A 72,089-nucleotide genomic window follows, 5' to 3' on the forward strand; every position below is an offset into this window, starting at 1 on the left:
CCAACAATACATGAAGATTTTCCCCTTTTTCTCCATATGCTTATGAAAGGACACATAGGGTTTTTTTCATGCCTTTAGACGTAAACTGAAACATCAGCTCTTCTGGGTCTTCAGCTTGCAGATCTTGAGACTTGTCTGCTTCCATAATTGCATGAGCCAATTCCTTATAATAAATCAATCTCTCTCTCTCTCCTATTGGTTCTGTTTCTCTGAAAATCCTAATACAAAGGCATAGCTCTTCTCTGCTGCTGCCATTCACAGATCTCTCTCCTCATTCTCCTCTTCTCTTGCCAAGGCTTGCACTCCTACTTCTGTCAAACTTCTGGCCAAGATAACTGAGTATGTACAAGTGTCTCCTTGTATTAGTGTCCTAGGGCTACTGTAATAAAGTAACAAACTGAGTGTCTTAGAACAACAGAAGTTTACTTCCTCACAGTTATGGAAGCTAGAGGTCTGAAATCAGATGTCAGCAGGGCCAGGCTCTCTCTGAAGGATCTAGGGAAAGATAGTTAATTGCCTCTTGCAGATTTTGGTGGATGCTGGCAACCTTTGGTGTCCTTGGCTTGCAGCTACATTAGGAATTTCTGCCTTTGTCTTTACATGGCTGTCTTCCCTCTCTATGTGTCTCTAATTTCTCTTTTTATAAGATGTCCAAAGACATCAGTCTTTGGAGTAGGGACCACCTGAATCCAGTATGACCTCACCTTAACTAAATACATCTGCAAAGAATCTTGTAGACTATTTCTATTCCCTATGAGAATTATCTCTTATACATGTACACACACACACACATACACACACAGAAAACACACCCTGCCCTTGAGATAATATTCACAGAGCCAGCTGTGACACATGCTTGAACATAGAGTAGGAAGAATATAAAATAAAGATAAATGATAGATGATCATTTCTCAAAATATGTTTCTGATTCATTGGTAAGAAGTGTCTACTATTAGAAAGCATTGCACAGTTTAACACTTATTTTGACATGCTCAGAAATGACTCCTGCCACAGCTAGATCCCTTAGGATGCAAAGGAGTCATACAACGCTCCCTTTGATGCTAGAGGCATATGTCAAGGTTCCAGGGCAACGTGGGAGTAGTATGAAAAGCTGCCTCATCAGCTGCATGGTCAGCCTTCCCGTGGCCATGTCTGGTTGCTTCTAGCCTCTCCTGTAGTCCCCCATTCAATCTGCTGTGGCTATGGTAGCAGAGTTGGTTTTACTAACCAGGAATGTTAGGTGAAAAGATCAGCATTCCTCAAGAGGTGCCAAGTACTTGGCTGCCAGCTAACACTTTTGGGGAGGCTCCACTCAGCCTGTCCAATTCACTTCCATTTTCTATTCACAACTCAAGGTTTGTGTTCTCCAGTCAAAGCTAAAGTTCAGTATGATTTTTGGAGTCATCTGGATGTTTTATGGGGTTGAGAGTCATACGCTCAAGATAAACTCACCTCTGGGAGTTCCCTGGTGGTCTAGTGGTTAGGACTCGGTGTTTTCACTAACATAGCCCAGGTTCAGTCTCTGGTGGGGGAACTGAAATCCCATAAGCTGTGGCTGGCAAAAAAAAGAAAAAACATTATGAAAGATAAGCTCACCTCTCTGGTGCAGGTTCATCAGTGAAGATGACTGAGAACCTCTCCCATCTCCAAACTCTCCTTCTCCCAGCATCCTTTTGGGGTTGAGCCCTTATAAAAGACAAATATACATGTCAGTCCCAAACTCCTTAACTATCCCTCCCCCCACTGCTATATTTAAAATAGAGAACCAACAAGGACCTACTGTATAGCACAGGGAACTCTGCTCAATATTATGTAACAACCTAAATGGGAAAAGAATTTGAAAAAGAATAGATACATGTATATGTATAACTGAATCGCTTTGCTGTACACCTGAAACTAGCACAACATTGTTAATCACCTACACTCCAATATAAAATAAAAAGTAAAAATAAAATAAAAAGTAAAAAAAAAGACAAATGTAAATCTAAGTACAAACAGAATAACTCAGTCCTCAGCAGCCAGAAAATATAAATAATTAATGTCACTCTAACAGTTACACTCCAAGTTCCAGTGTCATTCTTACCTGCTTGCTCATATAGGATCACTCTTCAAAGACCCGCTCTCCCCCAGGTATTTCAGGGAATCCACATAAGATTATATCAGACACTGCAGCAAACAGCTCATCTGCCTCACCTCATATCCTGTAGACAGCATTTTACTCCAGTCATTAATGTCAGAGCCACCTTTACAGGTGTAACCTGAGAGCATGTAACCTCAGCTGCACCAGGTATCTCTTGTTTTCTGTCAGGGACTTCTGCCATTCTGAGTATTGTCTAAGGGAAAGGTACTCCCACGTGTATAAAACCTGGACCAGTGGGGGATGAGAGTCAGGCATCAATGGTTCCATCTTCCGTGATCCCTCAAATGGGTAATTCTGAGGAGAATTCTACATGGCATTTCAGAGACTTCCAGTAGGATGGATCGTCAATTACCCAAGTGGTGATCAATTCAGTAATATATTTTTGTACTGGTGTTTCCACCCTCCCTATTCAATCTTTCCAGCCCCCAACTCCTGTTCCCTGGCACTACCATACACAAGCCCTTGACTTGAGCTCTACTTTCTGGGGGAAACACATATGCTAAAGACATTGCTTCTTTGCGACAAATACAGAGTAATTATCAACCATATTCTTTCTCTTTAGCTCAACTTCAGCTAGTCAAAATACGCATGCTACTCACGAACCTTCCTGAAGGAATCTCCCTGTTGCCTCTGCTAATAGTATCCCACATAAGGTTGTTCATGTGTTAAGCTGCTTCCTCGAAATGTTCTAAACCAGGAGAACTGAGGAGAACCATCTCCTCCCTAACTCTGAGCTGCACTTTGTCACTGCATCCTATAACAAGTCAACTTGGTCAAGAATGTTAAAAAGCCTCTGGTGAAGATAGCTCCTCCATCTTTTGGTGTCATTTCTTTCTAAACACAGAAAGCAGCCCAGACCAAGAGGACATACACAGAAAAGCTACATGTCAAATATTTCCTCTAGTCTCTCGATCATTATCCTACCTGTCACCACCCGCCTCTTACAAAAACAAACATACCAAATTCTTCACTTCTCTTTTAGTCAAAGCAAAAATTTGCATGTTACCAATACGTACAAACAACTGTATGTTGAACTAAGAGGGTGGTGGGGAAGAGGGTCGTTTGTGATTCTGCCCTGAATCAGCCAAATTCTGACTCTCATGTGCTATATTAGTGAATTTTTTAATTTTTATTTATTTTTTTTAATTTTTGTACAATTTTGAAAGGTTACTTTCCATTTACAGTTATTACAAAATATTAGCTATATTCCCCATGTTGTACAATACATCCTTGAGCCTGTCTTACACACAATACTTTAGACCTTCCACTCCCTCAACCCTATATTGCCCCTCCCCATTGATAACCACTAGTTTATTCTCTATCTGTGAGTCTGCTTCTTTTTTGTTATATTCACTAGTTTGTTGTATTTTTCAGATTCCATATATAAGTGATATCATACATGGTTTATCTTTCTTTGTCTGACTTACTCCACTTAGCATAAGTTCATCCAAGTTCATCCAACATCCTCCAAGTTCATCCATGTTGCTGCAAATGGCAAAATTTTCACTCTTTTTTACAGCTGAGTAGTATTCCATTTTATATATATATATATACCACATCTTCTTTATCCATTCATCTGTTAATGGACACTAAGGTTGCTTCCATATCTAGGCAATTGTAAATAATTCTGCTATGAACATTGGGGTGCATGTATCTTTTCAAAGTAGTGGTTTTGTTTTGTTTGTTTGTTTTTCTGGATATATACCCAGGAGTGGAATTGCTGGGTCATATGTTAGTTCTCTTTTTAGTTTTTTGAGAAACCTCCATACTGTTTTCCATAGTGGCTGCACCAACTTACATTCCCACCAACAATGTATGAGGGTTTTCTTATCCACATTCTCGGCAACATTTGTTAATTGTGTTCTTTTTGATGATAGCCATTCTGATGGGCGTGAGGTGCTATCTCACTGTGGTTTTGCTTTGCATTTCCCTGATGATTTGAGATGTTGAGCATGTTTTCATGTGCCTGTTGACCATCTGCATTTCCTCTTTGGAAAAATGTCTGTTCAGTTCTTGCACCCATTTGTTAATTGAGTTGTTCATTTTTTTTTTTAATTTTATTTATTTATTTATTTATTTTATCTATCTATTTATTTATTTATTTATTTATGGCTGTGTTGGGTCTTCGTTTCTGTGTGAGGGCTTTCTCTAGTTGCGGCAAGTGGGGGCCACTCTTCATCGCGACGCGCGGGCCTCTCACTATCGCGGCCTCTCTTGTTGCGGAGCACAGGCTCCAGACACGCAGGCTCAGCAGTTGTGGCTCATGGGCCTAGTTGCTCCGCGGCATGTGGGATCTTCCCAGACCAGGGCTCGAACCCATGTCCCCTGCATTGGCAGGCAGATTCTCAACCACTGCGCCACCAGGGAAGCACAAGTTGTTCGTTGTTTTGATGTTGAGTTGTGTGAGCGATTTATATATGTTGAATGTTAATCCCTTATCAGTCACATCATTTGCAAATATTTTCTCCCATTCAGTAGGTTGTCTTTTTGTTTTATCAATGGTTTCCTTTGCTGTGCAAATGCTTTTAAGTTTAACTAGGCCCCATTTGTTTATTTTTGCTTTTATTTCCTTTACTTTAGGAGATGGACCCAAAAATATACTGCTGTGATTTATGTCAAAGAGTATTGTGCCTATGTTTTCCTCAAGGAGGTTTATGGTATCTGGTCTTACATTTAGGACTTTAATCCATTTTGAGTTTATTTTTGTATATGGTGTTAGAGAATATTCTAATTTCATTTTTTTACATGTAGCTGTCCAGTTTTTCCAGCACCACTTATTGAAGAGACTGTCTTTTCTCCATCGTATATTCTTGCCTCCTTTGTCAGAGATTAATTGACCATAAGTGTGTGAGTTTATTTCTGGGCTTTCTATTCTGGTCCATTGATCTATGTATCTGTTTTGTGTGTGAATTTTTACTTTCTATTTTTATCGAAATTTTGCTTGTATACATGTAAAAGCCAATTCTTCAAGTTAGTTACCAAAAGTAACAGTTTCTTCCCTCCCCCACCATTTGCCTTTTTTAAAGGTAATCTTTAAAATTTCTACTCATTTAACCCTTTCACACCTTATGTCCATATGTCTAACCAATGTATCAATACAGTATGCTAACACATATATATGGAATCTAAGGGGAAAAAAACAAGGGTCATGAAGAACCTAGGGGCAAGACGGGAATAAAGACACAGACCTACTAGAGAATGGACTTGAGGATATGGGGAGGGGGAAGGGTAAGCTGTGACAAAGTGAGAGAGTGTCATGGACATATATACACTACCAAATGTAAAATAGATAGCTAGTGGGAAGCAACCGCATAGCACAGGGAGATCAGCTCGGTGCTTTGTGACCACCTAGAGGGGTGGGATAGGGAGGGTGGGAGGGAGGGAGATGCAAGAGGGAAGAGATATGGGAACATATGTATATGTATAACTGATTCACTTTGTTATAAAGCAGAAACTAACACACCATTGTAAAGCAATTATACTCCAATAAAGATGTTTAAAAAAAAACAAAAAACAATAATTGTTAATTTTTAAAAGATATTATTATGTCTTTCTTTCTGATTTAGGAATATGAAGAGTTTTCACTTCAACTCTAGCACTAAAACACTTATACTTTTTCCTTCCCCTATCCTCCCAATAAAGTTATATCACAATTTATTTGTGTCAGTACTCAGTGTTTACTTTACTATGACTGTGAAAATGCTATTCAGAGCTAAGAAACTACGATAGGATTTTTTTCCCTGCAATACTTTTTCCTTTGCCTGGAGTTAATAATTTTTTTGCTTTTTAATTTGTGTAGTTTTGAGTATATTTATCACTATTTCAGCCCCAAACTTTCTGCCAACTATTTAAATATGCTGTTAACCAATTTGCACATGAAGCATTCCAACAGTTTCATCTTCTTGGAGAATTCTCTCCTGGAGCCTTCTGACATGCTCCAGCTGGACTAGTTGCCAATCAACTACTTGACAGCCGTTTTATGGAAATCTCCTTTCACCATCATCAGACAACATTACCTTTCATCTGTGTCAGCTCTTCTGTTTCCTGTACTCCATGCTTTTCACTGCTTGATTTGCTCTCATATTGCTGGAGGTCATCTTCTAAGAGATTCCTGAAAAGTCATTCATGGGAGATAAATTATTTAAGATTGTGCATGTCTGAAAATATTTTTATTCTATCCCAATACTTGATTAATGTTTAGCTGGGTATAGAATTTTAGGTTGGAAATCATTTTCCTTTAGAATTTTGAAGGTGTTTCTCATTTTCTTCTATTTTCCTATGTTAGTCTTAACAAATTTAAAACCATATTGATTACTAATCTTTTATGTGAGCCCTAATTTGTTTTCTTAGCTGGAAGATTTTAGGGCCTGTTCTTTGTCTGGAAGATTTTAGGGCCAGTGTTTTTAAATTTCACTATTACTTTGCTATGAGTCTGTTTTTATTCACTATTCTAGGTAGTCAGTGAACCCCTTTAATCTGGAAAGCCATGTTCTAATCCTGAAAATTTTGCTCAAATAGTATCGTTACTCTTTCCTCTGTGTTTTCTATTTTCTCTTCTGGAACTGTAACTTACTAAACCTCCTGTTCTGTCCTCTATTTTTTTTTTTTTTTTTTTTTACTTTATCTACCAAGGTTTTTTTTTTTTTTTTTATTGTATCATCTTTTCAGGCTTTCAGTTGAGCTTTTCATTTCTGCTATAATTTTTTATTGCTTGCTAAAAACTAGTGTTATTCTCAGAATATTTCTTTTTTATATAGCATTCTGTTCTCTTTTTGTGGTTGCAATATTTTCTATCTCTGAGGTTACTAAGGAAAATAATATTTAATTTTTTTTCTCATTTCAGTGTCTTTTTACTCCAAGTTGCCTTTTTCTATTTTGTTGGTGTTGACCTTTCTTGTTAGGGGCTTTCCTCTGAATTTTTGTAATTTTTTGATTGTCTTCTTACATGAGAATGAAAGAGTACAAACTCAGTGGGATTGGAGAAACTTAGGTAGGGTTTTTGGACTGTGACCTGCTTGTGCCATTGTATGCAGGAATTCTTAATGTCGCATCATTCCTCTTGTATCCTTGTTTAGATCCTCCAGAGAAAACACTTTCCACATCCTACCTGGAGGATAAAAAGCCTGGTGCAAGAATTCTGGAACCCTAGTAGGGAAGATAGCTGGGAGTCTCAGCATCTTGTAAGTATATGTTCACTTAATTTCCTATTTTCATCATGAAACAACTGTTGAGAATGTGGAGAAGCAAGCCTTCATACATTCTTATGGGATGTAATTGCCAAAACTTGGAAACACCTAAGATATCCTTCAATAGGTGAATTGATAAACAAATTGTGGTACATCCATTCAATGGAATATTATTTAGCAATAAAAACAAATGAGCTATCAAGCCATGAAAAATACATAATGAACCTAAAATACAGATTACTCAGTGGAAGAAGCCAGTCTGAAAAGTCTATGTATTTTATGATTCCAATTATATGATATTATGGAAATGGAAAGCAAAATGATCAGTGGTTGTCAGGAGTTTGGGGACAAGAGAGGAGGGATGAGTGGGTGAAGCACAAGGGATTTTTAGGTGGTGAACCTATTCTGTATGCTACTATAATGCCAGATACCTGAAACCATGCATTTGTCAAAACCCACAGAACTTTACAGCAAAAAGTAAACTTTAATCTACGTACCTTTTAAAAAATCAATTAAGTGGTCAGAGATCTCAAGAAGGAAAGCAGACTGTGACAAGCAAATCTAACTTTATTACAAATGTAAGAAACAACCTCACTGAAAGGAACGGGGGGAAGCTGCTGGCCTAAGTAGCTTTGGAATGAGTAGAGTCTGTAGGACTAAAGCAAAAGGAAATGTATATAAGCACTGCACTCTAGTTAATAAATTTGTTTCCTATGGGGATAGAGCTTAACAAATCTGATATATAAGTATACATGCTATACATGTATACTGGAATTGAAAAATTAAGTAATTGTATGGCAGATGGTGTGACCCAGGATTTTTACTGTTACAGTAGGAATCTACAGTTAAGCAAGGGAAGGAGGCTAGGATGGTCCATGTGGTAATGAATTAGAGTTTGAGACATTATTATGTACTCATGTTTAATGTAATATAGATACAGATAACATATGAAAATATTTATGGATATAAGTTTATTACTTGGGTTAATATCTATACATATAGTCCTTGCTCTGTCGGTTGAGAGACCCTACAAGCAAGAGTACCCAGTAAAAACAATTAAACCTAGCACCTATATCTTGGTTTCTAATATCATTCTCCAATAAATGGAACAAGGGATCCTTGGAGAAATCGTTGATTTTGGACCTAGAGTAGGAAATACATACAAGATGAGCCTGGAACACATTAGAGTGGCAGAATGTAAGGAAGAACTAAAAACACAAAACAAAACAAAAAACCTACATTGATGGAATTTTGCCAAAGGGACAAAAGACAACTCATTCCAACTTAAAGAGCTCCTAATGGCCAAAGCTGGAACAATTTGAGCAGCAAAAATAAATAAACTAGCATTGTACCATACCCCAAAGTATAAAATAAATATCTCTTAGTCCATACCACATATAAATAAATGATTGAATAAATAAGTGAGGAAGAAGAGACAAACCTCCCATGCAGAAGAATTTTAAAGTAATTTATAATTAAGTATTCCATCCTCAGAAAGGGAGACCGTACCACTGCACTCCTTAAGTGTGGGCTGCACATGGTGACTTCCTTCCAAAGAGTAGAGTATAGAAATGAGGAGAATGGTACTTTACAGAGGAGAAATCTGTCATACAATAACTCAACCAGGTGATTAGGGTCAATATCTAGAGTGTTAAATCACATTGAAAGCACATACCCTTGTTATGATGTGATGAAAAAGTCACTTTACTTCTGTTATTGTCTTCCCCTAAACCCATTACTCCAGTCTAGTAATGAGACAAACATCAGAAAAATTCCAGTAGAGGGGCATCCTACAAAACACTTGACCAGTACTGGTCAAAACTGTCAAGTTCATCAAAAATAAGGGAAGTCTGAGAAACTGTCTCAGCCAAAAGGAGCCTAAGGAGACATGACAAGTAAATGTGATGTGGTTGTCTGGAAGAAATCCTAGAATAGAAAAAGAAATTAGGTGGAAAGTAAGGAAATCTGAATAAACTATGGACTTTAGTTAACAGTAATGTTTCAGTTTTGGTTCATTAGCTGTAACAAATATACCACACTAATATGTTAATAACAGGGAAAACTACCTGAAGAAATATATAGGAACTCTCTCCAAACTTTCTGCAAATCTATAACAGTTCTTAAAAAAATAGTATATTTTAATAAAATTTAAACATGGAGAAAAATATCTTATCTCAATAACTCCCCATCAGATATTTAGTAGTTTGTCTTTTACATCTCCAAAATAAATTGTTCATACACCTTAATTGTCAAACACCTGACATTACAGTCATTTGCTTCCTTATTCATTTAATCCATTACAGTGATAGATTATATAGCAATTTTGGTACCTTAATACACTCTCAAAGCCAATCACAAAAATCTTTAAAAAGTTATCTAAATAGGGACTTCTCTGGCGGTCCAGTGGTTAAGACACGGCACTTCCAATGCAGGGGATGTGGGTTTGATCCCTGGTTGGGGAACTAAGATCCCACATACCATGCGGTGTGGCCAAAGAAAGAAAGAAAGAAGCAAGGAACTTCAATGGAGAAAAGAATTTTTTAAAAAAGTTATCTCAATAAACCAACACCAAGGCATCTATGCTTCTTCCTATTAAAAATGAAAACTCTATACTGTAGTGAGGGGAGAAGCTAAATATTTTATGTAAATATAGGCTCCACATTATAGCAATATAAGTACCTACATTTTTTTTAAAGTTCTTAAGAGTTATACCAAAAATAATTAAAAGGTTATTAATTAGAATCTTAAGATTCATTGTTTTCTTTAAGGGGTCTTTTCTAAATAAGAAGATAAAATAGAAAAACAAGATTAGATTGTATCTTGCTGGGAGCAAGTAATCATAAGTAATCCTCTCCCAATTAAAATTATAGCAATAGTAGTTCTATTAAGTTCAAAAATATTTACTGAGAGCAAATTATGTATAAAAGTGTATAAATATCTACCAGGCAACTAATTGATGTGTTTCATTTTTTTCCTTCCATCATATATCAAGTGGGTACTTATTGTTTAAATATCATGTGAGAGCCTGGAGCTCAGAAGAAGGCCAGGCTAGAAGAGGATTTAGTGGTCTTCTCCCTACAAGTGATGATTATAGCAGTGGGAGGAGATAACCTCTTCCACTAAATGCCCCTAGAAAAGAGAAGGGAAGGAATGATAAAGAACAAGAAGGTGACAACAATAATGTTTCGTAGCAAATTATCACAAAACTCAATGGCATATAGTATTTCTTCTCATGCTCATGGGTCTTCAGTTTGACTGAAGGTCAACACATGTAGGCTTTGCTCTAAGGCTCAGGCTGAAGGGACAGAAGCTACCCAGGAGAACATCTTTTCAAGGCAATTACAGAAGTACAGGCATACTTCGTTTTATTGCCCTTTGCAAATACTTCGTTTTTTACTAATTGAAGGTTTGTATCAACCCAACATCGAGCAAGTCTATCACTGCCATTTTTTCAACAGCGTTTGCTCACTTTGTGTCTCTTTGCACATTTTGGTAATTCTTGCAGCATTTAAAACTTTTTCATTGTTTTTATATTTGTTATGGTGATCTATGATCAGTGATCTTTGATATTACTATTGCAAAAAGTTGACTCACTAAAAACTCAGATGATGGTTAGCATTTTTAAATTAAGGTACCACACTGGTGTTTTAGACATAATACTTTTGCACACTTAATAGACTACAGTATAGTGTAAAACTCACTTTTATATGCACTGGGAAACCAAAAAATTAGTGTGACCCCCTTCATCGAGATATTCACTTTATTGTGGTCGTCTGGAACTGAACACTCAGTATGTCCGAGGTCTGCCTATACTAGAAGGCAAGCTAATTCTGCAAACACATTTAAACTTCTCTTTGGGTCAAGTACACTAAACATAACATTGACCAAAGAATGGCTAAGCTCAAAGTCAGGGGGTATAGAAGTATACTCCACTTCTACTGAGAGTGACTACAAAGTCACAATATACTGGACATAGATATGGGGAAAGGTGAAGAACTGGAAAAAAGAAAAAGAAGGTGAAGGACCAAGAACAGGATATTGAGAAATGTCTACATTTAGGGAGCAGTAGACTAAAATAATTCAGTGAAGAAAACTAAAAGTTTACTAGTGTTAAGTCAGGGCAAATTCACACCAAGAGCTATGTTCTAGATTATTGTGTCACAAAGTTTGGACATCTATCAAGGGATCTACAAGTGGTATGTTAGTGAAAAAATGAAGAAAACAATTTTATTCACACATTTTTTACAAATTTGAAACATAAGGTAAATCATGATTTTTCCATAAAATCCTATTGTGCTTTTAAATGTCATTATTTTCTTAACAGGTGGCATTCATCTTGGCTACAGAAATTTTTTCCTGTCCGTTTTCTGTATTTTTTTAATAAGCTTTATTAAAATATAATTTACATTTAAAAAATTCACTAATTTTTTGACAGTTGTGTTTAGTTATGTAGCCACTAGCATTATCAAGATATTGAACATTTGCATCACCCCAAATAGTTCCCTTGTACTCCTTTACAGTCAATTCCCTTTCTGCTCTCCCAGGATCTGACAACAACTGATTGACTCTCTATCACTATGGCTTTACATTTTCTAGAACTTTATATAAATGGAGTCATGTAGGTTTTTTGGGCTTTGATCAATAATAATAGCATAATTATTTTGTGATTCATCCATAGTCACATGCATCAGTAATTTGTTCCTTTTCATTGCTGAGTAGCATTCCATTATATGGATGTACTGTAATGTGTTTATTCATTTACCAGTTTATGTTTTCATTTTGAGGCTATTACTAATACAGCTTCTATGTGACCTAGCTCTGAAGTCCATGCTCTTAACCTTTATGGTGATGTCTCCTCAATGGAGTTTCTGTGAACATTCAGGTGCACATCTTCATGTGGACAGATATTTTTATTTCTCTTTGGTAAATATCTGCGAGTGTTTTTGCTGGGCTGCATGGGTATATGCTTACTTTGTTAGAAAATGCCCACCGTTTTCCACATTGGCTCTATTATTTTGCGTTCCTATCAGCCATGAGAGTTCCAGTTGTTCCATACATTTACTAAGACATGGTTTTGTCTGTCATTTAAATTTTAGTCATAATAGCAGGTATGTAGAACTCTCTCGTTATGATTTTTATTTGCTTTTCCCTAATAATTAATGAAGTTCAACATCATTTTTTGTGTTTATTTTCTATTTGAAGTATCTTCTTTGATGAAGTTTCTGTTCAAATATATTGCCCATTTTTAAATTGGTTGTTTCTCTTCTTTCTGTTGAGGAATAAATGTTCTTTATAGAGTTTGGTTACAAGTTTTTAATCAGATATATGTTTTGCATATATTTTCCCCGGTCTGTGACTTGCCTTTTAATTTTCTTAACAGTATCTCTCAGATAATAAAAGGTTTTCATTTTTGATAAAATCTAATTTGTCTATTTTTTAATTTTTATTTTTTATAAATTTTATGTCAATTTTGTAAATTTTAAAGGATTCTTTGTTTAATTAAAGGTCTCAAAGATTTTCTTATATGTTTTATGTAGAAATTTTATAGTTTTATCTCTTACATATAAATATATTATCTTTTTCAAGTTAATGTTTGTATATGTTGTGAGGTAAGGTTTGAGATTCATTTTTTTAAAAATATGGGCATCCAATTGCAGTGCCATTGAAAATACTGCCCTTTTTCCTTGGTATCTTTATCAGAAAAGTTGACCTTAAATCGGTGAGTACCTTTCTGGACTCTATTCTGTTACAGTGTTCTGTACATCGATCCTTATGCCAATACTGTGCTTCCTTGATTACTGTAGCTTTGTAATAAGTCGTGGAATCAAGTACTTTAAGTTTTCCAACTTGGTTCTTTGCCTCCTTTGTTTTGTCTACTCCAGATCCTTTGCATTTATATAAATGTTAGGATAAGTTTGTCAATTACTACAAAAAAATCCTACTGAGATTTTGATTGGAATTGCATTGAATGCATAGATCATCTTAGGGAGAATTAAAATCTTAACAATATTAGTCTCCCGCTTTTCTATATATAAATTTATTTATTTATTTATTTATTTATTTATTTATTTATTTATTTATTGATTGATTGATTGATTGATTGATTGATTGATTGATTTATGGCTGTGTTGGGTCTTCATTGCTGCCTGCCAGCTTTCTCTAGTTGCGGTGAGTGGGGGATATTCTTGGTTGCAGTGTGCGGGCTTCTTATTGTGGTAGCTTTTCTTGTTGTAGAGCACAGGCTCTAGGCACGTGGGCTTCACTAGTTGTGGCATGTGGGCTCAGTAGTTGTGGCTCACGGGCTCTAGAGCACAGGCTCAGTAGTTGTGGTGCATGGGCTTAGTTGCTCCGCAGCATGCGGGACCTTCCCGGACCAGGGCTCGAACCCATGTCCCCTGCATTGGCAGGAGGATTCTTAACCAGTGCGCCACCAGGGAAGTCCCTAGTCTCCCACTTGATAAACATAGTATATCTCTCCACTTATTTAGGTCTCCCTTAAATTCTCTAAGCAGTGTTTTGTAGTTTTCAATGTACAAGTTTTGCACATATTTTATTATATTGATTCCTATTTTATTTTTAAAATATTATTGTAAATGTATTTTACTAGTTTTCATTTCCAATTTTTCATTTTTAATATATAGAAATACAGTTGAATTTTCTATATTGACCTTATATTCTGTGTGAAATATATCTGTTGCAAAATTTACTTATTAGTTCTAGTAGCTTATTACAGAATGCTTAAAGTTTTCTAGGCAGACATTCATGCTGTCTTTGAGTTAACAGTTTTTTAAAAACTTTTATTTATTTATTTATTTATTTATGGCTGTGTTGGGTCTTTGTTTCTGTGCGAGGGCTTTCTCTAGTTGCGGCAAGTGGGGGCCGCTCTTCATCGCGGTGCGCAGGCCTCTCACTGTAACGGCCTCTCTTGATGCGGAGCACAGGCTCCAGACGCGCAGGCTCAGTAATTGTGGCTCACGGGCCTAGTTGCTCTGCGGCATGTGGGATCTTCCCAGACCAGGGCTCGAACCCGTGTCCCCTGCATTGGCAGGCAGATTCTCAACGACTGCGCCACTAGGGAAGCCCCGAGTTAACAGTTTTACTTCTTCTTTCCCAAACTGTATGTCTTTTGTTTCTTTTTCTTGCCTTATTGAACTAGCTGAAACCTCTATTCTAATGAATAGAAGTGATGAGAGCATATAGCCTTGGGTTGTTTCCATCTTTGGGGATGACATTTTAGTCCTTCTTCATTAAGTATAATTTTAGCATATAAGTTTTTTTAGCTTCCTTTTATCAGTTGATATAATTACCTTGTATTCCTAGTTTTTATCATGCTGGGTGTTGAATTTTGGTAAGTGTATTTCCTGGATCTATTAAGATGATCATATGTTTCTTCTGTTTCACTTTATTAATATGATGGATTACATTGATTGTCATTTAACTGTTATATCAAAATCGCATTTCTGGTGTAAAGTCTACTTGCTTATGATGTATTATCTGTTTATATGTTGCTCAATTTGATTTGCTAAAATTTTATTAAGGATTTATTAAAATTCTGTTAAGGATTTTATATCTATGCTCATGAGGGATATTGGTCTTTAGTTTTATTTTCTTGTCATGTCTTTGTCTAATTTTGGTATCAGAGTAATTATGGCATCACAAAATATTAGGAAGTTTTTGCTCCTTGTCTCTGTTTTGGAAAAATTTGTGTAGAATTGGTATTTCTTTATGAAACATTTGGTATAATTCATCACTGAAAGTATCTGTACCTAGAGTTTTTGTGGGATAATTTTTACCTACAAATTCAATTTCTTTACGATTTAAAGGGCTAATTGGGTTCTTATGTCTTCTCAAGTATACTGTGGTAGTTTGGGTCTTTTGAAGATCTTTTCATCTATGTTGTTGAACTTAATGCCTAAAATTGTCCATAATTTTCTCTTGTCATCTTTTTTATATCAGTTGGTTTTGTAGTTATGTTTCCTCTTCTGTTCATGATATGGATTATTTGTATGTTTTTTATCAATCTGATTACAGATTTTTTATTTTATTAATATTTTCAACAACACTTGGCAGGCGGATATGTATTATTTGTCTTTTTATTTGTATATGTAAAATTACACATTTGTGTTACTATTACATTGCATTACATATTTTTTTACAAAATGGCATAGTGACTTAAAAATAGTTCAGATAGTCTTAAAAGTATTGCTGGAAATTTTAATGGAAATATTATCATTGAGGAAAAATTATAAAGTTAAGTAGTTAAAAGAGTGTCTGTGCAAATATGGAGGATGAATTTGAATACGCTACAGTGAATCCGTATGTATCATGATTTTGTTAAGGCAGTTAAAAATGAAGAGCAAATAGTAAATATAATGATTTTTATTTGCAAACTGGTTTTCAGTAGACTAGAGATCCATTTTCTCATAGTCTTTTAATTCATTGATACAATGTTTTCCAATAGTGGCATAAAATCATCAGAATTTCAGCAGAGCACAGTGATCATAAAATAATTTTGGTTTTCTAGTACACATGCAAATTTATACCTTTCCAGTTAGAAAGGATGAATTTTGCTACTAAAGAGAGATGAGATAAAACATATTCTAAATTGTACCAAGTTAAAAATAATTCAAGTTACTGCAGAGAAAATACAGAACAAGTTGTAAAGTTAATGATGATAGTGTGTACAGAAGGGAAACAAAGTATATTAATTATCTATTGCTATATCATAAATTAACAGAAAACCCAGAAGCTTAAAACAACTTAAATTTATTATCTCATAATTCCTGTAGGTCAGAAGTTTAGGAGTGGCTTACCTGGGTAGTTCTAGCTCAGGGTCTCTAAAGAAGTTGTAGTCACGGTGTCAACCATGTTAACCAGGACTGTAGTCCTCAGAAGGCTTGACTGGCTTGACTGGGGCTGGGGAATCCAAGACAGCTCACTCACATGACTTTTGGCAGGGAGCCTCACTTCTTTTATGATTGTTGGATGAACTCAGGTCCTTGACACGTGGCCTCTCCATGCAGCTATTTGAGTGTTCTCACAAAACGGCAGCTAGATTTCCCTAGAGCAAGTGATCCAAGAGAGAGCAAAGAGGAAACCTCACTGCTCTTTATGACGTAGTCTCAGAAGCCTGACAAAATTTCTGCCATATTCTCTTTATTAGACGTGAGCTACTAAGTCCAGTTCACATCAAGGGGAGAGGAATTAAAATTGACCTTCTGAAGGGAGGAATATCAAAAAATTGGTGGGCATATTTTAAAACCATGATACAAAACAAGCTATTGATAAAATTCATCTAGAATATAACTTTTTGGGATTTCAGTATCATACTGTTTTAACAGCAACTAATATCATGTGTGCTGTTAATTGACATTTTGCTTTAAAATTTGACCAAGCCACATTTGGCATACAAATAATAATATGTGAGAAATAAGTGGTGGATGACTTGTTTTCTCATCAGTGAAAATTTGTGCCACAGAAGATTTTTGTTTGTTTAGTGAATGATCACTTTATGCACTGTGGTATAGATTGTCTTGGAATAAGTACTGAACGGTACACCAGTTATGTGTATAGAAAGGAAGGGCATCACTACACAAAGAAAAAAGTTTGCACCTATTCATGGAGCACTTTATTCACAGAATACAGGTGATGGTCAACTACATTATTTGTAATATTCTTTCAGTTTTGAGGGAAATAGTGACATTTTCAATACAAATAAATTGCAGCTATTGATTGTAGGTCTTTTCAGCTTTTATGGCAAAGAAAATGGCAGCCATGTAAAATGTTGCTTTTCCAATACACAAGAACACTTGATGTTAGAGGAAGTGGTGCTTGCATAAATTTTTATTAAATGATGAATGAGATTGAAACATTTTAATTAAGTTGACATTTCTGTCCACAGTCGTTTCTCTAAGTGCCTTTCTCAAATAACAATCCAGAATGAAAGCACAGTGGTTAAGACTTAAGGTTCTGGAGTCGGATTTTCTGGGTTCAAAACCCAGCTGGACCACTCACAAGCTACGTGATTTTAGACAAGTCACTCGATCTCTCTATGACATAATTTAAGTATCAGTAAATACGGTTTGTAATAGTACCTACTTCAAATAATTATACAAGGAATAATCCATATAAAATGCTTATGCTGCTTGACACAGTTATCATGCAATAAATATTAGATGTTTTAATAATTGCTGTTATATCCTGAACATATTTCTTCAGGAATGAAATAGCATGAATTTCAATCTACATATAAAATTTCTGAGGAAGTCATAATTGTGGTGAAAATAGCTCAGTCACCATGATTTTGACCCTTTACCAACACTTAATGATTTCCTTTAATCATCTGTGAAAAAATCTATAACCTATTATTGAATATATTTTAAACCCATATATACAAGCTTCCATGGAATATGAAGAATTACTTAGCTGAGCCAAATGCAGCCATACAGTGGATTAGGAATCCTTCATTCCTCTCTCCCAATATAAATCACTCAGCTTTCCAGTTTTGCAGTAGGGTGTACTCATAACTTAAAGTAGAGAACACTGCTGTAATTAGTCTTTAGTGAGGAATCTATGCCTAATTTCTGGTCTATGTTCAAGTCTGATGTTCATAACTCAGTATGAAAACCATAAACTATGAACTAGAGTTTTCAACTTTAGCAGTAACAGAGAACAAGGGAAAAGATGGCTGGATAAGGAAACTGACCTGTAAATTCAGCTGTTTGTCCTTTAGCTGGCTGTAGATATTTTGATGAAATATTTCAACAGTATTTTTCCTCTCTCAAGCATGAAATAACAACTATTTTTAATATTAAAAATATTAAGCTTTTAGATTAAATAGTGATAAATCTGTTTTTTAAATTCTTCTAAAATTGGTGCTTGCTTTGTTCATGAAACACCCTAATGGGCATTGGTCACAAAAGCCAAGACTGTGAGTAATCTTGCTGCAGCCAGAGAGATACTAGAGACAGTGTACCCACAAGAGTCATAAGACAAGACAGATAATACAAGTGATAGAAATTTGGAGGAAGGAGAGAATACTTCAAGGGGAAGAAGTCAGTCACTAAGAGATTTACAGAGGAGGTAGGATCTGGATAGGACCTTAAAGGAGGGATGAAACTTTTAGATATATAAGTGAGAAGCAACTTTTCAGGTAAGAAAAACAATGCAAATGGTAGCATGACAGTAAGAAGCCTTCAGACGTGTTAAAGAGACAGTCACTAGAATAGTTTGACTAGAACAAAGGAGTAAGGGATAAAAGAGATCTTAATTTCACAGTATGAGGTCCATCAAATGCTTGGCACCGACTCAGTCCAACTCAAATGTTTAAGACATCCACTTACAAACTATATTTAGAAAGGATATGAAGAAGTAAGAGAGTGGGAGAGAGAAAGTAATCATAAAAGGCATTAAGAGGGAGCAGGCTTATTTCTTTGCCTCATTTCTGTATTTCTATTCAATGTTCTCTCTCACCAAGACACACATTTCTGCCCTTCCGAAAAAGAATCCACACAGGATGTCATTCTCTGTCAAAAAGAGGAACCTTTCTTTGTATGATAAAAGTAGTGTGAGGGAATCATTAGTTAAATTGTCATGGTGTTGTTTTTTGTTATAAAATGACAGATTTAGCAGCCTTCACTCTTTGTATTTATGACTGTGATGGGGGAGACAACCGAAGTAGACATATATCTCCGTGACTCTGAGTACAGTTCAAAAGTCATATCAGCAGTTTGAGTTAACAGAATGCAGTGCTATTCAAGAAATGTAAATAAGGGTTTTATTCAGTCGTCTTCTCTATTAAAAGTTTTATCTGTTACTTAATTTTGTGGGTACGGGGAATACCTATTCCAATATGAAAAACAATTCCTCAAGCAGGTGCTCTGTCTTCTTCCTTTGTCTTTCATTGCCCAACTACCTGGCTTTATTTCTCTGTAAAGGAAAAGATGTGACCTTACTGTTTTATTGCTCCAGGAAAATTCATTTTTTCATTTTTGATGAGTGAACAACCATTAAAAGCAATGATTAACAGCCTTCCACACTCCCCATCCACCAGAACATGGAATTTGGGCAATGCTATAAATGCTTATACTCTGCCTCCTTCCCCTGTTTTTAGAAGAAAAAAATATTCTTGAGAAAAATGTAGACTCAGATGAAAATCACTATTCCCCAAGCGGTGTGCCATTTTGGGTAGAGGGATGTGACATGTCATGGGACACACATGACACATGTGTGTAATAGTGTGGAGGAAAGAGGAGCTGGATGGTTAAGATGTTGCGCCAAGGCAGCATGGATGAGAGAGAGACAGTTCTTTCAGATTAGCTGCTTAAAGATACCTTAAAAATATCAGGGTGCTAGACGATAGGAGAGAGCAGGGATTTTAATAAGAATTGCTGTGACTTCCATGTCATGATGGCTTACACTGCTGACTCATTTGCCTCCCCTTTCTCGTGGTACTCCATGTAAATTATAATGATGGCTTTCCTTTTCAGACAAACCCATAGAATAGAATGAATAAGGGACCATGATCAGACCACATATTTCAACAAATTTCTCAACTCCAAAAAGCAAATGGAGGACTTCCCTGGTGGCACAGTGGTTAAGAATCCACCTGCCAATGCAGGGGACACGGGTTCAAGCCCCGGTCCGAGAAGATCCCACGTGCCGCAGAGCAATTAAGCCTGTGCACCACAACTACTGAGCCTGCGCTCTAGAGCCTGCAAGCTACAACTACTGAGCCCACGTGCCACAACTACTGACGCCCGTGCACCTAGAGCCCGTGCTCCGCAACAAGAGAAGCCACCGCAATGAGAAATCCATGCACCACAGCGAAGAGAAGCCCCTGCTCGCCGCAGTTAGAGAAAGCCTGCGTGCAGCAACAAAGACCCAACGCAGCCAAAAATAAATAAATAAATAAATTTATTTTAAAAAAAAAGCAAATGGAAAAATGGCCATGACTGAAAAAAGTAGAGAAAGTTCAACTTTAGACTCAAGTTAGAGTCTTGAGGGACACAACATAGGAGGAAATTTTTCTTCTCAGAAGAACTTCCATGAAACTGCAGACCTGGCAATAGCAAATATGGCAAAGTAGGATTTAAGTGGGACTGAAAACTATGTGCTTATGTCAGGATCTGAATACAAGACATGCCCTCCCCCTCCCCATAGGCAGAGCCAGCAGCCAACTAAGTATTTGACCTTACAAAAAATCAACAAAACCCTAGAAGTCTCCCTTCTAAAGAAATTGAACAGATTGTAAACCATCTCGAGAAGAATTAGGAGTGGTAGTGTAGATGCTAGAATTCCAAATAGAGACTTCTTTTAGGCTTCTGGTGGACCCCAGCCCCACCCCTCCCAAGATTAATGGCTGGCTCCCTGCTCTTCACACTCTAGCAGTGCTGTCAGTCTACAAGCCCCACTCCTATGTGAATACAGCTTGCTGTCAGCATTCTTTCATTCATAATATAAACTGACAACGAAGAACTCCCAGGCATTTCATCAAAACTTGCAGCATGAATGAAAAGACCAAATTAAACAAAAATAAAAATTGACTGAGAGGAAACAGAGGTAAGGTAGGAAAGAAAAGAGAACTTTACCTCTATTTTACTAAGAGAGATTTGAGAAAATATTACATCCGTAAACCAAGAACAGGGGGCATTGAAAAAAGAAAAAGGAACACCGGAAAATAAGAAATAATTCTCAAAAATTAAAGAACATATATATATAATTAGCAATTCCACTCCTGGGTATATATCCAAAAAAAGCTAAAACAATAATTCAAAAAGACACATGCACCCCAGTGTTCATAGCAGCATTATTTACAATTGCCAAGATATGGAAGCAACCTAAGCATCCACCAACAGATGAATGGAGAAAATGTAGTATACATATACAACGGAATACTACTCAGCCACAAAAAAGTATGAAATTTTGCCATTTGCAGCAACATGGATGGACTTGGAGGTTTATTATGCTAAGTCAAATAAGTCAGACAGAGAATGACAAATACTATGTGGTATCAACTTATACATGGAATCTAAAAAATAAAACAAACTAGTGAATATAACAAAAAAGAAACAGACTCACAGATATATAGAGAAGAAACCTGTGGTTACCAATGGGGGGGGGGGGAAGGAGGGGAGGGACAACATAGGGGGAGGGGGTTAAGAGGTACAAACTACTACATATAAAATAAATAAGCTACAAGGATATATTGTACAATACAGGGACTATAGCCAATATTTTATAATAACTATAAATGGAATATAACCTTTAAAAGTTTTGAATCACTATATTGTACACCTGCATATAATATTGTACATATATATAATATATATAATATTGTAATTATATAATTATCAAAAAACAGATTCGAAGGAGAGAGTGGAAAATAAAGGAAAAATACTCTTCCAGAACACATTATAAAGAGAGAAAGAGAAGAATTAAAGAGGAGATACAGAATCTGATTAAAAGAATTTTCAGAAAGAAAGAGAGCCAAGAAAGTGAAGTATACCTACAAAGAAACAGTAGGATAAAAATGTTCAGACCTAAAGAGAGACACATGAACCTTCCAACTGAAATACCTACCCTACATTTATATTTCCTCTTCTCTCCTCTTCTCTTTTTCCCTGTTCCCCCACTCTCTCTTTCTCCCTCCACTAAATAGGTGATGTAAGTTAAATCCTCACTTATCATAAGAGGAAGTTCATAAAATATCTAAAGTGGAAAAATAATAGAATTGAAACCAGTGAAATTTTTCTCTTGGGAAAGAGATGTTGACTAGATAGAGAATGGATGGTAGGCAAGTGTTTTGGGTTTTGTTTTTGTGTTTTCTGTTATAAGCTATCTATGTTATTTCATTTTTTAAAATCAAGCAGATGTTTTACTCTGATTTTTAAAGATGTAACAAATATTTAAATAAAATTTAAATACATCTGCTAAGACAAACAGTTGATTAAAATTGTAAAGTGGGAAAAGAAAAACTCAATAACCCCCAACCCCTTGTTCTCCAACCTATTCCCCAAACTTTTGGTGGTCCCTTTTTTTATTCCTTCCTTCTCCATTCAGGCCCCCAGGGTCTCCCCGTCTGCAGTCTGATCTCAAGACAAGGTTCAGAGTTTAGTTAACAAACTTTAGTCTTTGCAAAGTGATCTAGGCCTTAAATTCAAGTTCTTAGGTGTGGAAAGAGCGAGTTCTCTTTGCTGACATCTTTAACATCACCTGGGTCCTGTATGTTAAGGGCAGCCCCGATGACATATTTAGTTCAGAACAGAGAAACAAGCAGGGAGATGGCAGTTAACGTTACTGAATCACCTGTTTGGTGACAGAGTTTCTTGTTCTGCTGATCCATTGTTATGCTTAGGAGGTCCATGAATTTCCTCAAATTGAACCCTAATTAATTCATTTGTTTTATACATCTATGTGGGTTCTCCTCTTCCCCAGGAGAAAGTCTAGAGTTTTATGAAAATCTCAAAGGATTCCTTGACTAGAAAATGTACAAGCACTATTGACAGGCATGCCCTCATTTAATCCTTTCCATAACCTTCAAGGTAATAGAGGAAGACAAATAACGTTTGAGCATGTATTATGTTTATATATTTATCATTTAATTTTTCTAATACTCCCATGAGTTCAATGTTATTATTCCAATTTTAACAAGGTCAAAAGAGCAGGGGATCAAGTTAGTACTCAAACTTACGTCTATTTGGGAGACTCATGCTTTGTCTAGTGTGTACATCCTTATCTGTTTATTTAGTTATTAGATAATTAATTTTTTCCACTTGGGGAGAAAATGGAGTTAAGTTTTGTGGGGAAGTACTATGTTTTGCCATAATGATCTGCATAGCAAGAAAGGTGACCATTATACTGTTCCGAGTGCTCCCTGGGTTTAAAGTGCTCTGATGTGGGCACTCAGAAATCTCCAGCATGTTGACATATGCACACTACTATATATAAAATAGATAACTAATAAGAACCTGCTATATAGCACAGGAACTCTACTCAATACTCTATAATGGCCTTTCTGGGAAAAGAATCTAAAAAAAAAAAGTGGAGATATATATATATGTATATGTATAATTGATTCACTTTGCTGTACACCTGAAACTAACACAACATTGTAAATCAACTATATTCCAATAAAAATTTAAAAGAAACAAACAAACAAAAAAGAAATCTCCAGGACTTCCCTGGTGGCACAGTGGTTAAGAATCCGCCTGCCAATGCAGGGGACATGGGTTCGAGACCGGGTCCATGAAAATCCCACATGCAGGGGACATGGGTTCGGGACCGGGTCCAGGAAAATCCACATGATGTGGATCAACTAAGCCCATGTGCCACAACTACTGACGCCCGTGTGTCTAGAGCCTGTGCTCCACAACAAAGGGAAGCCACCACAATGAGAAGCCCACACACCACAACAAAGAGTAGCACCCGCTCTCTGCAACTAGAGGAAGCCCGCGGGAAGCAGCAAAGACCCAACGCAGCCAAAAATAAATAAATAAATTTATTTAAATAAAAAAGTGTCCATCATCGGATGAATGGATAAAGAAGATGTGGCACATATATACAATGGAATATTACTCAGCCATAAAAAGAAACGAAATGGAGTTATATGTAGTGAGGTGGATGGAGTTAGAGTCTGTCATACAGAGTGAAGTAAGTCAGAAAGAGAAAAACAAATACAGTATGCTAACATATATATGGAATCTAAGAAGAAAAAAAAAAGGTCATGAAGAACATAGTGGCAAGACGGGAATAAAGACACAGACCTACTAGAGAATGGACTTGAGGATATGGGGAGGGGGAAGGGTAAGCTGTGACAAAGTGAGAGAGTGGCATGGACATATATACACTACCAAATGTAAAATAGATAGCTAGTGGGAAGCAACCGCATAGCACAGGGAGATCAGCTCGGTGCTTTGTGACCACCTAGAGGGGTGGGATAGGGAGGGTGGGAGGGAGGGAGATGCAAGAGGGAAGAGATATGCGAACATATGTATATGTATAACTGATTCACTTTGTTATAAAGCAGAAACTAACACACCATTGTAAAGCAATTATACTCCAATAAAGATGTTAAAAAAGAAAAAGAAGAAGAAGAAGAAGAAAAGAAAAGAAATCTCCAGCATGAACAGGCACCTGAGAGACAGGCAGACCAGTGGTTCATGGGCTACTAGCACTGCTTGCTTTCTGTGTATAATAACATAAATGTTCACACTCTGTAAAACTGGAGAAAGAAACAAGAAAGGGAAAAAGCTGTGACACACTGAAGACACTTTTCATTTTTTAAAAAAAACCTAGACTCAAGACTGCTATCTTTAGCATTGAACACAATTAAAATTGAGTTGCCAAAAACAGAAATGAAGTTGCCAAATGGGCCTGAAATCTCAATGGTGCTCCCTTCACAAACACAGCAGCAGCTGCCCCAAATCCATTGCTGGGCATCTGCTTTGTATTCAAGATAGATAGTCCCTCAACTGCACTATCTTAGCTAGTTTTTCTTACCACTCTTGTTCTTTAAGAAATATTGAAAGTAGTTAAAAAGTAAGAAAATCACTCTTAAAATCCCTATAATATTTGGTTAAAAAAATACACAAGAAAAACCTTTTCATTTGATTAAGTTCCTAATTTACAGCTATTAACCCCATGGGTTCTTCCTTCTCTTGGCAAACTAAATGAATTCGTAGTCATGGCAGGAATATTAAAAAAAAAAAAAAAAATATATATATATATATATATATATATATATATATATATATATATATATATATATATGGTTCTCAGATTAGGTTTATTTCATAGGTACACAAGCTTTTTGTCAATTTGGATGAGAATATGGAAATTAAACTGTCAGTTGGCTGGTAAATCAACCTCACAGTACCTGTAAACTTAAGTTACTGATGAGTTTAAAAATGATCTTGTCTAGCTTGTCAGGCCAAGGATGCATCTTTTCTACAATTTCTTAGAGATGATTCCTCTTGCTTTTTTTAATTGGAATATATTGGACATATAACATTGAGTAAATTTAAGGTGTACAACTTGTTGATTTGATACATTTATATATTGTAATATGATTGCCATTGTAGCAATAATTAGCACTGCTACCATGTCACCTAATTATCATTTCTTTTCAGTGGTTGGAATAATTAAGAACTAGTCTCTTGGCAAGTCTGATGATTATAATACAATATTGTTGTCTATAGTCACTATACTGTGCATTACATCTCTAGGACTCATATTATTCATTGCAAGTCTGTGTTCTTGAACAACATCTGTCCTTCTCCCTCTCCCCTCACTGCCCCAGTTTCCTGGTAACCACCATTTTACTTTCTGTTTTTATGAGTTTGGTTTTTTTAGATACACATATAAGTAATATCATACATTATTTGTCCCTCTGTGTCTGGCTTATCTCACTTAGCATACTGTCCTCAAGGTCTACCCATGTTGTTGCAAATGGCAGGATGTCCTTCGTTTCTTATAGCCAAATAATATTCCATTGTGTGTGTGTGTGTGTGTGTGTGTGTGTATGTGTGCGTGTGTTTGTATCTCACAACTTCTTTTTCTGTTCTTCCATTGGTGGGCACTTAGGTTGTTTCCATATCTTGGCTATTGAGAGTAATGCTGCAATAAACATAAACATAGGTGTGCATACATCTCTTCAGTATCCTATTTTCATTTCCTTTGGGTATCTGCCCAGGAGTGGAATCATTGGGTCATATGGGAGTATTATTTTTAATATTTTAAGGAAACTCCATATTGTTTTCCATAGTGGCTAAACCAGTTTACATTCCAACCAGTGGTGTACAAGGATCAGTAGTCCACATCCTTGCTAACAGTTATCTTTTTTCTTCTTGATGGTAGCCATTCTAACAATTGTGAGGCGATATCTCATTCTCATTTTGATTTCCCTGATGATTAGTGATGTTGAGCATTTGTTCATGTACCTGTTGGCCATTAGGATGTCTTCTTTGGAAAAATGTCTATTTAGTTCTTCTGCCCATATTTTAATCAATTGTCTTTTTGTTATTGAGTTGTATGAGTTCTTTATATATTTTGGATATTAACCCCTTATCCAATATAGGGATTTCAAAAATGTTCTCCCATTCTATATGTTGCCTTTTCATTTTGTTGATTGCTCTTTTGCTGTGCTTTTAAAGTTTGATTTAATCCTACACATTGATTTTTGCTTTTGTTTTTTGTGCTTTTGATGTCATATCCAGAAAAAACATTGTCAAGACCAATGTCAAGGAGCTTCTTGTCTATGTTTTCTTCTAGGAGTTTTATAATATCAGGTCTTATGTTTAAGTGTTTGATCAATGTTACGTTAATTTTTGTGAGTGGTATAAGATAGGAGTTCGATTTTGTTGTTCTGTATGTGTTTATCTGGTTTTCCCAGCACCATTTGTTGAAGAAGCTATCCTTTCCCCATTGGATGTTCTAGGCTTCCTTATCAAATGTTAGTTGACAATACATTTAGGGGTTTTTATCTGGGTTCTCCATTCTGTTCCATTAGTCTATGTGTCTATCTTTATGCAAGTACCATACTGTTTTAATTACTATAGCTTCAAAGTATAGCTTTAAATCAGGAAGTGTGATTTCTAGCTTTGTTCTTCTTTCTCACGATTGCTTTGGCTATTCAGGGTCTTTTGTGGTTCCATACAAATTTTAGGATTGTTTTTTCTTTTCCTGTGAAGAATGCCATTGGAATTTAGATAGGGATTGTGTTGAATCTGTAGATGGCTTGGGATAATATGGACAGTTTAACAATATTAATTCTTCTGATTCATGAATATGAGATGTCTTTCCATTTGTGTCTTCTTCAATTTCTTTCAACAAAGTCTTATATTTTTGTTGTACAGAACTTTCACTTCCTTGATTAAATTTATTCCTAGGTATTTTATTGTTTTTGATGCTCTTGTGAATGGGATAGTTTTCTTTATTTCTTTTTCAGATGTTTCAGACTATTAGTGTATAGAAATGCAACTGATTTCTGTATGTTGATTTCATATCCTGCAACTTTACTGAACTCATTGATAAGTTCCAACAGTTTTTTTGTTTGAATCTTTGAAATTTACTATATACAAAATCATATCACTTGCAAATAACAACAGTTTTACTTCTTGCTTTCTGATTTAGATGCCTTTTATTTCTTTGTGTTGTTTAATTTCTTTAGCTAGGATTTTCCGTATTATATTGAATAAGAGTGGTGGGAGTGGGCATCCTTGTCTTGTCCCTGATCTTAGAGGGAAAACTCAATTTTTCGCCATTGAATATAATGTTAGCTGTGGATTTGTCATGTATGGCCTTTTTTATGCTGAAGTATGTCCCTTCTATACCCAATCTGTTGAGTGATTTTATAGTGGGTTGTGCTTTTGTTACTGAGGGTACAGTGGTAACTTTGGTGACATTAGCAGTAATCACCAGAGACAGAAAATGATAGATATGTTATGGAAGCCTAAAGAACTAGAGCTAGTTCTCAAAGACACATGTAATACCCCCTGGAGACTCCTAGAAACATTTGGGCAAGGGTGACTTGGAGTCCCCACACATCAGGTTGGGATGTATCCATAGACATACTATTTTGTTACAGCTCTTTGGATCCATTTTTAACCCTCAGGCTGGGGTAACCTAGGGTATATACACATAGGCTCAATTGCTGGGAAGTACCTGCCAGCCTCCAACTTACACCATTGTTTATTCTGTATAACTCCAGAGGGTAGTCATATGAACACCCTTCAAATATTTGTAGACAATTAGGAGACCTTTCCTAAATATGAGATTGCACAATCTATACCTACACTTCATCTCAGTAACTTCACCATTTTCTTGTCTGCCATGGGTCCCATACATCAGACATGTCCTGTGCATCAGAATCACCTGGGATACTTGTTATAAATACAAAATACATATTCTGGGTCCCTTCTCTAGAGATTCTGATTTAGTAGGTCTAGGATGTGAGCCATAAATCTCTATTTCTAAACAGATGATTCTTTTGTCACTGATCAAACCCTGGCATTGTTATTGACAGTTTTACCTTATTGGTCTCTCTACTTTGAAAATACAAAACTAGTGAATGATGTGGTATTCCACAAAGGTAACTGTATTTCATATATGGACTCACTTGTTAGAGTCCAACACAATTGTATATCATTTCTTTACCCAGATTCTATCAATGCAGACTTGAATTGCGTTAGCTTTTTATCAGTCTCTGATGATTCATTATGACTTTGTAATCATCATTACTGTGTAATAAATTAAAATTCACATGTTGTTTTTGCATAAACAACTTTTGGTCTATTCATTCTGTACTTGTACTGTTTATATTTTGAACCTAAAAGGAAAAGTTTCCATTTCCCTTTGAAATTTTATCTTGATTTGATTCACAAAGGTCTTTTAGAATTGTCACGAGTTTAAGTAATATACATGCTCTCCTTCCCAGTTTTGTATTATGTGCGAACTATAGAAGCATGCTTTCTATGGCTTCATATAAATTGCTAATAGGAGTTTTGTATAGGTTAGGACCAAGAGCACAGAATTCGAGAAAGGCTTGCACGAAGGCATCGTATCTGTTTCCTATTGGTGCTGTAACAAATTACTGGAAACTTAGTGACTTAATGCAAAACAAATTTATTATCTTATAATTCTGGAGGTCAGAAGTCTAAAATAGGTCTCACTGAGGCTAAAATCAAGGTGTTGGCAGGGCTACGTTCTTTCTGGAGGATCTGAGAGAATCAGTTTTCTCGCCTTTCCAGCTTCTAGAGGCTGCCTGCAGTCCTTGGCTTCTGGCCCATGCATTCCTTGGCTTTTTGCTTCAAAGCCAATAATACTGGTCAAGTAATCACTCAGGTTCTGATTCTTCTGGTTCTGATTCTTCTGCTCCCTTCTTCCCCAGGTAAAGAACCTTGTGATTATGTCTAGTGCTGGATAACCCTGCGTAATTCTTAAAGTCAACTGATTAGCTACCTTAATTCTCCCTTGCTCTGTAACATAACATATCCACGGGTTCTGGGGATTAGGTGAGGACATCTTTGGTATTGTGCCCACCACAGGCATCAATAATAAGAATTCCCTGAAGGTATTAGATTTTTCAGATTGCAAAGCCTATTTCCATCTACTGTATTGACTTATTTCATGCTCACTCTTCCCTGTGTGCTGTGAAAGGCAGCCATTATCAGACCCATGTTAGAGATGAAGAATACAAAGCTCTAAGAATATGAAAGCTCCCTTAAGGTAAAAGTCACTAAGTGGTGGGGTTGGAACCAGAGTCCAGGTATTTTTTTCCATTCCCAGTGATTTTTATAATCATTTAACCAGCTATGAATTCCACCTAATGTCTTATCATCTAATATTTCCCCATATTTGTCACAAGAACATAATGAAAGACATTGTCAGATACATATTTCTCTATGTCACTGCTCTAATCAACAGGCCAAGTAACTTATCAGAAAAGGAAATAAAGTTTAATTTTTCACATAATGGACTCATCATACCTCCTAAGGACAGCTGCTTCTCTTTTCCTTTTATTTATTGATTTTTTTTTTTTTTTTGAAGACCATGAAGACAACTTAAAGTCGTCTCAGATAGTATTACAGGTTGATGACCATCATACTGGCCTGAAGACTCTGCAATACACCTTTTATGCATTTGGATATTCTCTTCAGAATTCCTCAAACCTGCTGGAAGCTGAAGCTTCCTTCCATTTTTGAAGGAACAGAGACTGAAACAGTAACCCTTTCAGGAGGCTGAAGATCATCAAGGTTCTAATCTATTGTCTATCTCTAGAGAGGCTGTCTGTCCCTCCTTCTGTTTCTTCTCTGTGTCACCGTTTTTCACTTGCCCAATTGTTGATACCAATTTGATTCCGTTCTGCCTCTTCAAAAACTTCCCTTTCTTGGCTTCCTTCCTGTATTATTTCTTTCCAACCTATCCCAGAAACCTTCAGCCTGTTTAATGAGTGCCTCCATGGAGACACATACTTAAAGTGCATTTCTTTTCTCATCAAGCAAAGAGACCAGACTGCATTCACAGCAAGCAAAATTGTGTGCTCAAGAGCCCCGGATAGGAAGATGCAAACAGCTGCAGCAGTCGCAGCAGCATTATTGTTCTTACGTATTGAGGACAAAGGGCTAGGTAGGTTGCATCAACCCCATTTCGTTTTCCACTGCAGCCACTCCTTTCAAATTCCTTCATTTCCATCACAAGTCTGGTTAAGAGTCTCCCTCTGGGAATCTGCATTTTGTGTTTCTCTTTTTTGTTTTCTTCTTTCCCCTGCTGCCCTTCCCTTTGGGCATCTCCCAAGGTCGGCCCTCTTTTCTTTTTATCCTGTCCCTCTCTGGGATCTCATCTCTTCTCGTGATTTCTCCTTTGATCTGGGCCTAAACATCTGACTCCCTAAAACTTTCCAGTATTGACTGAATCTTAGCATACCTAAGATGGAAATCTTCAGCAGCCCTATACTGTTTGTTCTCATGAATTCAGTCTCTTATAATTTTGTCAGAGCTACCCACGTAACATCTTTGTTTCCCCCCTCTCCTCCCTACCTATAATAATTTCTCCCCAAATATTACAGCTATTACTTTCTCCCCTACCTCCATTGTATCTGCTGCATTTGATCATTTCCCCTGCTGTCATCCTGGCTCAAAAACTTATTATATGCTGCATGATTGCAATAATCTAACTCAGTGATTCTCAACCCTGGTTGCACATTAGAATCACCTGGGGGGAGCTTTAAAAAAAAAAAGTTCTTAGGTCTGGTTCTAACTTCAAAGATTCTGATTAAATTGGGCTGGGGTGGGACTCCTACATGATTTTTTTTTTTTAACTCCCCAGGCAATTCTAATATGCAGCTAGGATTGAGAACCTTCAGTTAACCTTCCATTTCTCCCCATATTTAATCCATTTTGTATACTAGATTATGATTCTAAAGGGTTCTTTCTTTATATATACCCACTCTAAAACTTTAAATACACTAACACCTATGTGATAATTTTTGAACTGTTTAGTTTAACTTCTGCTGCCACATAATCTGACCCCACATAATCCATCCAATTAGCGTGAATCCATAGTCAACTAATACTTCATCTCCTGACCCTGCCTTGTCATTTTCTGCCTTTGTACATTGTTGATACTCTTTCCTTGCATTCATTTCTGCCTACTGAGAATATGTTTAACATTTCTGTATTTCCAACCCAAAGTCTTTCTCAATTTTGCCACCTGATCACATCCAAATCATTTCTTATTTACACCAGTCTTTGGGCACTTTTCACTATAGCCCAGTGGTTGAAAGATTAGGCCTTTGCAGTGGATAGAATAGCTTCAAATCCCAGTTTCCCTGCTTCCTACAATGTGACTTTGGGGTGTCATGGAATCTCCATGAGTTTTGTTTCTACATCTGTTAAATGAGATTACCCATCTCTTAGAGTTGTCGAGGATTAGGTTAAATGAAATAATATATGGAAAATGTCTCGCACATAGAAGTGCCAGGTAAATGTTAGCTATTTATTATTTTTATTATTATTATCCTTGTTTGTGTACATGTGCCATCACCCCAAATAGATGATAAGACATTGGAATAAAAGACAGAATCTTACAAAACCTCTTATACTCATAGTGTCTAATGTTGTTCCTTGAACATAGTAAATGTTCAACATGATTGTTTAATAAGAATTTATAAATAATTCTAAATATATCAAATGCAATTTAAGTAACCATGACCTCTAGCCTGGCTGTAGTGCTCTTTGGTGGCAGATGGACTGTATATAAAATTCTGATTTTTAGCTTATCTTTTATAGCACAGCTTTATAAAGCGATATAAAAACACCTTTTTCAGCACTTTAAAAGGTTTACAATTCCCTGGATGTAGTTCTAATATCACTCTTTCCAGGTCCCTAAATACCCTGAGATTCTGCCCGATATATGTGGTCCATCTTCCCCAAAATGAATGGGCATCTAATCCTACCAAAGATGGACCAGCCACATGAAGTGGAATTAATTCTTTTGAGGCCAGTTTCCTGGTGTTTATTTATTCTTTTCCAGGAAGGCATTGGCAAGTGGGGCATTTCTTATTTGAATACATCTGTGATTAAACTCTGTGCAAACATATTTCCAACCAGATTATATAAAGAATGCTCAGGGTTTGGCTTCGGTCACTCCAGAAATCAGCATACCAGCTACTTACTTCACGAGGCTTAGGTCAGAGAGTCTAGTTTAAGATATTTCTCTCTTCCAGCTTATTCTTTTAGGATTTCCTCTCCTTTTCTTATGCTGCTTTCTCCTAATCCATATCAGAAGAGCTAATTCTGAAAGGCTAATCCAGAATCAATTTGCCTTTTAATGCAATGAACATTATATCAACTGACAGGAAAATTTTGCCAAATGCCAAGAGCAATCAAACCTAAAACCACACACACACACACACACACACACACACACACACACACACACACACACACACACACACACACACACCTCCTGTAATGGACTGAATTGTGCCCCCGCTAAATTCATATGTTAAAAGACTAACCCCAGTGTAACTGTATTTGGAAATAGGGTTTTTAAGGAGGTGACTAAGGTTAAATAAGGGTGGGGCCCTACTTCAGTAGGGCTGGTATCCTTATAAGAAGAGGATGAGACCCCAGGGATCTCTCTCACACGCAGAGAAAAGGCATGTGAGAACACAGCAAGGAAGCAGCCGCCTAGAAACCAGGAAGAGAGAACTCAGTAGAAACCAACCTGACAGCACTTTGATCTTGAACTTCTAGCGTCTAGAAATGTAAGAAATTAATTTCTGTTTTAAAATCACCCTATCTGTGGAAGTTTGGGATGGCACCCCTAACAGACAAATACGTACACTCACACTCACATTGATACACGCACATAACAAAAGCAAAATTTTCAAAACTTTATTTTCCGGGAGGAAGATGCCGGCTTTCACCTCCCCCAACCTTCTAGTCAGCCACTACTATTGGCCGGTCCCAGCGTCCTTGACTCTCTGCCTGTGACCCTAAAACTTTATCAGCTACGGTAAACTTTAACAATCCTATACATATGGTTTTCCTATTAAACCTAGAGTACACTGAGGGCATGGCCATTCATAACTCTGGGGAAAGTTCTTCTGAATTGCTGTATTTTTCCAGACGACTCATTGGTAACCCAGTCCTTTGAGGGATTTTTGAATTTCAAAACCTATATACTTCCATGCCATCTTAACATTAGGTGAAATGTGTTTCCATCTCCGGTTTACTCAGGATCATTTCTGTGAAATGCCGCTAATGAAGCTATAGATACATACAGAGGTGGATGTTGAGGTTTTAATAACAAACACTCACTTATATGTCAGTGACCGCTTTAATCCGCTTACATATATTCACCCATTTAATCCTCAAAACCACAGGTCTGAAGTAGGTACTACTATGGTCCTCATTGTACAGACCAGGAAATGAAATCCCAGAAGGGTCCTAAGGGGTAGTAAGGGGGAGAAGTTGAGCTTTTAAATGAGGCCGAGATGGCTCCAGAGCCCATGCACTCAGCCATGATTACTTTTACTGCCTCTACGGAAGACCAAGATGTGAAACCCAGCAGGGGAGAAACACCAGCCATAACCCTAAAGTCTACTTTCCTGACAAATTCTTTGATGTCGGCTAATGTTTAGATAGTTGACTCCTCTTCATAAATGTCACACAAAGCTTATGCAGGTGCAGCAGCTTCTGGGCAGTGTAGTGGAGCTGGGTTCTGCATAAGACACGAGTGACTCAAAAGTTGGAGCACCGCTGTCCCCGCTGGAGTTCACGGTACCGGGACTCTCATTGTCTTCTCAATTTTTACGTGGATCCTTCCACCTGTCAGAACAATACAGATCATTAGCTGTCATTGCAGCATCCTGAATATGCCAGGTCACATTTGTAGGTGTGCTACGGAGTGGACAGCTCAGAACTTTAAAAAAAGTCATACTGCTTAGCACTCAGATCTTGGTTTCTAATGTCATTCTTCTGTAAAAGGAACCAGTGTTCTTCAGAGAAATGACTGAGTCTGAGACTGGGGAAGTAAATATACAGGATGAGCCTGAAGCCTCTTGTAGTGCCAGAAAGTAAGAAAGTGTTCAAAAGAAATAAACAAACAAACAAACCCACGGTGAGGGCGGGATATCACAGAGACACGGGAGCCAACTAAAGGAGCTCCCAGTGGCCAAAGCTGGAATCATCTGAGCAACAAAATAAATAAAGTAGTATTAGATTATAATCCAAAGTATAAAATAAATATCTATGAGTCCATACTCATGTAAATAAATGACTGAATAAATGGGAGAGAAGATACAAATTTCCTGTACAGAAGAATTCCAAATAAATTATGAAGCTAGTAGATCTTTCATATTATTCTTTATTATTATCATTATTTATTTATTTATTTTTCGCTGTATTGGGTCTTTGCTTCTGTGCGAGGGCTTTCTCTAGTTGCGGCAAGTGGGGGCCACTCTTCATCGCGGTGCGCGGGCCTCTCACTGTCGCGGCCTCTCTTGTTGCGGAGCACAGGCTCCAGATGCGCAGGCTCAGTAGTTGTGGCTCACGGGCCTAGTTGCTCCGGGGCATGTGGGATCTTCCCAGACCAGGGCTCGAACCCGTGTCCCCTGCACTGGCAGGCAGACTCTCAACCACTGCGCCACCAGGGAAGCCCAAGCTAGTTGATCTTAAAGGAGAGGGGGCGTAACTCCCCACTCTGTAAGTGTGGATTGTGCTTAGTCACTTCCTTCTAAAGAGTACCGTATTGAAAGAGTAACTTCACAATGGAGAAACTAGACAAACACAACCTCTGCCAGATGATCAAGGTCAACATCGATGGTGATAAGTCATATTGATATGATGTACCATAGATATAATGTGATGAAACTGGCCTCTGTGGTCCTCCGGCCAAAAACACATTACCTCATTACCCCATTCTAATCAGGAGAAAAACATCAGACACATCCCAGTTGAGGGATATTCTACAAAGTACCTAACCAGTACTCCTCAGGACTGTCAAGGTCATCCATAAAAGGAAACTCTGAGAAACTAAGGCGACATGATGATTAAGTGTAATGTGGTACTGGGGGTGGGATTCTGAAACAGAAAAAGGGCGTTATATAAAAACTAAGGGAACCTGAATCAAGTATGGACTTTAGGTAATAATAATGTATTGATATTGGTTCAGTGACAAAGGTACTTCCTAACACAAGACGTTAATAATAGAGAAGACTAGACCTGAGGTATATGGGAATTCTTGTGCTATCTTCATAATAGTTCTGTAAATCTAGAATTATTCCAAAGTTGTTTATTTTTTTTTAAGTCACTTTGCAGGACATCTGTTGCCCAGGCGAAGCTGCCCAGAGATGCAGTCACATGATCACCCATGCTCTAGACAGCAGCTCCTTGGGTTCAGATGTAACCAGCCTATTTCCCCTCCTCTCCTTTGCCCTCCTCCCAGATGCCTGGGGTATCCGTATGTTCCCCCACCTCAAAGTTCCTTGGACGCTTGGTGCATACTCTGTGTTTTTCTAGTTACAACGTCTTCAATTTTGATGATGTGATTAGATACTTAGGTAAAAGGAGTACCTTGTAAGTCCTATTTCTCACCAATGCCTCCCCACAGGTTCTTATTGGTGGCTCTGATATTGCAGCACCGTCCCTTCCACTCAAACAAGATTCAGCTCAAACTGTTTACTAAAACTCTATCTAGCTGTCTATTGTCCTGTTTCAGTCTGAAATGCCAGGACCAACTTTTAAAACAAAATCAGATCAGAATACTAGACCCTTTCGAAAGGCCTTGGGTCATGGAAATGAGTGTCCGTGTGACTTTTCTTTTTCTCTCTGAGAACCACTCATGTAATGGACAGAGTTCTAATTCAACATGAAGAGGTGCTGGCCCTCAGTTTCCCATGACACAGAATCCACACACATACACAAAACTGACAGCTTATGATTATTGTCTTTTCTCAGTTTTAATGCCACTCAGGGAAAATTGATCTGTCTTGATCCCGTCCAACTCAGTAGCATGACACACAGAAGGGTCCTCACAAGTTGTGAACTGGATCGCAGGTAACGTGATTACCAAAAAAAAAGCTTGTTTATGATTGCCTTGTCAAATAGAAAAGTAGTGTAGATTCAAGTTCACCCTGATGTAATCCAGTACTATGCCCGTCATAGTGGAGGGGAGACAAAGTGTATTTGCAAGCGGCTTTACTATTAGCAAGTCAAGACACTTTGATAATTCAGAGGAATTTTATAAAAATTCTTGCCTTCAAGTTTGAGTCATATCTTCTGATTTATGGAAAGTCCGTAATGCAGTGGGGTTTGTCCTCACCCACCTACTCAGTAGGCATAGATACTGCACTCTGGGCTTTTGGGGCTTCCCCACAGCTGCCCCTTTCACCATCACTGTAGAAAAAAACCCTCGCCTTGGATATCTCTCTCTTGTCTGCGGATCAGATGCCCACAAGGCAGTCAGACTTGTGTATTCCTCCTCTCTCCTCTTTAATCAGCGTAGATCATCAGTCCTGTCCTTGTACACATTTACATTTTTACATTCAACAGGTGTGTGCGTGAGAGGGTATGCAGGGGGCGGAGGGAGAGAGAGAGGTGGAGGCTGGGTGGATGGCACATTGGCCGTTTGTGTAGAGCGGACATTTTCCATGCCCAAGCTGGGCCTCCTCTGTGTTAGGCTTAGAGAGTCTCTGAGACTTCCTAGCCTGGAGCTGCTTTACCAAACACTGCCTTTTGTTGTTCCTGGCTATAGTGACTGCTGCCCCGCACGAAGCAGGGAACCTTCCTGCCACGTGGACATGAACACTCCTCTTCCCTGCATTCTAACATGCTTTTTGAGAAGGTGAGAGGGAAGTGACAGGACCGCAGCAATCTTGCTTCCCGCCTGGCATGACCATCAGAGCAGGTCTTGTCTGGGAACGTCACTGTGTATATCGCACAGAGAAAAGTTTAGGAGTTCGCGTTCCAGGTCCCCATACTGAGACACAAATGTTCTTCCTCCTACACCAAGCAGAACCAACCTGTGTATTGAAGAGCTCCCTCCCGTACTGCGATGGAGATCCCTCACTCATCCCTCTGCACCACGCAACTCTTTCATGTTTCTGCATCACCAGCTTTTTTCTTCTCCACCCACAGACAGCCTGTGGGCTCCGCACTGTCTTTGTCACCAGATATGATTTCTGTGATGCCTCTACCCTGACTGCAGCTGTTCCCTTGCAGAAGTTCTTCTTCTTTCGGGGTCCCCTTGTCTCATCGCATTTTCTGCATCTCCTGGTCTTCGCGGGCACCACCCTCTGCTCAGTGCTGCTTAATCCTGTGTAACCGGTTAACTGACCCAGCGCAGCACGGTTAGGTCTCTGTCTCTTTTGGCTTTGTTTGTTTCATGCTGGATGTTGAAGGGTTGATTTTCTTTACCACCCAAAAGTTTTTCCTTCCTGCTGCTTCTGTGGATGAAGCAATTCCAATAGCTTTAGGGGTACATTATTACCTCCCTTTCCAGATCTGCTTTTCTGTCTAAAATTTCAAAAATACTAACATTTTTAGTTCAGGTATTGAAAGTTGGTTTTATAGTGCTGTCTAAGGCAGGAACCTTTAAGTTTTCGTTGGCCGCTGACATTATACCCTAGATGAGCGTATCATACTAGCCCGGGCAAAGAGCAGGAAACAGAGAAAATAAGACACAGGACAGGTAAGATTTTTAAGGGAAAAGGGATAGTTGTCAGCACTTAAAAATATTAAAATAAAAATACATCTAAAAATATTATTAGTTAAATGAACAAAATAAATAGAGTGTAGGAAGTGCTTTTAGAGTCACCTGCAATGGACCAAGAATTATAATGTCTCCTTCAGAATAGTCTGCCGGGTATAAAATAGTCACAAGGCTTCTTTGCTTTATAGTGACTGCAAATCCAACTCCAAAGACATACAACTGCAAGTACCGTTGGTCTAAGAACAAGTCACGTTTTGGTGCCATTGGCTAATGATCACATACCTTGATGGCAAACAAGATCGTATCAATAGACAAATTTGAGATTTTAGATTAATCGTGTGTTTACTTCACTATCTGTCTTTGTGTCTCCCAGCTTTCATTTTTCTTGCCATCATGGACTTGAGAAATGACCCCTGAGGTCCCTTCACATTTTAAGATGTTGTGATTCTAGGAAACGTTTTATCAAGGCTGCTCACAAGTTACAAAGATCATTTTTTACTCACCAAATGGGAGCATGATCTGATCTGAGTTTAACCTCTACTCTGCCCAGATCAGCCCTCTGTAGACTTGCCAGAGAGTCATGAATGGACAAAGGGAAGCTATCAGGTGGAAGGGAGAAGGGACACAGCAGATATCTATCAAGAGAGAAATTAGCTCCAACAAAATATTTGCAGGGTCTGGGGAAAGAGTAGAATAAAACGGCAAAGCCCAACCCCACTTTTCTTCCTACTTCTCCCCCATCCACTTCTGCTCTGCTGTGAACAGCCTTTTGCATGTGTGTGTGGACACCTTAAGCTGCACTTCCAAACTCTACCATCATTTCCTCTACCTGTCCCTCTCCTGGGTTACCCCTGATGCCTAGGGTTGTGTGTGCTGAAAGCATTGTCTATCCTAAGGAAGAGGGACCTGGTGGGGAAGGCCTAGCAAAAGTACTAGAATCATCTAGACAAGGAATTGCAAAGTCCCAATTAGCAGGAGTGGGATCTGAAAGGAGGCACTAGGGAGAGGTGTTTCTTCTTTGCCCCTGTTCTCCTAGTGAGCAGTACCACTGGTGGAGGGCTGGAGGAGGGACCTCCGTAACACAGGGCCCAGGGCAGCCAGCCTTCTTGCCCAGGTCTTAGGCTGAGTCATCTATACTCCCACTTGTAACAGGAAAGTAGAAATATAGTTGTTCAAATATTATCCTGGCTATGCCATGCATTAAGAAATACAGCAACGATGGCAAACATGTGGTAAAACACAACCTAAAAAAGCCTAATGGCAGATAATATAGAATTTTTTACCCTAAAGCAAAAGAATGGTGGGCTGGATTTAGCCAGAGTAAATAGTTATCATGAAACCATTGTAGGTTGGTTTGGGGATATGTGTAGATGACTATGTGGTGTTACATTTGATTGTCGCTCTGAGTGTAGAATCACCTTATTTGAAATTAAATCGCGTAGCCAAACAACAAAAATCTCACGCTGAAGCAACAGGGCGATAGGCCAAGCCTCCATATTGTGCCCTTCAGCTTAAATGTCTTGCGGCTTCCAGCTCTATTTCTGGGAAAGAACAGGCTAAGTTATCTCTAAATTCCTTTCTAATGTTATGATTCTCCGATTCAAGGAACATTTATGTAGCATTTGCTATTTGTGCCATGCCAGGTCATTTCACATATCCTCTGTCAATTTCACCTTTTCTGGGGAAATATCATTAGCCCTGCTTAAAGGTGAGGCAATGAAGACTCAGAAACGTAAAAGGACTTGGTATAGAGCTCAGAGCTATGTATGCACAGAGGCGATTCTTGAACACAGGCCCTTCCTTTATCTCCAGGTCTGGAGGCCCTACAGCTACAGCATGGTGTCATCCCAAGTCCCCTTTGATGTCACAGCCTAGGGCAGAGCAAGCTCTTGGAGAATAAGGACGTAGTTCATGAATGTATCACCAGTTACTAGAACATTATCAGCACTCAAAGAACACGACTACTTGAATAAACCAACAACTGTAGAGTTGCTGGTACCCATCCACCTACGAAATTAATGGAACATTTTGACGTGAACACTTTCTTTCTAAATTCACCCTTATTTTATACAACATTCTGGGCAACAGTCAACACAAATCCTGGCTTTGTGTGATGCGTTTCTCTGCTGCCTTGAGGATCTATCTTTTCAGTTAATATTTTTTAAAGGATGTTTTCTCCCAACATTCTCCCATCAATATCCATTTGATACTGCTTTCGCCAATCTTTTTCTGACTTAGCAGTATCAGGCGTCAACACATCTATCTGGTAGAGAAAACACTGTTAGTCTAAAAAATTTATAGCTTCTCTGCTACGCCATAGATCCAGATTTTATCAACACCATCAGCTGCTCTTCTATTTGTTTTATACTTACTTTAATTTCTTTCCTAGGCTCATAGCTTTGAAAGACTCCTTCAAGATAAGTTTAAAACATTAATGGATTTAAAGAAATAATGAAAAAAATAAAGAAATGATATCAAGTTAATAATAATACAGATGGTTCTTAGATCTGGCAAAAATCATGAAGAGAATGACTGAAATTTGGAAAATACCTTGTAAATCCAAACGCATCATTTTATGGCCAAGGTACAGGGAGGTGAAATGAGTTGCCTAAGGCCCCAGGGTTAATTAGTAGAAAAATGAGGACTAGACCCTAAGCCTCCAGGTTCCAGGTAATTTGTTCACGTCAATAATGCCCCACTTTTAGATTCTGAGCATCATTAACCTGCTCTTATGTGATTCATACCATGAATCAATTTTTATCCACCACTGCCAAATGCGTAATATTCTAACTTTCATAATTGAAGTTTCAAAGACAGAAAAGCCCTCTGTTTCCCTCAGAGGAAAAAGCACTCTCAGGTATAATTACAATTTGTGTTTATAATGTGCCTTTCATTAGGGGACCTGAATGCACTCTAGAAAATTGATCTGATGGCTGGTATTATCCTTGTTTTATACATTGAGAAACAATGACCCAGACAGGTTCAGTGAATTGTCTAGGGTCGGCTGGAATGTCAATCACTGAGAAAGAGACAGAATTAAATCTCCATTCCTCACCTCCCCTCTGTGGCTTTGCCTTTCCCGTTCAGCCCCTAGCCACTTGCCAGATTTTGAATTACAGGGATCGCCATGAAGTGGGATTCTAGTCCAAGACTCTACTTTGAACCTTTCTGAAGGGCATGTGGGTAAGCGTCCAATCTTGGGGCTTCCTATTTTAATAGCCTTGCTTGGTTTTTATTACCTGAGTGTATAACTGGGCTTAAATCTGTCACTTATTGTTCACTTTGGTTTTAAATTTATTTTCATACTCCTGGAGTTCTTTGTCCTGCCTCTTCCTACACAGATGGGGAAGTAGCTACCACTACAAAGTCAGACAGGACACACGCTGAGATGTTTACACTCTTACCTGCTCAGAATTCCTAACTGAAACACTTGACTAGCTACTGACCAAAAGAAACCAAGAAATAAATTCATTGTTGAGTCATTTATTTCCTACTTTTGCACAGTGGGTCATACAGAATGTCTGGCCTCTGGTTGACCACAGGAGGTTGGTTCCTATTGATCTGATGTCCTGCAAATGCCCTCTAGTGGTTGAAGGCCCACATGGGCTCCACTCTCCCTCCTGTGAAACACCAAAGGCTCTGAATAAATAGAAGACCTATTCTTTGAAAACTTGCATCTGAAGGATCCCAGGTGCATCCTAAAGAACTTAACCATCCCTTTTGTTCCTCTGGGCAATTAAGCTATCTTCTCAACAGCAAATACAGGGCATGTATTCACTGCTCTGTAGCCTTCAGAAGAACTACTTTTGAGCACCCACGCTATACCACATACTGTTACGAGTCCATTGTCTACATAATCTCTGAATTAGTTTCCTAGGATTGCATAACAAGGTACCACAAACTCAGTAGCTTAAGAACAGCAGAAATTTCATCTCTGGCAGCTGCAGAGGCTAGAAGTCCACAGTCAAGGTGTTGGCAGGGCCATGCTCTCTCTGAAGGCCCAGGGGAAGATCCTTCTTTGCCTCTTCCAGTTTTTGGTGGCAGCATAATGCCAATCTCTGCCTCTATCTTCCCATAGCTGTCCTCCCTCTGTGTCTGTGTCTGTGTCTTCACATGGTCTTCTCTCTTCGTGTGTCCATGTCCAAATGTCCTTCTTCTACGAGAATACCAGTCCTATTGGATTAAGGCCCACCCTAATGACCTCGTCTTAACTTGATTACATCTACACAGGCCCTGTTTCACATTCACAGGTACTGGTAGTTGGGACTTTAACATATCTTGGGGGATACAATCCAACTCATAATAATCCTTTGAGGTAGGGACTGTTGTCCCCACTTCAGATGGAGAAATCAAGGTATGGAAAAGTTAACCCTGTGACCCAAGGTCAAACAGCCAACAAGTGGTGGTGCTGTTGGATCCAAAGACCAGCTCTATTCCTTTGCCCTTTGCAGCTAAGAATAGAAGGACACTGACAGCTCTCAGGGGCCTGGTGCTTAGGGGTGCTATTCTGACATTTAATGAGCAACCGATAAAGGAAATCACAAGGGCTATAAAAACATGCACATGATGCAGAGTTACAGGTGAAATGCTAAGTGGTAACATTCCTTGAGTCCTTACCAAGCGCCAGGCACCATTCTCAGCCCTTTACATGTACTAAGTCCTTTAGCTTCCACAGTGCCACTGACAGAGGCACTCTTGTACCCATTTTATAAATGAGGAAACTGAGGCAGAGTGGTTATGTAAACTGCCCCAAGTCATATCGCTGAGCTGCAGAGCCAGGATTCCAACCCAGGAAGTCTGATAGCAGAGTCTGCCTGGATTGGAGTGTCCCAACATTCTCTTTTTCCAGTCCTCTAAAATCATTGTTCCACATTATTCCTTTTGTCTCCTGTTTTAAAATGTAAGCTTAAAATATAACCTAGGGGAGAGCAGATACCTTATACTATTGTGTGCCCTTCACAACTTTGGACACGTTCCTGGTCATATCTGTAGCTTCTCAAAGACCCTGAGCTCTGGGATACAACCTGGGGCCATCTCAGCAGTGCCGTTAAAATGAATTAAGCTGAATCCTGGGGCCTCAGCTGAGTGCCCTTCCCACTTTGCAAACCATCAGTGAAACTTTCTACAGGCCTTAGAAATGCATGCAAACCCAAGAGTGGAATAAAGTCAAAGAGCAGTGCCCCCTTATGATCTGGTCAAACTTGACAGTTGGAACCAATCTGCCACCAGCAAGTGCTTTCTCTTCAGGGAAATCCTCAAGGGACACCTAGCTGCTCTGCTCCAAGGGCTGTGTCTGGAGGGCAGGAATCAGCCCTTATTGAATACCACCGCTTGTGTATAGCTGTGAATCCTAGATCTATCATTACAACTAACTCTTACGAGGGGCCTGAAACTCATTTGAAAAGAGTGCCAAAGGAGGTGAGATGCTACAGATATATCCCTTGCATCCTCCCTGCAAAAATTCTAAGTAATCTAACAAGAAATTCTGCCGGTTCCATTTTGGAGGTCTTAGAAACCACGCTGTTCGAGTCTTCCACTGGGCCGCCTCGGGCCTTGGAAAACAGCCAGCTTCTCTCTAGGCTAGAGTGTGCATGAGACTTCAACCCTGGGTGTCCGTGGAAGAAGAGAATGCCCTGCTCAGTGCTATATGTGGATGTGTAAATTACAGCAGATGATGCACTTAGCAATTATGTTCTTTGCATACATAAGCAGGAACAACAGCTCCCAGACTGCCAATATCCTTCTCAGTTCTCACAGAATGACTATGTGTCACACGGTCATGCAGCAGGGGGCCTGGAAATGAGATGAAGGAATGGCACAGTATGAAATTTCAATTTTGGAAAAGCACCCCTCCTGCAGTAGCGAACAAGCAAACAAGGAAAGTCTCAGAAGGCACGATGGCCTGGCAGCACTGCATGCCCCAACCCTCCTGAGTGTGAAGATGGTACTTGGAGGAGACTGGAGGAATGGAGAATAGGGCCAGTGGCTCTGGAGCTCCAGAGCCTGGTGCAGCTGTGTGAATATCTGGAGGAGCCGGGGAATGTTGCTAACTTGTTGGGAACTGAGTGGGAGGCTTTAATGAAACAGCTGAAGCTACACTGCAAATTTCAAATGCCTGGATGGGACAGGCAAGTAGCATAAAGGAGAAGAGTAAGTCTGATGGGGACTCTGGTGATCTCTACAGAATGCCTGTGCCCCCTCCAAAGGGTAGCTCTACTGAATCTCAAGCAATTGTTGCCAAGAAGGAAGAGCTGACTCTTCTAATTCTTCAGGAAATACTGAAAATCCTTGTGTGGGGAGAGGTGGGTGTGTGTGACAGAGACCTGTCTCAATTTGTAACTGTTGGCAGCAACTTAAATTATTTAAAATATTGTCTAGATTTGTATTAGCTATCTATGCTGAGTAACAAACAGCCCCCAAATTAGTTGTTTACAACAACCATTTTATGCTGCTCATGACGTGTGGTTCAGGAACTTGAGGAGAGCTCCACTGAGTGATTCACTTCTGATCCATGTGGCGGTAGCTCAGGCAGCTGGGGCTATGGGTCCATGTCCCAAATGATGGATTCTTACCCCCCCATATCTAGTGCCTCTCTATCTGTGCTCCTTGGTTTTCTCTGTCTCTCTCTCTCTTTGAATGGTGTCTCATCCTTCAGGGCTTCTCCATGTGCTTGGCCTTCTCACAGCATGGTGGCCTCAAGAAGTTATGCACTTATATGGCAACTGGCTTCCAAGAGGCAGAAAATAGAAACTGCCAGACCAGTTAAGAACCATGCTTGGACCTTCCACAGCATCACTATCATCCTTTGCTGTTTGTCAAAGTAGTCACAGTACCTACTTAGTCTCATGGAATCAGAGGCAGAGAAATGGACTCCATCTCTTTTTTTTTTTTTTTTTTTTTTTATTTATTTATCTGGTTGCGCTGGGTCTTAGTTGTGGCAGGCGGGCTCCTTAGTTGTGGCTCACTGACTCCTTAGTTGTGGCATGCGAACTCTTAGTTGCAGCATGCATGTGGGATCTAGTCCCCTGACCAGGGATCGAACCCGGGCCCTCTGCATTGGGAGCACAGAGTCTTATCCACTGCGCCACCAGAGAAGTCCCCTGGACTCCATCTCTTGAAAGGAGGTGGCAAAGTCATACCGCACGAGAGCATGTGGGATAAGAGAAGTGGTTTCATGCCTCTTTTGAAAACACATTCTGCCTCAAGATCAAGACACATGTGAAGTGAATGTGGCCTGAAGCCCACCAGTCTGTAGTCTTTCAGATAAAGAGAACTTACTGGGGCACTATGTGATCATGACTAAGAGTGAGTATTCTGCAGCCGGACTGCCTGGATTAAAATCCTAGCCCTGTCACTTACTATCTGAGCCATCTTGGGAAGTTCAGTTAACTTCTCAGCATCTTAGTTTCTTTGTCTCTGGTAACAGTAGTACTGTACCTATCTCAGGGAGATTTTGTTAGACTAAAGGAGTTAATATTTGTAAAGTGATTAGAACAGAGCCTCACACAGGATAAGTGCTCAGTAAGTAATAGTGTATTTGCAAATTTGCTAGGGCTGCCATAACAAAGTACGACAAACTGGGTGGCTCAAACAAGAGATATGCATTGTCTCACAGTTCTGGAGGCTAGAAGTCCAAGATCAAGTTGTCAGCAAGGTTGGTTTCTTCTGAGGGCTGTGAGGGAAGGTTCTGTTCCAAGCCTTTCCCTTTGGCTTATCGATGTCTGTTTCTTCCTTTTGTCTCTCCACACCATCCCTCCTCTATGTGTGTCTGTGCCTGTGTCCAAATTTCCCATTTTCATTAAGACATTAGTCATATTGGATTAGGGCCCACCCTAATTACTTCATTTCAACTTGATTACCTCTGGAAAGATCCTGTCACCAAATAAGGTCACATTCTGAGGTACTGGGAGTTAGGACTCCAACATATCTTTTTTTGAGGGACACAATTCAACCTATAGCAGACAGGGTTGCTGTGGTTCATTCATGCAATTGATGTTTCTAGTATGGCTATCAGACATACACAGCACAATCCTAATGCGCTAAAGAGATGCTAAAACGTATATAAAAAAAGATTATCTTTTGTTCTCACGGAGTTTGGAGAGACAGCACCTAGAAGACATTTACCAGTATTAGGAAGGTAAAAATAATCAAATGCCATGTGAATGATACAGTGGGAATGCTGGTGAAATCTGGAAGAGAGAGGGAGCCTGTATCTGATGCCCTGGCTGAGATCTATCACACGGGTACAAGTAGGCTCAAGCAGAATGCTTCTGGTGCCTGCTCTTCTCAACCACACCTGGCTGTTTGCCCCTTGGGCTCTACCATGGGCCTCACTTGACTTCCCCTGAACTCAGGCTCAGCCCTGGGACAACTCTCAGAGCCTTCTTACAAACTGCAGTTACTGGGCCCGCAGTCTGACCCAGACACTGCCTCCCGGACAATTAGGTCTCTACACCTAATCACACATCTCCTCGATGTGAGCCTCGACCCTGTTCCCAGCCATTTGTGAACAGTCTAGAAATGGGAGTGCTCAGGCAAGACTGTGCAGATGAGATGGAATTCTAAGTGAATACTAAAGATTGTAGAAGATTCCCTCGGAAACAGAGGATGGGAAAGAGGGCCCCAGTTGGAGGGGGTGGTCCATATGCAGGAGACATGGGAAAATGTATTTAGCTGACTGACAGGAAGGCTTTGTTTGGGAGCAGAGTGAGGGGTAAGTTTGGAAGGGTCTGCTGCCTGACTCCTAGAGGGTGAAATCTGATCTTACCCTCCTTTGATGTCTCTACACTCATTCTCTGCCTCAGTGTCCCCCCCACTCCACCCGCTCCCCACATACACCCCACAACAGCAGCTAGGGAGACATACTTTGTGTATGATCGATCTTAGTAACAAGAGCCATCACTGAAGCTCAAGCCAAGTGATGAGGCCATTTGAGAATAACTGCTCTGCACGTGACTCACCACGTACCTCTGGGTGATTGGGAAGGGGCTTCCAGAAACATAGGAAGAGCGTCCCCTGTTCTTCTTTTAGATGTTGTGATGTCTAGGTAACAGAATGCCAAAATTAGACTTCCCCATCTCTTTTGCAACTGACACACCAGTCTGATATAGAACAGAATGGAAGTGAGCTGAATGCTGCTTTTTCTCTAGTGCCGTGGCTTGTCATTCATGGAAGCATCGACTGTCAGTCTCTAGGGAACACCTTGCCTGCTATTGTCTCTGAACGTAAAATGAGAATAGCATGGCAGAGTGGTTATGAGCTCAGACCCCGAACCAGACTGCCAAATTCTGGGTCCACTTCACTTCTTGCCAATGGTGGGACCCTCTATGCCTCTGTTTCCACATCTGTACAATGGAGACAACGATTATATGTACCTGGTGAATTAACAGATGGAAATCTCTAACAGCGTGGAAGCACGTAAGAAGCACTATGTAAATAGTAGCTCTCATTAACATTGGCTGCAGGAATGTGCAAACCACATACCACTTAGTGCAAGTCTGAAAATCTCAAGAATCTGAGAACCTTGTAGGGAGAGGAGCCTCTGACCATGCGGAAAACCAGGACGAAGAATGCATGGTGATCAGCTTCTCACTTACCTTTCTCAAAGGAATCCACCTTGGGAGGCCGTAAAGATGGAATGGTATCTGCCCTGCTGTCCATGAAAGAACAGAATCTAGGACTTGTCAGGGGGACAACCAAGATAAGGACCCTAACTTTAAGCTTCCGGGGTAAATCGGTGAGCAGTCAGCTTCTCCAGTCATCAAGTCTCCTTCTTCCTTCCCTCTGCCTCTGAGCCCACCCGGACCTCTTCTAAAAAAAAGAAAACAAGTAAACTCATAAGGGCTCATAGCAAATAGGCTCAAGGAATGCAGCTGTTTCACTTTCAACGCCTGAGCATTACCTTCACCCTTACATACAGCACAGATCTATAGATATAAAATATACGCAAATATCTCTGCATATATTCTATTTACACATATAAAAGTATACTACCACATGTGCAGACACCTGTATACTATGTTGGGTGTGTTCCTTAACACCTCTATTATTCGTCCAGGCTGCGTCTCTTACCCTGCCAAATGGTGCTTAAAAAAGGAACAACAACAAACTATAATTAATTCTGCAGAGAGCTTAACAAAGTCTAGAATTACCGTTCACCTAGATCTTAAATCAAGCTCTGGAAAAAGGATGTTGAGATAATGTACACCATGTTCAAAACATGCAAATAGAAGCCCATGAAAAATAAAACTTTATTTTTCAAATCCTGAGAATGGGGTGGGAGTACTTTAGAAACTATTTTCTTAGGAGGAAAGGAAATCAGAGCTCGACAGGGCAGCACAATGGGCTGGTTTGAGGAAAAGGGCATAGTTTTAACCTCCTATCCCATGCGTTTGGCCCTTTGCATCACATTTCTTTTCAGCACCACTGCAGACCTGAGAAAAAGATCTTGGCTTAAGTTGCGTGTGAAAATGAATTTGTAGGTCTCAACCTGGCTCTTGTGACTAAGTGTAGTGCTGCATAATTTGACAGGGTTGGGGCCTGATTGACAGCGAGAAACAGCCTGCAGGATCTCACAGGTCAGAACAGAAAAGGGGCTTGGCACAAGGGCCCCAGAGCATGCTGGGTAGCAGCCTGCACTCCACCGAGTTCTTCCTTCATATAAAACAGCAAGAGTCCAATAAGCTCATCTGAGAGGCCTTGAGTTGTCCATAGAAATAAGGTAAAGAGTACACTCCAGCAGGTCAAAGTGAGGTCTTTCAGGCTGACCAAACTCAAGCAGAGGGAGAATCCCCCAGGGAGGAAAGGCCCACAGACAGATGGACCTTCACCTGCTGTCTCTTCACATGCAGGAAACCATGAGCTTTCTGATGCCCCAAAGATTCTTTCACCACCAGCCCATCTTCATTCTGATTTGAGCCATCCGTGCAGCCCCATCCATACTTCCCCTAACCCTGTCATTCTCCTCCAAAAGCCTAGTGATTTTTAGGGTAGATTGAATTTATTGGCAGGCATCCTTGACTCTGAGCTTTCCAAAGCCATTACCATTTGACGGATACTGCATGCCCAATTAGAAGATGCCTTTGGGCACCTGTCCCTTCAATTTGGTCATACATCATCCTTATCCACCATGACCGTGTGCTCGGGGAGGTAGCCATAGCCCTAGCTCAAGAGTACACACTGACTAGTCCGAGCCACTCTTGTTATTACTGTTCTCCTGGCCAGCTCTTTGTTTGGGGGAGGATGTGGCCCCCAGTCCCGAGCAGGAGGATGTGAGAGGAAGTCTTCTGGGAATGACTAACTGGAAAGGGGTTCCCTGACAGACACACATGAATGAGGAGTGTCTCTCATTCTTCTGTTGGATGTTGTCATGTGTATGTAACATGGATGTTAAGATAAGATGGTCCTGCCCCATTTGTGACCAAACACCTGTAGAATAAAGACCACATATGCACTGAAGGTGATCTGAAGACCCTTCATGCAGCACTTCCAAAGGACCTATGAAAAGCCAGCTCTACAATGATTGGGCTAAGAGTGTGAAGGAAAAGGAGTATTTTGGAAACAATATTTCTTTAAAGAGAGTTGTTTCCGTGCTGCATTCCCCTGCCCTCCAGAGGAAACAGGGAAAGTTATCAACTGCTTGGCTTATACCTGGAGAGGCTGGGCTTCCTCCACCACCCCTGCATCTGGGAGTAGCCATGGAGTCAGCTTTGCCTCTTGCCTCGAGGGGACATGAGAAGGACTAGCAGCCAGGAGCAGACTGGTACTTTGAGATTGGCCTGTACTTGCACAGTTTGTCAGGGTGAAAGATACGTGATTCTTAAGACCTGGCCATGGGCCATGCAGAGGAGAGGCAACAGCACATCAACATAGGGCCACATTGGGGCTTCCCTGGTGGCACAGTGGTTAAGAATCCGCCTGCCAGTGCAGGGGACACGGGTTCGAGCCCTGCTCCAGGAAGATCCCACATGCCGCAGAGCAACTAAGCCTGCATGCCACAACTACTGAGCCCACGTGCCACAACTACTGAAGCCCATGATCCTAGAGCCCATGCTCCACAACAAAGGAAGCCACCGCAATGAGAAGCCCACGCACCACAACGAAGAGTAGTCCCCGCTCGCCGCAACTAGAGAAAGCCTGCGTGCAGCAACAAAGACTCAATGCAGCCAAAAATAAATAAATAGATAAATAATGAATTTTAAAAGTAAAGTTTCTGTTTTAAAAAAAAATGAACATGATGCCATTATCACATCTAAAAAAGGAAAAAAGGGCCACATTTAGGGGCAGAGGGACCCCAATAACAACAACCCAGATGTGAACCTTAGTCTCCTAGGGGTTGAGGAAGGATTCGTGACTGATTATCCATAAAAGAGAGGCAACCACCCAAGGAAACGGCAGGAGGATTGCCCCATTGATGGGAATGTCCTATGAGCCCACAGAAGTATCACAGGCAAGTTAGATTTAAATAACCCTAAGAAATAAATACAAATTATAGATACATAATTAAACAGATAAATAGATGTAAGACCTTTTCTGAGCCTCTACTACTCCTTTGTAACCTATTCCCCTGATTAGCAAGTAGGGAGGATGGTAAACACACCTCTTTCCCAGTAGTGAACTAAGAGAGGGGCAGTGGGAACAGCCAACAGGAGCAGGCAGATAGGGGATGCATTGTCTTTGGAGAATTTTAGAACAATAATAACACTGACTAAAAGTTAGTCTGCTTTCCGTTATCACCAAGCATCACCAATTCTCAACAATGCTACGGGGCGGACCATGGTCACCACATCCCCCTCCTTGATACCCCACCTTCCTTATAGGGCTCTTGTTATATGAGACAATAAGTTTCCCTCATTGTTTAAGCCATTTGGAGTGTTTTTCTTGTTACTTGAAATAAAAGGCGCTGAGCTAGCCATGGGACAAAGTAAGGTATTTTTCCATCAAGAAGTTTAGAATTTAATTAAGTGAGGTATGGACAGACGGAAGTGTTTTCTGGGGTGAATGTCACACTTAAGTACTGATACCAGGCACTTGTATGGACAGGAGACACGTCTAGAGCTGTTAACCCTGCAAAAGAGAAGATTGTTGGAGAAGGGCAAGAAAAGTCTCTTCCCATTTATAAGCGCATTGTAGTTGTTTTACCTGGATGTCTCAGTGTAGAAAATAAAACACAATTTCCAACTGTGGGAATTACTTAATGTGGACTTGAGGCCACATTAAGTAATTCAGCAAACAAGGCAAATGCACGGGACATCTTGTCTGTCACCACACAGCTGCTTTTTACTTCATTCTCCTTGTCCCTCTCCCAATACCTCACCAATTCTGTTTACTGTCAAGTAAGTTGACGATCATTGAACAAACTCCTATGGAGACACTAGTAGACTCCTCTAACTGCACTAAACGCTGGGTCAGATATCTAGATAAAACGGTTTTCCAGAAGCTCCTGCAGAAGAGGAAATTGAGCTTCAAAATTGCTAAGTGGGATTCAAAGCAAGTTTGGTCCAACTTGAAAGCTCATGATCTTTCCACTTGACTACTCAGCTTCTAAGAAACATAGAAATATCCGACTTGGTCTCTCCTTCTACAAGCTCATAGCCAAAAACCTATGCAATCTGGAAAAAAAATGGGGAAAAGAAAGAGAAATGTACAAGTGATAGGTATTGCTTAGCCCTGCTAGAAGTTAAAGAAGCTAGATACCACAAGGAGAGGGTAAGCATAGGTGATAATAGAAAAACATATGTTTTGTCCCTGGGCAGATGCTTCTGGATTTCAGCTCTTATGGCCTAATTCATTATTAGAGCTTAATTTTAGCAAATAATATATAAATGTCATTGATTCTCTTATGGATCCCTTTTCAAAGGGCCATTTACAATAAGCCCTGCAAGCAGAAACCTCCCTTGGGGTTCTAATTCTTTTTCCTCCAATGTTGTTTTTATTTTGATTGGAACAAATTCTTATGAAAAAATTTGTAAGCAGTAGAGAAGATGAACTACTCAAGCAAGTGTCTTTCCTGGTGTCTCCCAATTTATTCCTAAGTGTATCCCATCTATTCCTTTATCCTAGGAGAGCAAATGTATTAAATAATATAGTGAACCGTTCTGGTATTTTTCTAGAGAGAGTAGATGCATGAAATGCAAGTGGTATAACTGTTTACATTTATTTTATATCTACTTTTAGGCTGATTTCAGAATGTGAATCACCCAGGATTCTTACCTGTCCTCCTTTTCTTGCCTGAGAGCATCTGTACTAAGAGAAAAACATGGTTGGGATTTGAATCGACTATCATATGTTTAGAAATAAAGATTTGGTAGGAAGATAGAAGAAGCCATTTCTATTATCTAAGCTCTTCTCTTATTCTTTTTCTGTGTTTCCATCATATATATGTTCAAGAGTTGTCTGTACTTAGACAGACAACTCATGGCCTCAATACTGCAATTTGAACTTGACAGTCATGGTTTGCTGGTCTCAAACGGGCCCTTAAATATCAGTATGGGTATATGATATAGTAATCGAACCCTCCCTTCTCTTTGCTGGTTATGTTTCTACCCTTCAATTAGCTGCACTGTTTTCTAATGTGCTATAGAGTTTTTGAGATAATTTATGCAAGTGTTTGGTTTCCATGTTTACAATTTATACAGCTTTCCTAGCATTTTAAATGGATATGTCAATAAATGCTATGAATTGGTAAAAAAAAAAAAAAAAAAAAGACAGATCTGTCTTCTACTTAAAAGACAGATCTGTATTGACTTGCACTGCCCTTCACAGAATCAAAGAATCTCAGAGCTTAGAAGGATCATAGGAAATCTCCCAGATTCCAAATAAATACCTAGGTATCTTCTCCAAATACCTCCAATCTTTGCTTGAAAACTTTCAGTGACTAAGGTAGCCTTTTGGGGGGAAGGACAGAATTACCTTAGTAATCAGAACTAACAAAATTTTTTTAGTGTTGTTTGCTTTTGTACTTTAGTAATTGGGCCCACTCTGCCACTTTATCTAATAAAAGTGATGGACTTTTAGATAAATGTCATGTCTTCTTATAAATCTTCTTTTTCCCTAGATAAATATATCCACTTCCCAGGATCCTTTTGGGGAAACTGTTTTCTCCCTCTGCCATGATTCTGTCCTGGCCCCTAAAATAGGAATTCTTGCTCTTCTAGAAGTATTAAGAAGAATTGTTTCACTTGTTCCCTGTCCTCACCATCTTCTTCCCAAAGGATTGAAGAGAACCTTATCTAATAGTGGAGACTGATACAAGTCCTGAACTTGGGAGGCTGAGCCCTTGGTTGACCATCTTTTTGCAGACCTGCTAGAGAGATGGTGTTCACCCCATTCCTGCTTCCATGTGATAAGAAGACATGGGTCAGAACCTAATGCTGCCTTATAGAGGCATGGCTGGAGGACTTTCTCTGTCCTTGCTCCCTGTGTTCAGCAGGTACAGGGAGGTCCACACATGCTCCTTGACATGGGCTGGTTCAGTGTCTGTTCCATCAGTTCAATCCTTGCAAACATAGCTCCCAACATCTGACACTGCAGGTCCAACCCATCTCCATGAATGCAGTTTTGCCAACAATAAAAACGATGGTTCGAGCTCCTCTGTGTGTGTTTTTCAATTGCTTCCGAACTTGAAAGGAGAAAGGATGCAATTCACTTACAGAGGAAAAAACCCCAACATATTCCTTTATACTGCATATATCATGGTTTTTAGTCTTTTGAACATTCTCCAGTTTGTCAAAGTCTTATCATAGTATGACTCCTAGAACTGAACAGAATATAATCAAGTGTGGACTCACAGCATAGAAAGTTCTCTGTGACTTAGACATTGAAGCTTGGTAAATAATTGAGCCATAGACACCTTAACTACACAGAGCCTGAATACTTTATACAGATATCATATTTTACTTGACTAGAGTCTCCCCCAGAAAACTGAGAAAATTGCTTCTCTAGAAACCCAATGAGTTAGCCCAGCCTCCCCTCTACCCCATCACTTTCAAATAGGCCCCCTTTCAATCACAAAAGCCAGGCATCAGCAGGGGTTTTGGTTCCCCGATGTAGAGACCTGCACACAGGAGGGCCATGAATAAGATCATCTGCTCATAAAAAAACTATGCAAGGGAAGGAGCAGACCCTGGCGTTCTCTTACCTCCATTTCTCAGAGGCTGGGCCTAGAGTTCCTCCCAGTTCCAGATGATTGGAGGAAAGGAGTTTCATTTAGTTTTCAAACTGCAGGGAACTGGTGCTTCAAGGACGGTTTTTGGGCTCACCGTACCAAAGGCAGTCATCTGTTTTCAGGAAGCTGGTCCTTTCAGTTACTTGCTTGATTAAAACATATTTTGTGGAATCCCTCAGCCAGAGAATGGATTCCTTTAATGAGACAAAAAAAAAAAAAAGTGTGTGTGAGGTCAAAGGGAAGAAATGGCTCCCTTTGATCAAGGAAAACTCCTAGGGACTTCCCCTCGTGACTCAGTGGTTAAGAATCCGCCTGCCAATGCACAGGACACGGGTTCGAGCCCTGGTCCAGGAAGCTCCCACATGCCGTGGAGCAAATAAGCCCGTCCACCACAACTACTGAGCCTGCACTCTACAGCCTGCGAGCCACAACTACTGAAGCCCACGTGCCACAACTACTGAGCCCATGTGCCACAACTACTGAGCCTGCGCTCTAGAGCCCGTGAACCACACTGCTGAAGCCCACACACCTAGAGCCTGTGCTCCTGAACGAGAGAAGCCACTACAATGAGAAGCCCATGCACCGCGACGACGAGTAGCCCCCCACTCGTTGCAACTAGAGAAAGCCTGTGCACAGCAATGAAGACCCAACGCAGCCAAAAATAAATAAATAAATACAACTATGTATTTATTTATTAAAAAAAAAAGGGAAAACTCCTAAAATCCCCAAGCTGTAGGTGGAGAGCCCTCATGGGCAGAGGGGTCTCTCACCTGACTTAGAGGTTCCTTCCTACGTTGCCCCTGCTCCTGGGAAGTCTTTCACATCGGGCCTCCCTGCTGCCACTGCAGTCAGCTCCAGAGCGTGCCCCCTTTACAACATTGTCCTAGTTTGATCTCCTACCAAAGCAGAGCCCAGGCCAAGGACTTGGGTGCAGTTGGTTCATTTGGGAAGTGAGCCGGGGGAGAGTATGTGAGGGATGGGGGAGGTGAGAAGAGCCAACAGAGAGTGTGTTAACGAGTGAGTTACCTCTAAGGACACCTTAGGCTCAACCCTACAGAATACCCTCTAGAGAACTGGGCAACACACCTCTGAATTCACCCACCAGTCTCAGGAGCCTGGGACATTTATCCACTGACTCCCATCCCCCATCGACGCAGGGCTACCCCCTTGAGGAGGTACATTTCCTGACCTTCCAGGTTGTACCTAGTTGGGTGGAATGAGCTCCCTTGATGTTAGAGGAAGGCCTCAGGAGAGAGAAAGGAGGATGCAGGAGGCTGTCAGCATGCTAGACACCGCCTGCTCCAGTAGCAGGTCTAGAGGATACAGGTGGAGCAGTCATGCTGTCTGCTGTAACGCCCCAGGAGCCCAAGTGTAGGGCTTTTCATTAGCCCAGATGAAAGGGGCTACTATTTAAAAACCTAACCCTTCCAAATACTAAGATTTAATAAGAAAGAAAGGAAATATAAAAACAGATAATACAAAGAAACATACCAGATGAGGTCTTGAAATACAGGCTGCTGAGCCCTGGTAACTGTGCGCTATCTCCACAGATGGCACATTTCTACAGAGCCTTGACAAACGGCCCACTGCCCTCCAAGCACCAGAGTCTGTCCCTGCAGTAAACACACCCTGCCTCCTGCCACCTGGGAATGTTCTCTCAGGTTCTTGGCAGCTGTATTGTCTAGGTCAAAAGGACCGTAGCAGCTTCCTTCCTTGGTTGGTTTTCTTGTCGGAGAATAAGTTGTGCATAGTTTTCCTACAACAGTTTATAAGAGTGTTAAGTCATTAGCACCATGATCTCCAGCACTGGACCCCCTGAGTTTGAATCCTGGCTCTTGACATGTTGTGTGACCTTGGGTGAGTTGCTTAATTGCAAACCTCAGTTTCTTCATCTATGAAACAGAGATAATAAGGGCCCAATCCATAAGCTTGTGAGGATTTAATGAGCTAATATGAGACAATGACTAGCACATAAAAGCACTGTATAAATATTGATGATGATGATGATTATTAGACTAGAGATTACATACAGGGAATTAGCATAATGTAGCGACCTCCCATTTCAGAGCCACTCTATAAAGCAACAACTATTCACTAGCCACATCTGCAACAAAAATTAGTACTGCATACATAGTAATAAGAAGATCTTTCTAATGGCAAGATCATTACCTAAGCTGGGGTGAGTTGCTAGGGTTCCATCTCCTTCTTTAACATGTGTGAATTTGGCCAAGTCTAGCAGAATCTTTTCTGGCCTTTTCTAACACCCTTAAATTGGAAAGTAGACACTTGCCAGACACAGGACTATACTTGCCATAGACAGAAATAGTCATCCTTGAACCTAGCTGTGTCCTCCTTGGCTCCAGGTAACCCAAACTAGAACCTTTCTTTGAAGCTTCTCGAGGAGAGTGCTATGAGGTCATTATTATACACTTTTCTCGTTAGACTACATCTTCCTTTTCCATCCTGTCCATTTTATGGATGTTTGTGAGCACCTGCCTTAGAAAAAAGGGAAATGCAATCAACTTCAGTGGTTTGGCTACTTGCTATAGCAAAAGTCTGAATGGAACAGTTTCTGGATGGCTAAAGAGCTTCATCTTTTTCTGTGTCCCTTACTATAGATAACTGAATAATTTATCTTTGGCTCGGAAGCCATCCCTTATCTTCCTTTCTCTCTAGACTTCTATTTCTGGGAAATTACCACAAAGGCCTAAGGTTACAAGGAGTTGCTTCAGGTTGACGGTGAGATCCCAAACCTTGGGTCATTCTATGTAGGCGCCACCAAAGGGAGAATAAATTTGCATTGACCTAAGTCTACCCTCCTCTGTCCTACCTCCTCTTAATTACAAAACACAAATCACTCCACCCCCCCTTTGGTACAGAAAAACTTGACCTCTACCGCCCCCTGGTGGAGTATGAGAGTATGCCGGGTGAGTCACTTCTGAAATCGCCATGTGGGCCCTAAAGACTTACAGAATCAAGGATCACCTCTCACGAGCCTTCCACATTCTCATTCAATGTACTGATTATCTAGAGCTGAAAAATAATTTACCCCCAAATGGTGCTAGTATTTTTTGCCCTTGTGTTCCAACTTATTTTCCTATTATTCAAACGTGGCATTCTTTCTTGTAATTGCTTGGTTACTTGTCTCTCTCCCCAAACAGACTATAAACAGCAGAAACCCAATAGTGCTAAGTGATTTTCTTGAGGGCCCATAATTAGGAAAGAACCCCAATATAGAAATCAGGCTTCTCTATTCGTGGTCCACCGTGCTGTTCATTAGCAGCACTGTTTTGTGTTCTGAAATAGTTCTTTCTCAGAAGAAGCATTGAGAGAGTGGTACACCAGGGCTCAGAAGACAAGAGATTCTGCTCGCAGCTTAGTCACTACCTCACCAAGACCCCTGAACAAGGATGGCAGTTTCTTCCGATGATGGCTTAGGTCCCTGTCCAACTCTAACTGTCTAGGATTCTACTTGAAAGGATTCTCATGCATCAACAGTTCAGAGAGAGAGAGAGAGAGAGATTCATCCATTCATTCCACATATATACATTCATTTAACAGATATTCAGCATCTACTATGTACCTGACCGGATGCCGGGTACGCAGGGAAATAAAAACTATGACCCCCCTGCCCACTGATAACTTATGTTTTGATCTTAGTGTGTTCACTGGCCAACATCTCTTACTGATGATCTTGGGTAAACAGAGTGATGGGTCCATCATCAGCATACTATTTTTTGAAGAATTCCCTCACGGTTGTGTGTGTGCCTGTGTGAGTTGGAGTAGGTGGGAGAGGGAATGCTGGTGAAAATTGCCACATTCAAAATTACCATGTCTCAAATTCCTGAAACAAACAAAAACCAAATCAACGACAAGGCAGACTGGGTATGTCCAGCACAGGTGTCCCCTTCCTGTTAATGTGCAGTTTCCAAAATCAAGCCGTTGTTGCTCTTTCCTGCCTAGATGCCAACAGGAGTGCCCAATTAGTGCCAATTTGTTTCCTATAACACGGACACCTGTCACCAAAAAGCTTGACAAAAATAACCAACTTAGTCACTGTGGATCCAAACAGGGCTCAAACTAATCACCTAGAGGTAAATAGGAAGCCTTCAAATCCCATTGCAAATCCTCCAAGGGCCCCAGTCCCCCTGCCCATGGACAGATTTATGGTGTATTTCTGACTGATGGCAAGACACCAACTGGCAATTGATTCTTTTTTTTTCTTTAAATGCAAGTTATCAGCCTTTCCTTCCAGTCAGCTGCAGGCTCCCCCCTGGCAGTTCAAGACTCATAGTGATAATGGATTATCTTTTCTTTTAATAGCAAGCCACCTTCTGCTGAAATGGAATGAAAGTTACAGGAGAATGAGAACAGATTTCACCAAGAAGTCCTTTAACACTCTTTAGGAAACACCTCTAGTTCAAGCATTTAAAAAAAAAATAACCTTTAAAAACTAACCAGGTTTCTGCTGCGTGGCTGAACCAACCACCAGGGCTGTGCTGGTTACATCCGAATTAGCCCTGCTTGACAATCACTTTCAAACTCTGTTCTACCTCAGGCCAGCGGATCTGCTCCCTGGGTGTGCAGTTGTATGGGGCGGATGCCTTCGTAGGAGCTATCGAACCCAGATTAAGAACGCGTAACATATAATAAGCAAATGAACAGGCAAGACGTTTTTCCAAAATCACGCAGGCAGGAGAATCAGCATGTCCTGCTCTTCGAGGGAGGGCCCATCTAGCCCACTGCTTTATGGGGGTCAGAAATATCTGGAATCTGAATCTGCCGCAGGAGGGGTTTCTTTTCTCCTCACAATGCTGTGTGCTGAATGGCAGATTTCATCACCTTCCTTGTAAGGCATTTCTCATTATGAGAAACCAAACACAGAGCCTGGCTTCCAACTGGAGTATTAATAATGAAAATGGATTATGTGCGTCCTGTTTGCTAAGCAATTATCCAAAGGCAGGGATTGAGTCCAGATTTTTTGCCTCACTGCCTGAGTGGCAGGCCATGAATAGATAGACAGGTATTTACATGCAGTGTCTCTGACCGGGAGAAAATGTCAGGAGCTTGAGAGACTACAGAGAGAGCTGTAGATGCATATTCTTTTGAAACATGGCCGGGTTTTGCAGTCTATTCTTGGAAAAGGCAAAGAAAAGGGGGAAAGAGTTTGGATTTGCTGTCGCTGTTTAAAGATATCCTCCTGAGTCAAAGTGAGACCATTTTACTTTGCCCACCTTAAGTTTTTCATTAACTGGAAGTGACTCTGGCTCTTACCTTCTCAAGAAGATGAAATGAGTTTTATATAGTCCACAGTGAATGGTGCTTTCCCTGGATGTTTTATAAAACCGAGATCTGATCTGCTTAACCTAGGCACTTTTTAATGAGAGGAGGCATTTCTCGGAGGCCTTGGATCTAAATTTTCTTCTCCTCCTCTTTCACTTGCTGTGCTCCTGCAAGGTGCTAACTAACTTCCTCTTTCTGAGGCCCATGTGCTCTTTCAGAGCTGTGCTTCCAGGCTGAAGGGAACCCTGAGCTAGTGCACGCAGTACTTTGGGATTCTTCCGAGCAAACCACTGCCAACACCTATGTCACCTCCAGCCTCCCCTCACCCACCTTCTTCCTCCTTTATGATGAACTTGCATGTTGAGATGCAGATTGAAAGATGGCAGTGAAAGTTCATACGGACAAGGACCAGAGAGTGTAGTCTTAGAAGACAGAGGCGAATGACAGAGGCAGCACATCCCTGCGGCGGGGTGGAGCCACTCAACTCCTAACAACAGTTTCACAATAAATTACGATTGCCTGGGGAATGCCTTCGCATCCATGGTACATCTATATGATGGAACACGACTCAGCAGTATAAGGGAATAAACTACTGATATACACAGCAACATTAAAGAATCTCTAATTCATTATTCTAAGCGAAGAAAGTCAAACACATAAGGTACGTGCTGTACGATCCCATACAGGAAAACTCTAGGCACCAAAACCAAGTCGAGTTTCCAGGACTAGGTGTAGAGGGAGAGGTTGACCTAACAGCTTGACTAGCCATCCCAGTTTGCTTGGGACTGACTCAGTTTTAGCCCAGAAAGTCTTCATCCCCGGTAACCACTCAGTCCCAGGCAAATCAGAACAGTGGGTCACCCTGGATCTTGACAAAGAGACATGAGGGAAATTGGGGGAGGTGGAACTGCAGTTTTTAAAACTTCCAGAACTATGCACTTACAGGTAAATTTTACTCTATGTAAATTATACCTTAATCAAAGGCTGGAAAGAATCTCCTAGTCTCTCCTCTGTCCCTGCACTAGACAGTGAGCTCTCTACACACAGGCGCTTTGTGTCTCCCATGCCATTGCTCCCAGCCCCCAGCACCTAGCACTGGGTCTGCTGTGGTATAATTGGATAAAAGAATGTGTCCTGTTCTTTCTTCTCAGATGCTACCTGTCATATGACCACGAATAGATTCTTTAAACAATCCAGTAGTCTCTAAACATGGCATTTTCTCCATAGAAATACTCAGACTTAAAGTTTTCTCTATTTCCTTTGGGTTGTGAATTAGTAGCCAGGCTCTCGATATGAGACAGATCTATTAAGCAGTGCTTTCTAAATACACTAAGCATAACAAATTCCTGGAATGCTTGTTAAAAAAAAAAAAATATATATATATATATATATAAGTTCCTAGAACCCTATCCAGACCCACCAAATCTGAAATTCTAGGAAAATGGCCTGGAAATCTGTATATTTCACAAGTGTCTCAGATAATTCTTCTGATTAAGCATGGAAAGCAGAAAGACAGAAAACCTGGCGCTGTGCAACCTCAGTACCAGCCTTCAGGTCTGGTCACATCCTGTTCCCTGGATCCCATGTGATCCTCCTACCAGAGTGTTTCTGTTAATGAATCACTTGCTCCTTAATTCCATTTGAGAAATATTCATTGAGCACCTACTCTGTGCTAGGGCTACAGCAGCGAAGACAAGACAAACAAATAAACAAGATACATTCAACCACTGATGGATGATGTGAAGGAAATACAACAGTGTGACATGACAGTGCCTGGACCATGTGCTACCTACATAGAACAGTCAGGAAGGATGCAGTCTTCGTTGATGTCTGGCTCTAACCTCAGGCAGTTTTCTTGTGGGGAGCATAGTTGGAAAGCCACAGACATATGTTCCAGTCTCAGCCTTGTCATAAGCAGCTGCCACAGACTAGCCTCAGTATCCTCATCTGTAAAATGAGGGGGTAGATCTAGATGTTGCTCTCTAAGGATGCTTCTAGGCCTGACAGTCTATGTTTCTGGAGTTTATTGTCGTAATCAAATAAAGCTAATCTGATACATATTTAATGATATACATGATTGTTATTGTGCTGCATGATAATTAGCTATCAATAGTAAGCAGTTCACATAAGTGACTAAAATGATAATTAGCTATCAATAGTAAGCAGTTCACATAAGTGACAAGTTTTTGGTTTTTCTCTCTTCTCACTTTGTTTTTCTGTAATTAGTATCAGGGTCCTCTGTTCTTCCATACTATGTATCATTCCATAAGAATCCATGTCCTTTTCTCTCACATACCCACATAGTGATATTGACACTTTAAAATGTCAGAGTGTAGTTTATTCTCTCTTGAGATAATATTTCAATTCTGAGAGTGCTGTATTACTGCTTTCCTCTCCATCATCAAGGAGCTTTTCAGATAATGCCTGCTCTTGGCTCTTTCATCTGCTGTCTTGGGTGCTAGAAGGACCAGGGACCAGAAGAAACCACAAAAAGTTTAGACCATCGGAATTTTTTGGAAGGGATAGGAAAACCAACAGGGGAGACAGTACATGAAGATGGACCCAAATCTTTATCTTCTGAGATTCTGGGAGTATCAGGGAAAGTGTATGAGTTTGCTTGGGCTGCCACAACAAAATATCACAGACTAGGTGGTTTAAACAACAGAAATGTATTTTCTCACAGTTCTGGAGGCTGGAGGTCCAAGATCAAGGTGTCGGCAGGTTTGATTTCTTCTGAGGCCCCTCTCAGCTTGCACGTGGCACCACCTTTTCTCTGTGTCCTCATGTGGTCTTTGCTCCATGTGTGCGTGTTTCTGGTGTTTCTCTCTTTCTTTGTACAAATTCCTCTTCTTATAAGGACACCAGTCAGCTTGATTGAGGGCCTACTCTAGAGACCTCGTTTTAACTCAACTTTTTAAATACGTTTTTTTCCAAATACTGTGACATTCTGAGGTACCCGGGGTTAGGACATCAGTATATGAATCGGGCGTTGGCGGGGAGGGGGGACACAATTCAGCAATAACAGAAGGGAAACTGTGAGGAAGAACTAACTCTTCAAATATACAAAAACCAGGGATGCAGTCTTTCCGCCAGGTCTGGCAATTTACAGAACTTCCTTTCTAAGACTCCTCAGCTGCAAAGGCCATGTCACCAGCTGATGACTAGAGCCTAATTCACCTTGCACAAAATCTCCCTTTCCACAAGCAAGAATGCAAGTCTTAAAGGATCGAAAAAATAATACAAATGAGTTTATATACAAAACAGAGTCACAGACATAGAAAACACACTTACGGTTACCAAAGGGGAAAGGGGACGAGGAGGAATAAATTAGGAGTATAGAATTAACAGATACAAACTACTATACATAAAATAGATAAGCAACAGGCTTTACTGTATAGCACAGGGAATATATTCAATATCTTATAATAACCTATAATGGAAAATAATCTTAAAAATATATATGTGTGTGTATATATATATACAATATACATAAATATATATAAAACTGAATCACTTTGCTATATGCCTGAAACTAACATAATATTGTAAATCAACTATACTTCAATTTTAAAAATTAAAAAATTACAAATAAATATCACAATTTAAAAACAGATGTAAATACTTGGGAAAGCGAGCCCTCTGGGTGAGAAAGATTCCCTGGCAGCTTGTGAATGTCCTTCCCTGTTTTCATAGAGAGAGGGCAGGAGGTTGAGGGTGAACGTAACTGACTCTGCAGTTGGCTGCACTGCCCCATCTATCTTCTGTGCTGACCAGCTAGTGGCTAGGTGGACAGGATGGTGGCCTCAGGGGACCCAGGGACTCGTGCTTCTCCTGCACTCTCTGCCTTTGCATCAGAACCCCTGCCTTCCCAGAGGCAGTGTGGTTCTAAGTGTGAGATCTGAAAACAGAAACTCTAGGATGAGACAAGCTTGCTGGCAAAGCCTTTAAAACAAGGCAGCAATGGAAGAAAGCCCCCAGACCTCCCAAGATAAATTTCAAAGGGCCAAGAGCAGCAACCTACACTCTTAACAGGCCACATGCCTCTTCCTTACTCGGCCTGGCCCTTCGTACAACATGATAGGCGTGAGAGCACTTTGTCATGAACAGAAATAGAAATATAAAGCAAAGCAGATCCAGGGACAGAATTGGAAAAGTATGAATATGTAATGCTGGAAAAGGATTTTACTTTAATTTGGTGTTTTAATATTACAGGCTTTTTTTTCCTCTTCTTCTTTTCTTTGAATCCCTGATCTAAAAACAGGAGACCTGGGTTTCAATCTTCCTGCTCTATTGCCATGTCAATGAACTGGTCACGTAACCTCTGTGAGCGTGGTTTCTGATCCTTAGCTTAAAGGGATTGGAAAGCACGTTCTCTGAGATCCCGCTAGGATATTTTCTTCAGCAAATGTATGTTGACAAAACAAGAACTGATCCAAATAATTAACAGGGAGAAGCTTAGTTACTGTTGCACATTTTTGGTTAGATGTCTGTTAACTTATGTGTACTAAAGTCTCATATTCTGATGAAACTCGTGATTACTCATCTATGAAATGGGGATAATATTTGTCTCGCTAGGTTTTCTGAGGATGAAATTAAATAAAGGATGTAAATGAGACAATGGCTGCTGCACAGCAGAGGCTGAGTAAGTGTTAGTTCTTTTCTTATTAACCCTGGTAATCCCCTTGGTGCCTGGCTTGGTTGATGTGCAGTAAATATTTGACAGGTTGTGAAAGTAGCCTGGAGGCGCCACTCTGGTAATAACCTAATGCAAATGCAGACCAAGGGGACTAAGATGTGCCAATCAGGTAGCAATGAAGCTGTCTTCCCTCTCCACTACAACACAAGACATATATGTATATGTTTGCCTAAGCACACGTACTCGGGACTGCCATGAACTTAAACTCCAGCTCTCATGTTTGAATATATTTTTGGTAGGACCTGGTGAACCACAGTGATGCAGGATGGCCTGGGAAAGGCTAAGACCTAGAAAAGACAGTCCAGGTGATTATCAGTAATATTGCAAGTCCAACTGTGTTCAAAGGGGCAGGTAGCAAGGTATGATCAGAAGCAGCATAATCATTATTAAGTCCTTGAGTATTTATAAGTTATTCATTTTATCATCCAACTCTTCAAAGTGGTATTAATATTCCCACTTTTCTGAGAAAGGACTTGTTGCTATAAGAGATTAAGTATCTTGTTCAAGGTCATAGAGTTAGTGAACAGTAGATCCTGGATTTGAATGTTAGACTCCTTTTCTCCAAAGTCCTTGTAGGCTCTACTTCAGTGCTGGACAGTCCGGGAGCAGGCAGTCTTTAGAACTGAAGACTTGCATTAGGGATATTGCTCATGTGGTACTGGGTGATCAAGGCACTAATCTAGCGTCAAGACCAAATTCTAGAGTTGGATGAGGACCAGGCAAGGAACAAGTAGTGTCCCCTGACAGATTACTAAGGCAGGATCTCAGACCCCCAAGAACAAGGTAGCGTTCCCAACTCCACAACAGGGCAAAGAAAGAATCTAGGGACACTAAAAGAAAGGACTTTATTGTAAGACTTAAGATAAAAAGTCTGAGGCAAATAAGCAGCCTGAATGAGTCAATGATCCAATGTATCGGGCAGAAGCTCCTCATATTCTGACCGTGATATCTCCTAGAACCTAGCATGGAGCTGAATCAACAAAAGGATGAGAGAAGTAGGAGGAGGTAAAAGGTTCCCTATTAAGAAGAGAGAAATATTCCAAAAGAATCCAGTTCTGGTTCACTAGAAGTTTTGGTGATCAGACCTGGTGTGTCTTCAAAGGATTTGAGAGATGAGCTTTGATGCCATTCATTGTGCCTTAATAATCCCAAGAAATAAGAGCTGTGTTTCATTCTTTGCATTAAAGAGGGCTTTCCAAAGAGCTTCAGAGAACGTTCTGCTTCTTGGTATAACACATAAGTTAAACTGAACCTTCTTAATGCCCATCTTAACATAATATCCTACAAAAACTGACATTCAAATAAGCACTGAAATGTAATTTAAATATTTACTGAAATCTCTCGAAAGCACCAAAGAAGTATATTAAACTTTAAAGTATATTAAACTTTATATTAAACTTTATGGCACAAAGATCCTGAAGATCTTCTTCAACTCTCTTTCTCCTCAAAGTCCTACTCATTACTGTTGCAGCTTACCTCCTTCCAAATATTTCTTCTCCCTTCCTCCCCAAAAAATCCCCACCCACAGTGGATGGCAGAAAAGGGAAAGCTGTAAACAATAGGCACCATTTAATATTTTGTCCCCATCACAGAAGTCCTGGGTGAATTGTGAACAGAAAGCCAACCAACACTAGGAGAACTGCTGGCTATTGTTTAATCACCTGGCTTTACTCTGTTCCATTTTGTTTTCAAAGTGTCTCCCTCCACTGCCACCAAATAAACACACTCATTCAATCAACTGAACATCTAGTAAAGTCTTGATTTTGCACAGTTCCCAGTGAAGTGAGAGATTTATAAGACATAAGCCCTGCTATCAAAGAACCTAGAATTAAATAGGAATAGTAGAACACCCCCCCAAATTACTACAGTAAAATGTATTAAGTGATCGGTCCATAAAATGTGGATTAAGATCCAAGATATTCTGGAAGATTAACTAAAACCAACCACACAGTATAGTTACTGCTTATTCCTACTTCTGTCCCCAAGATACACATGCAATCATCTTGTTCCTTTTCTCTTCATACGTTCTAAACATATTTCTCCAGTGATATCATCTTAAAGGAAAATGAAGTTAGATCAAAATGGACTTAAGTCCAGACTTGAAGGAAAAGAATGCACTAAAAGAGAAAACTGAGAATGTTCGCAAAAGAAAGAACCATCTGACTGATAGCCCTGTGAGAATAACCAAGGACCTTTAGGAATTTTATGTTATCAGTAGATCTCTCTGATCTTGTCTCTACAATGACTATCACCGAGATAATTTCTAAAAAATAATATGATCATGTCTCATTTAAAATATCTCACTGCTTTTGAGATTTCTCCTTGTCCTTTGATTATGTCCAAATGCTTTAACATGACTCAGAAGTTCATTTTTTAGTAGACTTCCTCCTATCTCTCTAGCCACATATCGTATCACTCATCATTGCCAGCATATTCTCTGCTTCAATCCTACTTAATCATTTGCAGAAATGGGTAACTTCTATATCCTGAGCTCACCCCATTCATGTCTTTATCGCATTGCACTGTAATTGCCTTTTCCCAAGATATTCACCTCCCAGATAATAAGCGCCATGCAGACACGGGCTAGTTCTACCGTATTCATCATTGTATCCCTCAGAGCCTATCTAAGTGCCAAGAAAGTAGTAAATATTTCATGAACATTGCTTGAATGAATAACTAAAAACATAAGGGCATCATTGCTTGTCTTGAGTTGGGTTCCTTGGAAACGTATTCTGAGATGAAGATTTTCATGCAGGAGGTTTATTGAGGAGTAGCTGAAGTAGGTCTTTACAGGAGATGTTGAACTATAGTGTGGATCCAATAAGGAGCTCTGAAGCGGAAACAGTCCTTCAGAGTTTTCCCTACTAAAGGCACAAGGACTAGATCTTTGTACCCCTGGATATACTAGTTATCAAAAGCTAAGCTGCCTTCAAGGAGGAAGTGTCACCTCGGGTGATTCATCTCACTTTGGACAAGGGCAATTCCTGAAAAAGGACTCCGTTGTGAGTCCTCAGCATTAACCCTCCCAGCAGCAGAAAGAATGAGAGCTGTGGTCTTAGAGAGGAATGAAAACAATGCACTGCAGTGTCTGCTACATTTTCCTTTAACCCGCAGCACAAGGCATGCATGCCTCAATTCGCTGAACTCTGGAAGTGTCCCTCTGCCCTGAAATCCATCTAATAACAACCTCCACTGCTCAACTACAGGTGAAGTGAGCAACAGTATTGCCACCATCACATTCATCTATCCATTCAGTGAGTATTTGTAGAGCACCTACTACATGCTAGGCATTATTCTAAGTATAGAGAATTCAGCAGTACATAAACCAGACAAAAAGACCCTGCCTTCACTGAGCTTTCGTTCTAGAGAGAGACAATTAGAAAAGTAAAAATTGGAGCAGAGGTTGATAAATGCTGTGAAAAAAGTAAAACAGAGATGGAAAATAGGGAATGCCAACATTTGGGGGAGGGTGAGTATTTTAATAGTGAACAGAGTAATCAGGGAAGGCCTCACTAAGAAGGTGACATTTGAGCAAAGCCATTTAGATATTGGAGAAAAGGCTTTGCAGGTAGAGTAACAGGTGCAAAGACCCTGGGGTGAGAGCAAGCCTAGATGTTAGAAAATAACCGGAAAGCAAATATACCTGGAAAAGAGTGGAGAAGTAGACCCTAGTGGGAAATGAGGTCAAAGAGAAATGGGGGGAGAAGGCATATTATAGGTCATTGTAATGACTTTGTCCTGTACTCTCCATGAGCTCCAAAGTTGATGGTCAGCAATGACTTTTGCATACTAGTATCAGTTCCAAGATTAGTAAGATTTTTGTCAAAAAAGAGTCACCGCAGCCAAAGGGAAGGGGTGGATATCCAAGTTGATTTGTCAATTGTCTTCATCATTTAGAATTTTAACACAGGCTATAGCAATGTAATTTCTTAGGTTCCCTGATAAACAACTAGACCCAAAAGAGCCAACAAATCTAGTTCCATTGTTTCTTCATGGGACCCACTACCTTTAGAAATATAAGCCTATTTCAGCAGTGCACTTAGGATACCCTATGTCCCTTGAGAAATAACTGGTTTTTGTTTATGATGAGCCAGAACGCATGCACACGTGCGCACACTACACCGTGCATGGTGCCCTTCATCAGCTCAGCCTTTTGTTCATCGAAATAATAGCAAGTAGTGGCATAAAGCCATTCTCTGAGAAATAATTCATTACAAACAAATCATCCAAATGCCAGTTCTTCTGCCCAGAACGACCTTCAACAGGATAGACCCCGAAGACTCACCTGCAGCATTCAGTGGAGGTAACACAACATTAACTCCAACAATGCTTATTGCATCGCCAGGCTGTCACTCTCTTTGGCTAATCCTTTTTACACCATTACTTTCTGAAGCTGACCTTTAATCCTTGTAATCAGAATGCAAACAGTTCAACAGCTCAAGGAGCTTTCTTTTAGGCTGTGGTGATGAGCTGGGTAACACCTCCCAAAACACCCCTGCCTTTTCAGGTAAAGCTAGAAGAGAAAGTTTGACCAGGGCCTTTGTATAGATCTGGGGCAGCCAGTCTGTGGAAAAATTAATCAACTATAGAAAAAAAAAAAAAAAAAAACTTCTTGCAGGTATGAATTCCCGTCCACAGAAACAGGACACGTGATGATTATCCATTTCTTTTTTTTCTTAAACCCACATAGCATGGCAAGAAATTTAGTCCAGTCATTATTGGAATTCACCCCAGGATTAGGCTGAGGTCTTAAGGACTCACCAAAGGCCAAGACATCAAGATGGGTCCACGCTAGGTACCACCCAGATGCCTCTTGTGCCGGCGTGCATTCCGCTGAAGCTCTTGGTCTCAGCTGCTACACATACGTGATGTCTCAGAGTTTTTTGCCGAGGGCTGGAACCCCAGTGCCCCGGTCCTAGCCTTTCAAAGCACATCACATGGCTACCTCCTCAGAGGCCTTGTAGAGCTGGCTCTAGGGTTGGCCACAAAGAGGGCATGAGTCCTGGGATCCTCCCATGTCACTCCCACTGTTGCCTCTGACTCAGTCTGACCTCTGACCTCAGCAAAGTTTGACCTCTCTCCTTCCAATTATCCTCAAAGACTGCCTCTCTCCTCCAGCTGCTCTAAGAGCATTTAACATCTCTCCAACATGTTTTACTTTTAAAAAATAAATGACAGGAAAGGAAAAGTCCTGCAAGAATCTTCTACTCTTGGTAGAAAATTCTATGTGCAGGTTGGATTGAGAGTAGGGGAAGAAGAACACAAATCAACATCTCAGAATATTACCCTGCCACAGGTTGATTATTTTATCTAGAACATTTGATTCCTTAAAGGAAAGACTAGAGTGGGTGTCTGAGCTGTGGACATATGGAAGTGGAAAAGAAAAACTGGATATAGAACCTGCCTCCTAAATGTAATGTTAGAGATTGCATTAGCCTGGGTTTTCCAGAAAGCAGAGCCCAAGCAAAGGCTTGTGAAGACAGCTACTAAAAAGGGCACTCCCAGGAAGCTAGAGTGCCGGGCAAGGGGAGTGGTGCGGGGCAGAGGGAGGGCCAGTAGGAGCCACTATTGAGCTGCCCACCCGAGTGTGACTGTCAGTCTCGCTGGGTCATCCCCAAAGAGACCGGATAAACTTCATCTTGGCACCATCCATCTTGGAGGGGAGAAAAGGAGAAGGGTATCCACCACTTCCCACTGACCAAAACTCACCCCATGAGGTGTAAGTCCTCCACAGTGCCAGCTGTGCATGCCTGGGTGACAAGCACGGGACTGCAGGGTCCATGCCTGGACATCAGTGGAGAAGCCCTGGGGCTGGAGTCAGGAGACTCTCAGGTGACACCTGTGTGGAGTTTGTTGGAACCCACAAACTCTGGTCACCTCAGAGATATCTGGAACCTGAAACAGATGAGGCTAAGACCATCTGAGGGAGTGCTGAAAGTGTGAGATATAGTAATGTATGACGGTGCGCTATCGAAACTGTGAGTTTTAACAAACATAAGAGGATAGCTTTATAAAATACATACTTTTTTAATATATTATAAACACAATATATAGTATGCATAAATAATATATAAATAATATAATGTATAAATATATAAAATTATATATTTAGAATAAATCCAAAAATATGATAAATATAGTATATAATGATATGCAATATATAAACAATATATTTATTATATATTACTTTCTAAATCTAAATTAGCATTGTCTCTATCAAAGTTGCCATTTTTTAATTTATTCATTCATTCATTTGGATTTGTTTTTGTTGTTTTTTTTATTGAAGTATAGTTGATTTACAATGTTGTATTAGTTTCAGGTGTACAGCAAAGTGATTCAGTCGCATATGTATGTATATATATATATATACACATATAAATGTGTATGTGTGTATATATTATTTTCCAAATTCTTTTCCATTATAGTTTATTACAAGATGTTGAATATAGTTCCCCGTGCTGTACAGTAGGTCCTTGTTGATTATCTACTTTATATATAGTAGTTTGTATTTGCTAATCCCAAACTCCTAATTTATCCCTCCCCCACCCCCTTTCCCCTTTGGAAGCCATGAGTTTGTTTTCTATGTCTGTTAGTCTGTTTCTGTTTTGTAAATAAGTTCATTTGTATCATTATTTTACATTCCACATATAAGTGATATCACATGATATTTGTCTTTCTCTGTCTGCCTTACTTCATTTAGTATGATAATCTTTAGGTCCATCATTCATTCATTTCTATTTGTTGGGTTTCCACTCTAGCAGTGAACAAAACAAGTAAAGCTCTTGTTCAAGGACGATACTGTTAGAAAAAATATTTGTGAAACTTCTAAAATTACCTGAAAGGTCAACATTGAATTCTTTTAATATCTTTAATCATTTAAAATCTTGCTTTTTGTGTATCTATTTGACTTCTTGTGAATTACCAGGAGCAAAAATATTCAGATCAAGAAATGGTGGGAAGTCAACTTGAGTTGTAAAGATATTAGTCAAAACAGAGACGCCAGTATAAAAAAATGTGATGGGTTCCTTGTAGGATTTGGAAGTAGACTCATCTAGAAAATGCAAAAATTATTAAACGGAGTGTGTGCATTTTAAAAAGTAGTGTTTGCTTATATTTTCTGAGACTTAACCTCCTTTTAATGTGAGAAGCACTACTTTGGAAGAGAGGGAAAGGTAAGTGCTAAGTTTCTTTCTTTGTAATCTTCCCTCTTATTCTAGGAAGTATCAGGAAACTATGACAATCCTAAGAATGCTGACATTTTTCTCACTTAAGAATGACGATAGAAATAAAAGAGATTTCCTCTCCTTTCTCAAAAAGTATATAAGCAACGTTATACTCTTCTTCTAAAATGGAGAATACCTTGAATTGGAGACTCCAGATGACAGGTTATTACCTTTGCCAAAACAAATTTTAACAGAGATAATCTACCAGAAACCCCCCCCCCCAAATACTCTAAAATTTGAAGTGGAATATAATAACAGCTTTAAAAATTATATGCAGGGTATTTTATGCTCACCAGTCATTCTCTTGGTCTTTTCCACAATATCAATTTGCACTTTGAACAGTATATTTGAGGATCTTTAAAATGATATGCTCTCATTCTACAAATGAGGAAATGAGGGCCCAGGGAGTTCTTCTTAGTTCCTTAGTTCCATAAGAAGATGAAGAGGAAGTCGCTCCGTTAATTAGACTGTGGATAGTCTAGAATGCAAGGGTTCAACTCCTGGTCCAGGGATTTTCCTTATATACAGTTTCTTACAGGAGGGAACATTAAAATAACTTAAACATATTTTATCTATTTCCATACAAAGCCAACTCAATTTCACAGAGCAGTTCAACTCTTTCTGAAGTTTGCTTATGCCCATTATTTCATTGCTCAGGCAAACAAACAAACAAAATCCGTTT

This window comes from Eschrichtius robustus, chromosome 10, assembly GCF_028021215.1.
Source record: "Eschrichtius robustus isolate mEscRob2 chromosome 10, mEscRob2.pri, whole genome shotgun sequence".
In the NCBI taxonomy this organism is placed as follows: domain Eukaryota; kingdom Metazoa; phylum Chordata; class Mammalia; order Artiodactyla; family Eschrichtiidae; genus Eschrichtius; species Eschrichtius robustus.